This window comes from Anopheles coustani, chromosome 3 (assembly GCF_943734705.1).
Source record: "Anopheles coustani chromosome 3, idAnoCousDA_361_x.2, whole genome shotgun sequence".
In the NCBI taxonomy this organism is placed as follows: domain Eukaryota; kingdom Metazoa; phylum Arthropoda; class Insecta; order Diptera; family Culicidae; genus Anopheles; species Anopheles coustani.
Genome location: NC_071288.1, coordinates 72,319,349 through 72,391,437, shown reverse-complemented (window position 1 = coordinate 72,391,437; position 72,089 = coordinate 72,319,349). Strand labels below are relative to the sequence as shown.

At 42.0% G+C, this 72,089-nt stretch overlaps 2 protein-coding genes across 2 annotated transcripts in view; both read left to right on the top strand.

Annotated features, from left to right (window-relative positions):
* LOC131259146 (ras association domain-containing protein 10) overlaps positions 1–1,389 on the top strand; it is a 3,647-nt gene extending 2,258 nt beyond the window's left edge. Inside the window, exons 2-3 of the mRNA XM_058260572.1 lie at positions 1–221; positions 315–1,389. The exon at positions 1–221 is cut by the window's left edge and continues 102 nt beyond it. Coding sequence (XP_058116555.1) covers positions 1–221; positions 315–1,389 — 1,296 coding nt within the window. The remainder of the gene's footprint in view (positions 222–314) is intronic.
* A 31,643-nt stretch (positions 1,390–33,032) lies between these two features.
* LOC131259148 (radial spoke head protein 9 homolog) lies at positions 33,033–33,851 on the top strand. The gene has a single exon (XM_058260575.1). It carries the CDS (start codon positions 33,033–33,035, stop codon positions 33,849–33,851), a length of 819 nt encoding a protein of 272 aa, XP_058116558.1.
* Positions 33,852–72,089: the final 38,238 nt, after the last annotated feature.

Genomic DNA, 72,089 nt, shown 5'->3' with positions numbered 1-72,089 from the left:
CACGGTGAACGGGACCGGGACAGTGGACGCGGAAGTCCGACGGGCAGCATCAACAGTGCGATCGTGCGCCGCAAGCGACATCGGGCGCAGAAGTCGACCTTCGCCTGGATGACGCACGGCCAGACGATCCACCCGAAGTCGTCCAAGACGTCGATCGAGCGACTGATGAAGCTGATCCTCGAGCAGGGTGATATCATACAGCAGCAGCTGTCGAAGTTGCGGTAAGTGACGCTGACGAGTGTGTGCGATATGTGTGCCACTCGGGAGAGATTTATGCTATTTCTTACCTATCCATCCATCCTTCCGTTTTGCAGCGATCGCGAGATGCAGATCAGCACGATCGAGGAGGAACGGCACCGGGTGAGGGAGCGGGAGCACGGTAAGAACTACTTGCTCGAGACGTACCTGAAGGGTCTGGCGGAAGCGGCCGATACGGATCCGAATGCAATCGATAGTGGTATTACGTCGGAGGCTACGACAACCGCGTCCCCGGAGATGGATTTTGCGCCGGATCATGACTCGGATCAAGCCACCGCACCACATGGTGATGGATCGACAGTGAAGGAACAGATCAAGCTACTCGAGAAGATCGTCTCACTGAACAAACAGATCGTGCGCGAGGAGGAGACCGCGGTCAAGCTGTTCGAGCGCGTCCGACGCTATCAGCTAGAAGACCCACCGGATCAGACCAAAACACAACTCGAGGAAGCGCTGGCAAAACTTAACACATCGATCGATCAGGACAATCATGAACTCCAACAGCTCGACGAAAGTTTGCGCCAGTCGGACACGATGTTGCGCGAGAGGAGCGACCTGCTGCGGACGCTAACGGAGGAGCTCAACCACCAGGAGCATCCGCCGACCGACGCCAAAGTCATCATGGACTTCTCGCAACCGACTCCGGTGATGCGAGTCGATCGAACCATGGAGGTTCCGGTCGATATTCATGCACCGATGTTAGCACCTGTCAGTTCCAACCCTCCGCTACACTCACCTGGCAACTATGGGTCAGGGAAACCGGCACTCCACAGCTACCCACTGTATCCAATCGCGGAGATTCCAACCAGACAAGCTGCGATCCCTGTTGGTCCCGGAGAACCGGCCAAAATAGTTATCGCCAGCAGTACCCTGCCGAGGAACTTCCAGCGTCCTACATTGGTGACCCCGGTTGGAGTTCCACCGCTCATGGTACCACCGGACGCTATCTCCGTTCACCAGATTAACAAGTTTATCCAATGCAGCAACAATCTGGGCACGAACTGTAACACCAACATCGACGACAAGATCTGCCCGAAACAGCTGTTCCATTCGGCCGTCTCCTCCGCGGAATGTCAGGGTGCTGTCAAGGCTCTGACGGACGATCTGGCCAACATGGGTACGTTGGTCTAGCGACACGAGCAGAACACAATCAAACATCTTTCGTAACCAAATCTAACGAAGCCGAAGAATTAGAATCGAAGTTCTAGTTAGCAAAGCGAAACAAACAAAGCAAAACAAACATGGCAAAGGCAAACTGAAGTCGTTAGAGTTAGGGGCAGGAACCATAACATAGTTGCTAAGCTGTACCATTTAAGCAAACGGTAATCGTAATGTTTGTATATTTTTCTACTTCTCCGATTCAGCTGTTTATTGTAGTTAGTTAAGAAGTTTGTTTGTTTATTTTTTTGTTGAGCTATAGTATGTTGCGTAGATTTATTGTTTGTTTGTGTACCACCAGAGAACATTATTCACCGTCCCCTAAGAGAGTAACAAGTTTGTTAGCTAGTCAGAAGGTAAGATTTCAAAGCATTTTTTGTCACACCGTGAACTGTGTGGAGCGAAAGGAAGGTGTAGGAACAATCGAACAAATTAAGTATTACGTAATTCAATAGCAAGCAGAGAAAGATGTGAAATTTGGTGCGGGAAATTTCATTAAGATGTTTTGCAATACGGTGGCTTTTTTTCCATTATCCACGTTTATCGTAAGTTTGACTAGAAAGGCAGAACAAAAGCAGAACGCATGGACGGCACAAATACTGTAACCAAAAAACGTTTTCAATACCATATTTATATGAATTCGACTATCATTACATTAACCATAAAAAGCTAGATGAGTTTGACGATTAATTGCAATAAAGATAAATCGTATGTACTTTGTTGGTTTGTGTGTTTTAAATATTTGGGAATAATTAAGATAAAATGCTGTTGGTTTTGAAACTGCATACCTTTAGGCGAACAAGAAACGGATAAATCCTCATTTGCATAACTTTTGGCGTTATTAAACCCTCAAGAGAAATGTAGGATTTTAAGAGTCTAAACTGAAATTAACTTAAAATTCTCAATTGCGAGTTTCAGAATTTACCAAAGTTGTTAATACATCACAGAAAAGTTAAGTAAACAACAAATAACTGTTTTTAGATCGATCAGCCCAAGAAAAATTTTTGTTTGAATGAAACATTTGAAGTAATCCAGCAAAAGACTCAACCCAGCCAGAAATCTCTCCGACAATGGATATTGCATAACATTTTAAATCGCAAATCGTTTAAACCGTGGGATACTGTAAATAAAAGCTTTCTGCGAAGGAAACAATCGGTGGAAGGGTTCGGTGGAAATATCTCTCGACTTTTGCACGAGCTCGCTAGGTAAACTTTCCTGATCCCCTGAAAAGAAAGCTAGTCGATGCAAGCGGTAAACTCTTCGGCACCAAAGAAATAGACATAAAAGACACATCACTGATCCACCAACGACCAACAGCAGATACGGATTGAAGCGCTTCCCTGGTATACGGCTTCTCCCTGCAGGTCGTTCAGCTAGAAATGAAATAAAAGTTGGGAAAAATGCCGCAAAAGTACGTGATTAGCATTGACAATTCGCGCCATCGGGAATGTGTTTCCCAGGGCGGTAGGCACGGGAGGGAAAGGGAGAAAAGCTACCAGAGCCGGGCAATGGTTGCGATTGACTCAAATGTGAACCACGAAAACGAGCTGCTGAATGACGCAAATGATCAAGTCGTTCCGCTCAGCAAAGAAAAAAAAAGAGGAGCGCAAAAGAAAATCGCTTGGAACGCACGTGAGAGTGACGAGAAAAAAGGATGCAATGGAACACACACACAAACCGTTCGGAAAATCCCAGCAAACAACAGAAGAAAATGCGGGGCGCTAGCGAGAGTGAAGCAGTTTTCCGTTCGAGTTTTTGTTTTGTCTACGTTTTTGTTCGCCTTCCCAGCAGTCAATGATGGCGAAAAAGAGTTTCCGACTGGCAATCGAGGATTTGGATTGGAAAGGAGTTTTCCATCACAGTTTTGTGGTGGCGGTTGCGGCGAAATCGTCTTATCTGTATTCTTGTAAAGCTTCTCCGAGATTTTTCTGAAAGGATTTTTAAAGCGCCACTCGAATGCACTCGGACTTTTTCGTTTGGGAAAGTGTTTCAAAACTGCTTGCCAGATATTTCACTCCCACTCGAGCTTGAGCGTTTATGCGCAGTGTTCTAAATCTCTCTCCAGCGATTGCATCTCATACAATGATACAATGGAAGTGAACCTGTATGGCATCCTTTACTTAAATTGTTTCCTTCCGAACTGGCGAGGATTTCGAAATTATTTTAATTTATTCCATCAAAAGCAGATCCTTTAATGTCCCATGCGCGCGCTCCCATGTAAATCCATTGCATCCCCAAAATATTCAGCAGACTGTAAAATGACATTCCATCGGCAGTTTCGTCCTGTTTTCCGATCCTTTTGGTCGCCGACTGAGCCACGAGGATACGGAGACAACTCGTCGTTATTAATTTATATTTTACTTCATTTCGCTTCCTTGCTCCTTAAGCGGATTAAACGTTTTTGATCTGATTGGCTTCTTGTTCTGGCCGGCGGATGCGGAATTGACACATGCAGGACCCTCCCTCCATTTTACTAAGTTCGAGTGATGATGGAAAAGTTTCTGGTCAACCGGCGCTTTGGGATTCAAATCAAGGGTTTCCTTGTTGGAATGGAAGCGAAAAAAAGAAAATTCCGAATGCAGATCACCACAACGTAGGGCTGTGGTGGTAGTAATCACCGGGATTCGGGAAATTTTTGTCCATTTTCATTCCAACGCCCATTGTTGGATCCAAGCAGCCGGACCCCGAGCCAGGGGGAAACCTTCAATTCCGGGCGTCGATTATGAATGCAAATCTAAATTAATAACATTTATCTCGTTCACATTTCCCATCTATTAAGCGTTGTTTTATCGTGCCCTCCGGAGCCGGTGGGGAAAAAGAGCTGGTACAGTGCCACCGGCGAGCACAATTCGGACGATGTGAGATGCATTTCGGTGGTGGAAAACTAACCCCTCGGTTTTTTTTACCTTTGGTTTTCCGAAGGCCCTGCACGCGCGTTTTCCATCGCCATCACCAATTCTTCGCCGGTTGTCGCTACCGTTCCAAAAAATGGAACAGGGAATATGTGGCAATGTATGCATGTTATGGGTGTTGAATAAATTATCATTCGACGCTTCGACCGGAGTGTTGTGTCTGTGCGGGATGAACGGTCATGCTTCGTCGTGTGCGACCGGGCCTCGGAATCTGGGAATGTTTTCGGCTGTTGAACAAGCTCTCTCTCGTGCCTCACCATCCTTCCAGGCTGCGTCCTGCATGGTTGTGGAGCAACGCTGTGGAAACCGTGCCATAGGCCAAAGAGTTTTCCTCCCTGCCACCGTGCGTTGTGGGTCGTGGTTTTTTCCCTTTTTCCCCACTCGGTATGTTTTTCATCGCCAGCCCACGAACGAATTCTGCCAATGTTTCCGCCGCGGGCAAAGGCCATACAAACGGAGCGGGAGGAGGGGGGAAATGGCTAGCGGTGGTGGGTGGAAGTCAACACGTTTCACTTCGATCCAACCAACGCCACCCCCTATTTTCCCCTTTTCATGCCTAGCGGGCGTTTTGACGTTTATGTATGAGATTAACATTAATTTGCGCTGCAAAATTTGTTTTAAATAATGAATTTCGTACTCTTTTGTTGAACTGTGGACTTTGTGTGAATATGTGTGTGTGTGTTACTGTGTGTGGGGGCGTGTGATTGTTTATGGCGCTGAGATGGATTTGGAAATTTATATCAGCGAGGTTCGCTGAAAACGGTGTATGAATCCGATATGAGTTATGATGATGATGATGTATGTTGGTGATGTTCAATTTTTTCCCCTTTCGGGTTGTTCGACAACCCAATTTTTTTTTTCGTTCCCTCGCTCTTCCTACCCCCTCTGTTAATGTTTGCCACTGTTTGCAACGATTTTTTTATTGTTATTTCTCCCATGATTTGCAAATCTGTTCCCCTCCTTTCCCCTTTCGCCGTTCGCGAGTAAACAGTTCAATCCCGTGCCGGCCACAAGTTGCTGGTCGCGTCCTGGTTGGGATTGCTTTGGACTCGCCAAACATAAACCGCACTGAAATGCGCACACACACACACCAATCGCAATGCAGTTTGACAGGAGGTCATTCATGCGGGTCGGCGGAATGGACAAGCACGGGGTCGAACTTAGCGATTATGCCACAAACGGACGGAAATATGATGATGTTGCCGGTGATGAGGATGATGTTTTTGCGTTTAGCAGATTTGCCATTTTCCACACCTGGCCGCAGAACAACAAACATTAGCGAATTTATTTCCAATCCGGGGGGTTTTCTCTGTTGTTTTGTTTTTCGTTTTGCAAGTGTCAATGCGGTTCCGTTAGATGAATTATTAAATTTTGGACAAGCGTGAGACAAATATAATTCGAGCGACATTCTCTTCTCGGTTGAATGTACAAGTACGAAAAATGATAGTTCGGTGTTGAACTATGTTGTCATGTTTCTAGGACCTGCAATAATCCGTGTGATACAACCGTTTTGAATCAGAAAAAAGATTGAAAAAAAAAAAAAATTAATGCATTATCTTTAAAACAAACTTCTTCAACATACATTTCAACATTAACACAAATATTTTTCTATGACTCCTGATGAATGTTCATATTCATATGTTACATCGGATAAATATTTACCAAATAATACAATAATACAGAAATTACTTTCTAGTAGTATTTTTCGAACTTTTTGCGAAGAAGATTATCTCATCGATAAATAAAATTTTCAACTGGAGTTCTCGAATTTAACAAAAATATTTCCAACACTCACACATAAAAAAAATAATAATTTTTCCTATCATGTTGGAAGAACTGGATAAAACTCTAAAGAAATACCGAAAAAATATGGTTACAATAATTTAAAAAACAATTTTTTCACTCTAGAATAACTAAATTCAAGAGTATTTAGCATTTTCATTTGATTCGAAACTTCAATTCGAATCGTATAAGGATCATTTACGTGAAGTGGCCTCTATTAAAGCCGTTGTAATGTACAGAAATACGCCGCCAAATGTATAAATAAATAAGCTTTAACAAACTTAGTATTCCATACAGGCATTTTATTAGGAAAAACAATGGATTAGAATAAATGAATCGCAATGCTCCGATAATATATCAAAGTTTTGCAATTTCAACTTTATCGATTTGATTTTTTATTCAACAAGGGCTCGGGGTCCATCCCAGTAGTACAATTATTGCTAGCTTATGGGAAAAAAACCCAGCCCACGACGTTTATAAAAAAAGAATCACATCGAATCACAAACAATAAAAAAAGAATCACATCGAGAGCATCGGGGCGGTCGATAGAGAGCTCGAAACTTAACGGTTTCACCGACTACCCAATACACAAACTGCTGGATTAATTGACCGTTACGGAAATCCGTTCTGTTTTCCCTTCCTGCAAAAAGTGTCCCCGATCCCGGCGAGGGAGGGGATCAAACACTTTGACAGTCGGAATCCGATCCGGGCTCAAAAGCTTTGCCCACTTCCGCAATCAGGACGGAGCTCCGAACGCTGTTGCTGTTTGTTTAATGGCGGACAGTTTTAGCATTTCTGCGATTGCTTTCTTATTTGATTCCTACCGCCCGATAATCGGACGGACAGACAGGTCCCGGAAAGCAATAAGCAACCGTCGCCGCGGTGTGTCTTTTCGGATTTTCCACCACGGGAAAGGGGTTTCGGGCGGCAGGCGCAGGTCACGGGTTCCGTGACTGACCAGCGTAAATCCGCATCAATAAATCGCCACCCTAAATGCCCTCAAAAGCGGCCCCGAATGTCCGAGCCGGTGGTCCCACCGTATCGTCTAGAAAATCCTTCGAAGCGATAAATAATCATTCGATCGGAAACGGAAGATTACCCGGCCCTAGAAGGAAGATTTCCCCTGGCAGGGGAAAACTGCTGGCGAGGGAGTGGAATTTATGTGGCTACTTTAGCGGAAAAGTACACTCAAAAGTTGGCGGCGCGGTGGCGCGGTGATGTTACGGTGAGAGTTTTGCAATCGTCTTTAAGATGCCATCCCCGGAACCGTTTCCGTTTCCCTCCCGAGTGTGGATTTTCCGCCAGATTGACCAACCGCGTGAGCACGTGTTGTTTATGGGAATTGGATTGGGCTTCCGCTCTGCCCACTTTCGGTACACTCGAAATCGAATCAGTGGCTCACCAGAAATGGATTTCTTAAGTAAGCCCTAACCCTTGTTAGTATGTTGAGTGGAGTGGGAAAAATGAAGAAAAACGGAGAATACCCAATCGGGGAATGGATAGGGATCACCTTATATGGGGTAAAACAATAAAATGCATTAAATTCCCGTTTTTTTCTAAGTTCTGGGAAAATCTCTCCTGGAAACGTATGATAATAATATGGTGAAAAAGTTTCCGAAACAAAATTCTAGAGTTTCCCGCCCAAATCCCCGTCAACTATTTATCGGATTCGTCGAGTTTTATTGTTTTACTCATCGCACGCGGCTTGGTTGCTCAGTTCCTGTTGCTTCTTTTTTTTTGGTACTGAAAGTTTAGGACCACAACTTCTTTTTTCCCCCGACAGCGAATCGCAATCCTTTCCAATGCATAAAAGGACTCAAAGAGTCTCCTTCAGAAGGGAACACGTTCGGTGTAGCGTGAATGCAATTTTCCAGCTATGAAACAAGCCAAACCGTGGGTTTACCAAAGAGCGTTCCCTTCCACTTCCGGTGCGTGATACGTGCGGGAGAAGGGAAAGCGAAGGAAAGTAACGAGAAGGAAACAGCAGCACGAGGAAAAGAATATACATCCTATCAGAAGATTTAAAAATCGCTCCACCGGAAACGGTAGAAACTTTTTCATCTTCCCGTGCCGCAAGCTCGGTGTACTTTTTCTATCTTACTTTGAAACTTACCTTACCTAGAATGCTTCCTTTTTTTTGGAAAGCAAAACGAGAGAAAAACTAAAGGAAAATCAAAAGAGGAAAAAAACCCTCACAAGATAAGCGCCTGAGCCAAGGTATTGCTTCCATGTGCGTTGCATCCACCTTCGGGACACACGGGCATGTAAAGGACACCCACTTTCCGAGTGTAAGTGTCTGGAGCCCGGTCTGGGGAGCATGCTGGAAGATGAAATCGGAATCAGTTTCTTTGAAAATTGTTTCTTTCCGATTCCGTGCCCTCCGAGCTGGCGGTGTCTCGATAACGATGATATGAGACTGCCGTACGTATAGTCCCTTTTGCAGACCCTGATCCACACCGACGTGGCCACACGGTGCGCTTAAACTACCGCAAATTGCAGGGAAAATGGGAAAAGGATTCTCTAGCGCGGGCGCTTACTTACCGATATTACCGCATCGGACCCGATTGCCCGGGGTTATCGTGGGACTTTCCGAAAAGTTTTGTTTTATTTTTGGCAAGTGATTTTCGTGAGAAAGAACGTGCATCAAAGCCTTCTGCACATTTTGAGGATTTGCGTCGATTCGTTTATTTATAGTACGAGCATTATTTTAAATTTTAATACAAATAAAACGTCTGAACTAGATGGAATCCATGAATTTGAATAGGACTGCCGAACCAGACATTCAAAGTCCCTGTAAACAGTGGAGAGAATATTGAATAGCAAACCATCACGTCTAAAGTATTCTTTATTTGATTAAGTTATCATGTTTAAGTATGTTTTTATATTCTTGATGGTATTAAATATAATCATAGTTAAGAATTCTGCAATTTTAAATACTTCCAAGTATTCAGTTGCAGTATGTTATTGAATTCCGGGTTTTAAATTTCGTAGAGGCTCTGCAACATGAAGAACTTTCTGATGCTCGAGTATCAATTCATCGTTTGTCAACAAGTACATTTCTAATTTGATAAACCACTTATTAGGTACCGTTCCTACAGCTATGATATGTTGCGCACAGTATTAATTATTCTTTCCTTAGGAAATCTTCTTGGACTATCCCAACCGGAGCTTCATGGATTAGAAAAGATTGCAGATAATTGTTTTAAGCAAGGCCAGGGAATCAAGCGAAACACATAGCTGCTTCTGCTACGCAATGTTCCGGGTGTTTAAATCCCTATTCTAATCCAATTTCAAGCTACCTTGGACTTTCCAATCGGATACTGTAATCCAGCACCTTTGCAGAGAGAGGAAAGCTTTGGTGTGCGAGAATGCAGCTAAAGTAATCCAACCGCATTCGATGCGTATCGTTCCTATGGCAGATCGTACGGAGAAAGGGGTTCTACTGCTTCAGAGATGTGCATCAGGAATGGATATTCATGCCACCTATCCTTACTCCATCAGTCCAGCTATCCCTTCGGAGGATAGATCTAGAGGATTTCTTTGGGGGTAAAGACACACGTTACGTTCCACTGAGGGATAGTTGGGCAGCACAATAACAGATTAGCATCATGATATGAAAAGGGAGAATTCGGTTAATTTCTTCCCCTTCTACAGCATTTTCGGAAGGTTCTAATTGAACCGTTTCTACGCGGCAACGCATCGGTGTTGTCATTGGTCGTCATCGTTGGTGCCCTAATGCCATCGAAACATCGAGCTGCCTTTCGGCCCCGAAACTAAAGGCGATAAAAAGAGAGATCACAATCGGATCGTTTTCCACCTCATAGCCATAAGCTCATGGCCACTTTTCGTTTCGGTTGATCACAAGACTGTTCTGTGAAGCATCATCGCCACTCCTTGGTTAGCTTGTTGGGCGTCTGAAAAACGGAACCGAAATCCACACGTTCGACCGACGAGATTCGGTAAGCCCCCGCATACGAACTTGACCACAATATCTATAAACATTCTCCGAAATCCGATCCTGAAGCTGGCATCGTTCGTTTTAATCTGTTGCCCCAACACCAACCCATGGGCCAACGGGTAGAAACGCCTTCCCTGATGCGCTTAAGGACCGGCAGGCTTTCAGCTCAGGTGAATCCAATACCATCGTGGACCCGATTTCCGTAGAGAGATAGGAAAAATGAGCCCAATCAAAGCCTCGGCCTGGAATTGGATCGGAGACCACCGGTTCTTACTGGCGATGGCCGAGCGAAAGATGCGTATAATTATGTGGTCAAGTTGAAATATTTCTGCTCCGATTCGACCCTCTGTGGGGTGATGGTTGTTCTGTGGAAAACTTTATCCGTACGGTGGTTTTCTTTTTTTGCACCCCTCCTTTTCAACTCCAAATGGCCCCGGGACACAAACAACGCTTATTGAAGAAGACAGGGAAAACCACAAGCCCGGGGAAGCTTGGGCAGAGGTCGTGAACGATTTCTAAGGCCTCGGAATGGCAGGCGAGCAGAAAAATCAGTGTGTCCTTTCTGCGACGATATGCTGATGTTACAGATCTTTCTGCGGTTTTCTGGTGAACCGTGTGGTTGTGGGTTTGCCGACGCTCTCTTGGACGACCAGCTGCAAGGGTGGCTGGTGAACGTTGACGTTGACTAATATCAACGAATAATTGTCACTAATTATGATCCGGTCGGAAGGTCCACGTTGGAAGCAAGGATGTTAGCGAACGGTTTTCCTAAAATGGACCATGATTAGAGATTGCTTTCATGAAGTTTATTACGTTCCTTCAGTAATAGGAATTTGGAACACAAATGAAATCCTTCCGGACTTTACTTCCAGATGTGGTTTGTTGGAAAAGTTCTTAGATGAGTTAAATATAGCAGAAAGCAATAGAATTTTTAATATTTATGTTCAGAGATGTGTTAAGGGCAGCTAAAAATTAAAAACTGTAAAATCTAACATGACGTAACTATTGTGAAATTTTAATTTGTCAAACTGAAACATTCTACCGTAAATTGATAATCAACAACAAAATTCAGATTGAACAACAGTAATTAAAAATACGTTTTTACTTGCCTTATTTCCTGCGAAATCATCAACAACTTTCCAAGAATCCATAAAAAAAATTTTATACATCAAGTTGACATCACGCGTTGGAAGATACAAGTAACCGATTAGTAATATGATAAAAAGGAATCCGATATTGAAAGAATATAGAGCTTCGAAAGCTCAGAGCCCCAAGCAACTGGTTAGTTTCCGTTGAAGAACCATCTCTGTTTAAGCTGTAAAGATGATTTTTGTAATCTGATTCACTTATTTAGTTTTTCCGAAAAGTTTAATGTAGTCAAAAATAGTTTTCATCATTAAAATCCGTTTTAAAATCGATTGGATCTTTTTCATTTTTTCAGCATTCCCAAAATTTCGCAGCACTAAATGTCATTCGTCGTTGCTAAATGCATTGCCATTGCTGCAACCGCAACAGTAACGATTACTACGAGCGAACGAATTACGGTCGGGTCGAAAGGACACGTCGTACGGACATTCCCGTCGGTCGTCGGTCGTCCATTTCGTCGGTGCGTCCTCCTCTCGGTGGTGCGTGTGCTGCAGCAAAAAACCACAACCTATGACCCGTGGCTGTGCCTACCGTGGCTCACTCCCCCGCCCGGCAGGACCGGCATTAAACGAGGCTCGGCCACCGCCATCGGAACGCCAGTCATAACAAGCATCACCATTCATCACCGGTTAGGCCTATTGGTTCCGGGGTTGGTTTATATTTTTCTTTCGCTTTTATTTTGCGTGTGCCTCGTTTTTTTTGCCTGGAAAGCATGAGAGCTTGCGAGTGCTGTGTGTGTGTGTATGTTGGGAAAATGATGGGATTTTCGTAGAATTTAGCAGAGGTAGCATTTTAACCGGTGGTTGGATCTTTTTTCCTTTTATTTTCGCCCCTCTCCAAAACGCCACGTGCCGTTCCCTGTTCGTCCTCTGTGGTAGGGAAAACTATAGTTTTTTTTGGTGTATGTTTCCACCCTATCCACGATCGATTGTTCGGAATGATTTCGCAGAGCCAGGTTTTCGCTATCCGGTCCATTTTCACCGAATCGGGGGCGCTTTCACTTGTTTTTACCGATTGGAAAGATTAATTTGTTCGAGGCCAAATTTTCTGCTGCATTCGCTAAAGCCACCAATTCACTCATTTTATCCCTCTCCACCCTCCTAGTCCACGTTGGAATGGCTCAATTCATGGGGCGGGCTCAAAAATTGACCAACGTAATCGATGCCACTAGCCGAAAAACGGCGCAGTTTATTATCGGCCGTCGATCGGCTACTAATGCAAAAAGCTTGCCGCCATCCGAATTGGTAGCACCGGGAAAATGAAAAAAAGGTTGCTTTAAAAGCGGGTTTCCCACCGGCGGAGGGTGCTGGCCGGACCGGGGGGTTTTCCACCGACGGATGCGGGACCAACGCTACATTTTATTGGACAGATTTTCCAATTTTACGGATCAACGAGTTTTTTACGCTTCCGCGCGCTCGCGCGCTCCATCCGGATGAGGGTAGGTTTTCTTTTCGCTCCAACCCCTGGAGCGATGCTTTCCGGTACCTGGGTTGCTTTGGCCCCCCGGGAGACTATTCCATGGGACGGTCCAGCTGGAGGGCTTATCCGAAACCCCGAGAGAAAGAGTGGCAAGAGCCGGATCTAGGGGTTCATTTCGGAGTGAATTATACCTCACATTGCACCGTGTTGTAGCTGTTTTAACCTTTGGGATTCCTTTTTTTGTTCCATGGAGGTGCACCTTTTAATGCACTTAGGGCTAGCGACAGTGAGTTATGGAGCAATGGTACGTTGGTTTTGATGAAGATTTAAAAGGATAAATCGATCGTTCCCGCTTCATCCAAGTAATCGATTTATGTACAAAGAATGTTCTTGTGAAAGCTTACATGGACGTTGACTTAGCTTTACATGTTTCGTTAGCGTTTAAAATAAAATATCCTTCCCTTTACATTAACATCTTTTTGTTTCGATCTGTTTTTGTTTTAAATTCTCAAAAAACGGCAAACAACAATCGAATGCAAGTTGTTCTCCAAATTGACCGGAAAAGGAGCGGGAAGGAAGGAATTGAATTATTGGTTGACCTTTTGTGGTTTGCGGTTATGTTTGGCGTAACCCAAAATGTTTGGGGCAACACCGCCAGCCCACCACCACCGGTCGATCGAGACGATGTATCGAAGCCGTAAACCAGTCCCCTTCCCCCGTTCCCCGCTTTGGTACAACCCGAGAACGAATTTCCATTTTCATTTGCATGTTGTTTTAAATTTACCGTTCGTCGTTGGAAAAATCACTCAAAACACGGGTGAAAAGTCGCCTCTTTGGAGATGGGTTTATTAGAACGGGGGAAGGTAGGGAAAGGCTGTGGACAAGCGGGCGTAAATTTTATGACACCTCTTCCGAGGACTCCGAGTTCCGGTTGAACCCACACAAACTGCCCAGTAGGGTAGAACACCCCGGGCGGTTTCTGCAGTCCAGGGCCTGTTCTCGACGAAGGACTCTCGACTTCGACGGTGGAGGGAAAGTATTGGGTGGGGGGCGGAAATCTGCAGTCAATCGGTTTTTACAATGTTCGAGCTTAATACACTTCCTCGTGCGCAATCAGTAAAGGGAGGGTTAGTTTAAAAAAAAAAAACAAACAAACAAAAACCGGTACAAAGGACACCCGAAACGGAATGTGCCTCCAACATGAAGCATTAGTTGTGTTTGTATTGTGTTTTCCCTCCTTCCCTCCCATCGACGGCGACTGTTGTCCCTCGCTCATGATTTGCTGTTTTCCGCCGTTTTCTTCTTCTTTTGGCTGGGGGAATGTTCTTCCAAGCCGTGCAAGGTTCCGGTGGTTCCGGACTCCACTCCATGCTCCATGCCGGGAGGAAAAGAGCCGGTGGGAAATTATTCAAATAATGTTTTTATTAGAACGCTTTTTTATTGCCCAACCGGGAAGGCGAGGAAAGCCCCGAACAGTGAAGAAAGACAACGAGCGAGCGAGCGAGCGACCTACAAAATTGTGGCCACCGGAACGCGTGGAAAATCAAGCTTTGTAGCCGGAAGGCCGCTAGGCCGGGTAAAGTTAAACATGGAAATTCACGTACCGCCACACGGTGCAGGCGGTGGCTGGTTTTTCCCGAAGTTGGCCTTTTCCGTCCGTTTGCCATTCGATTGCAAATCGGGCGAGCGGTGGCGGGAGGGTGAGGTTTTGTTAAACGAAACCGTGCCGTTTCGGATTCCGTTTGCTGTTTCTTTCCCATCGGTATGTGTGTGCGCGCGTGTGTGTGTTTGTATGCATGTGATTATGTGCAAAATGTTCCCGTTCCTTTGGTGACCATCCCCTTCCTGGATGGAAAGTGGCCCTTCGTTGCCGAGCGCGCGTAGTGGACGACGGTAGCACCATTTGCCAAAGTCATACATCATAGAAGGATCGTTTAGAAGTTGCCTGCACACTACAGTCACCGAGGGACACAAGCCTGGCGGATTAACGGGAGCGGGGCTTCGGGAAAGGGTGGGGTAACATTTTAATTTCAGATTCATATGTGAAAGGAAATTTTGCAAATTTACGCCTCCTGATAAATTCTACCACCGAGGCCGAGGTGAGTTTTCCGAGCGTTTGGCGCTCGGTTCGTTTCCGCCGGCGGTTTGAAATGTTGTTCTTTTGGGTGAACGCTTTGAGGCTCGAGTTATTTCATGCGAGATGATTGAAAAGAAAAAGCAAACGATATTAAAAGCATACGTTTGAAGTGATATTCCATATGGTGCTTGGGACTTTGTATTAGTTTAAGTACACTTTGATGATTTTATTCGTTCTTATGGTCTATGTGATAGGTGAAATATTTTTACTTTTAAATGTTTACTATCATCGAAAGTTTTGGTCAAAGGCTTATAAATCTAGCAGAACCGTTTATGCAATTAATCTTAAATAAAATTAATAAAACATTCAACCCAACCTGGTTAGCCTGGGCTCGGCTACGTTTAACAATGTGTAATTTGGAACAAATCATTGGATGTACGTCAATCGTTCAGTGGAGTTACATTTCTTTTTTAGATCGTATCGATTAATTTAAATTACTTCCCTTTATGTTTACGGATATACATAATAAGTGAACATAAGGATCATCAACAAATAATAATAAGTCGATTAAAGTTTGTAAAAAAATATGGCTGAGATCACTTCCTTGAAAAAACAACAGATTGGCACAAGTTACCGACAACGATAGCAGTAAAGTACCAGCGATCATTCTCGAATCGGTTTCCGACACATGCGCGGTACATTCAGCTAATGGTTCTGCGCTAGTTGAAGTGAAGGCAAAATTAATAATAAACTTTGTACTTAAAAAATTTAAAAGCGATTGACATATGGAAGGATGCTGTTCAGTTTGTAGAATCAAGGTTATTTAATCAAGTAGAATCACATAAATTTAATAATTTAATAATTTAATTTAATTTAACAACTTGGGTAAGGATTTTGCAAATCAATCGGCAGAATGAAACTAGGATGAAAAAAAAGAATGATGGCAGATAGAAGCGGCTGATCGCCATAAATTCAATGGAGACGCACCGAAAACCAGTGATAACACATTTTGCAAGCAGGTGCATCAAAGCGCCAAAAAGAGAGTCATGCGGCTAAAGGACTCCGTGCAGAGAGTCCACGCGCACAATAATCCAATCGGGACGGACGATGCTTATGAGAGTGTGAGTACGACGGGCAGATAACAAGCACTTCGTTATCTCTTGCGCGCATAGTAAACGATCGAGGTGCCATAGTTGAAGAGCAAAATAGATGCTGTTGACTGATCAAGCTCGTCGGGGAGAGGACCATTTTATCGCATTTGCCCGCTGATGAGATCAGTCTTATCTCGGTTCGCCTGGTGCGAGGACATCGCACATCGCGAGAGCACCAAAGCTCGGAACTTTTGGTACCGGTGAGAGACGGGTGAGCCGAAGGCACCGGCCCGGGTAGGACAATGTACATTGTAAGTGCGGGACAGGTGGTTTGTAGTGCGGTGTGTAGAACAATACGGTCATTGGCAGTGAAGTGTACGGTATTGAACTGCGTGTGCTGAACGGGATGTGAGAACTTATAATGAAAGTGGCGCCACAAGAAAAATGTCGTTTCGCGAAGTACCAATACTTAAAAATTTTGTTGCGCGAAGTTGATACTTATAAATTTAGTAAAAATCTTTTTCTTTTTTTTAACAAATTGCAAATTTGGCTATTTCATTCAAAAATTGTAAGGTAGACATTTTGAATGTTTTTGAATAATGCTCCATTTTATTTTATTACATTTGCATTAATAATTTAACACATATCGGATAACCTTTTTTGCGAATTATAGTGATTATTCCTATTTTAAATTTGTCTGCGTCACCGTCCCAAACTATAGTTTACCATAATAGTATAGGTGAGTAGTGAAACAACAGTTTTGATAACATCTACGGTGTACAGTACCATTCATGAATAAAGCACAAATAAATGCTCCGTTGCTTGAAAACGTATACCGTAGAAGCATTGAATATATCTAAATTTCTAACATGGTAATATACTTCGGAATAGTATTCCATGTTATTATATTCATAATCAATACCGTAGCCTCCAATAAATAATTAATAGCGCTGAGGTTTATATTAAACAAGAATGAAAACTATTATTAGCTCGTAACTTTCGATGATAAAATATTTTCTGCTAACGTAAAGTAGTGTTTTATCATATTTTTAACACTGTAACTTTTTTTTAACAAATTCGGTAGAGTTCCAATAAGGTTTTCTCCTTTGTCCTAGGCTCATCTGTATGAGTTAATATCACTACGATCTTACCCTTTTGAACCTCTTGCACAATATTACCATAATCATTCTATTAAAGGCTATGAACATCCCGGCAATCCCAAAATGGCTCTTTTATCATGTGTGAAATAAGTATCTTTGTCATGAGTTTTTCATCTTTCTTCATGCTCTTGGAAAAAAAGTGTTTCTATTACTTGAAGCAATCTTCTTCCCATCGAGACTGCCAGCGAGATAAATGCATCTCGTAATCGCTTGGGCCGTTAAGCCATTTACTTGGCCGTCCAACGAGCAACCGAGGGAACTTGAGGGTTTTCCTTAAGCATACTCCAACGCAACGGAAGGGGCCTACAGTGGCACGCCCAATGTGCTGCCGAGCGAAAGCGGAAAAATTATGCACAAAAAGTTGTCTTTAAAAGTTGAGCTGGTTTTATTATTTTTAAATTCCACTACCTCAAAAGCCCCCAACCCGGCCTGGTGGCAGGATATGAACAAAAACGTGAATACAGCCGAGCAGCTTAAGACCCCACGCCGGCTGCCTTAGTTCCGCTCCAGATCCGCAAAAGGGCCCCTGGGGGCTTTTCACCTCGTTTTTCCAACCATCCTTTAATGGGCCCGATGGAGAGGGCGGTGAATTAAGAAGGCGAGTGGAAATTGTATGCAAGCAAAAGTTTTTCTTCGACTTTGACGGGAAAACAAGCGCACAGAGGGAGGAGCAACCGACGGGGACCGTCGCCTCTAACAGCACACAGGAACCTCAGGCCATTGGTGACTGTTTTGTGTGTGTGTGTGTATGCTGGCTGGAAGAAGGCAATGGGCCACCAGAAGTATAGGAAAAAAAGGCAACAACACAGCACCTAAAAGACACAAGTATTCGTCACCAAACGGATGGGTGTTTTGTGGCGAAGGAAAAGTTTCCCATCATCAGCGCTCCTGACACACCGGGCTTCAACTTCGCTTCGGAATGTCCCGCTGTCGGTCGGTGGCGTGGTCGTTGTCGGTGTTTTGTGTTATTTCGCCTGCGGGGTGGAAAACTCCATCGGCTCGGTGGTGAATTATGCCAGTACGTGACGTGTGGGGCCTGGCTGGACGGGGAAGGGTGGAATTATTCAACTAGAATATCTCGTCGTCATCATTTTTTGGATGACTTTATTAAGCCGGGAGTCACTGGATGCTAGAGGTGAGAGGGCACCTAATGATGTCCGAAGAAAAAATAAAATGTTTATTCGTCGTTTTCGAGTAGGCTAAACCATGAAGGTATGAAAAAACAAACTCATGTAGAAACATTAACTAAAATTATTAAAATAATATCAAAGAACTATTCGGAAAGCATTGGTTGTCAAGTGTAATCATTTCATTGCATAAGCACGGATAAAAATTAATTAGAAGAACATTAATTACAGTTACTTCGCAATTTATTTCCACAACTTCTATTTCATTCGTCGTTAAAAACCACAAACAAATAAAATTAATTAAGGGGAGTCCGCGACAGCCGAGCGGTAGCGCCGGTTAGAAAATCGGCTCATGAGCGCCGGGGCTCACCACCTCGACGGCGTGGGTTCGAATCCCAACCGAGACCGGACCCTCCCCTGTACGAGAGGACTGACTATCCACGTACTACAACAGGGAAACAAGTCTCGTAAGCCCTTAACGGGCAGGCATGACCAAGAGGTCGTTACGCCAAGAAGAAGATATAAAATTAAGTGTTTAAGACCAGCGCTTTTAAAGTGGCAATAATTTAACGAAGAAAGCCAAATCTATGTAAAGTAACCATGTTTAGATCTTACCGTGTTGATATGGCTCAAAAAGATAATCATGCCTCAGTAGGGAATCAAGATTAAGTCAATTAGTTGTTTTATTTGTAAACCTTCTTCAACTGGAAATTGGAATCAATTTGAAATTTTTACAGTTTGATGTGTTTCACATGTGACTATTTGAACATACATTTTAAAATAAACTTATGAGATCTTTTCTATATATTAAATCAGGCAAAGAAAAGTTTCATAACTTTTTAAAGTCAGCTGTTTAATTGGTTTATATTTAGATACAGTTCAACAAACCTTCACCTTTGATCGTTTCAGATACATTAATTCACCATCTGCGACTATAATAAGGTGAAATAGAATCTGTAACCGGCCGGGATCATTGACTTATCCATGGTGGGAAGATAAACATTCGATCTAACACCCTCCCGAAGGGAAAAAAAACCTTCCGCTTCCTTGCGACAACGTTTGTGATATTTTTGGACACTCTCAAGTTTGTGCGGAAGGGCTGTGGGCTGACACGAGTAAAAAAGTTTTTAATAATATTTGTTAAACTTTCTCTTTTCCGGGTGGCTTACAAGGCAGTTGGCTTGGTTTGAGTAGGGCTCGGATATTGCGTACGCTTCGTTCGGTGGAGGACAGTATTTTTCCCCTTCCTGGAGTAGAGAGTGATACTTCTCGGCACGGGGAAAGGGCTGGCCTGTACCTGAGCAATAGTTGGCACAAAATCTTGGAGAAAAAAGTGAAGTCAGCCAAGCTTTGTTGCTTGCCGAAAAATTGGCCAACGAAGGGTGATCGTGGAGAGAAGTTTTAAGGATGGCGTTTAAAAAAAAAACGGAACGAAAATCAAATCTTACCTCAAAATACGGCTGGGAAAGTTGATCGTTGTAAATTTTCGCATTAGTGTTGGAAAAGTGAAAAGATTTTTCGAAGAGTTTTTCCTCCACGCTAAGCGTTTAGTTTTGAGCGAGTTTCCCTACCGCCAAAGCGTAACGGATGGGAGCGTGGTTTGATTTCACGCCGTTTTGACTTTTACCGGAGATTATTGGTTTGTGGAATGAAGAAAAGATTTTCCCATGTTTGAGATCCAATATCTTACCGACCGGTGTATCCATTTGACTTACCCGCACCCCTCGGGTGGAAGAAGTTGCTTCAGACAATCGAACAAACCTAGACACGCCTGCCAGTCAAACTTTAACGACTGCGCCAGCGAAAATCGAATCAACTGTAAATGGTAATAACAATAATTTGAGATTGTACAACTTTCACCCACACCCCACTCGAGAGAAAGAAAAACCTTCACAATCATTTTCTTTTCATTCGAGCTCTGAGCTTATTACTTGCACAATCCCACGGGAAGGGAGCCTAAATCTTTCAGCTCTGGCTCGAAGTTCATGAGAATTGTTCAAAATGGCAGTGAAAAGTAAGAATAAAAGGAAAAAAGTGAACCACGAAACAGAACCAACCTCAGGAACAGTTTAGCCGCCCCGAGCGAATAAATTGCGCCATTTGAAAAGTAATTTTCCTCACACTCTGCCGAGCCTACCTTCCGGGAAAATCAAGGGAAAATCAAGGGATGTGGTGCTATCATTTCTTCTTACCATCGCTGGTAGATGATGGAAAGCCGAAAAAGTGCCGGACGGTGGTTAACGCAATCCCTTGCCAAACAGCCTCCAATTTGTCTGATAAACTTTTGCGGCAAACTCACTCCCATCGTCCATCGGAAAAGTGCACACAATAAAACGAATACCTGAAGTATTTTGACTGTGAAAAAAATTATCGCTCTCCATTATTCTTATCCTTGCCAGTTTTCTTATCCTTCTACTCGACTCGATTGGACTGATTTGCATCAACAACTTGAATGAAAGCCAATCGATTGGTACCGAATCCGTTGGGAGGCGAGTTTTGGAACAACAAGCTCGTAAAACGATCGATAAAGTTGTTGCAAAGTGAAGACGGGGTGGTTGGACTGGGTTGCAAGTCAATTGTTGAATTAAGACCAATTTTCTCTTAAACCAAATTTCCGGTGCAAAATTTTGTTCAGGAAATAGGAATCGGAAAGGGTGGAAGGATAAACGGCGCGAAGGTTTTTATCGACCCGGTTGAGTTTAATTAGTGGGTGGGATAATTTAATTAACTGATTTTTTTTTTCTACGGTTCGATGTGCAATTGACGGACAGTAACACATTCGCCGATCGATAATGAAACGTTTCTACGTTGGAAGCCGTACTGTTTGTCCTCCACAATACCATTTTCGCTGTTAAAAAACCGTAATGAGCGGCCGGAAATGTGCAATAACTGGCACGTCCGGTTTGGAAAATAATATACAATCTCACCCCAAAGCTCGTTACTCCCGTGAGAAAACACGGGAAACGGTCCGGTTATCGAACTTCCTCCCGAAAGAAAGGGTGAACGAGAGGAAAGCGGAAAATAAAAAATCATCATACAACAAGTACCGTCCGCTGCCGTTCGCGCTGTTGCCGGAAGTTTTACCCTTGGCCGCAAAGTGGTCATCCCGAAATATCCTGGCAGATTCGATTGGGGGGAGGGGGCATTGGAGAGGTACAATTTCGGAAACGGAAGCGCACTCTGCGGTGGTAGGGGACGGGCGAAAGGCCATTCATCATCATTTAATATTCATCGGCGATGCAATTGTCGATGGCGTCAGCTGACGTGGGAGGAGCACCAAAGGGGGACGAGGGGCAAGAAGAGAGGCTGGCAAAGGATCCACACTTGCAGGCGGACGTCAGTGAGGTGTCATTAAATTTATATTAAATAATTGAATCACCACCGCGAAGCACCGGCGCACGCTACGTGACCCAATTTCTGAAGAGGTCAATTGGGCTGCAAATAAGCCAGGAAATGGTTAATTTGGCAGCAATAATGACGATGCCGCTTCCTTCCGGTGGTCAGGACGAGTGTTTATCGGGTAGGATGTTGGATAATTTTTTCAACATTCCATTGTTAATCGTCGATTAATTCTGTTTGTCGATAAACAGTATCGAAGAGGACACTGTTTGGATTATTCATAATGGACCGTGTGATGTTGGTCCAAAATAAAGCTTAAAGACCACATTGCCTCCGAACGTTCCGTTCTGTATTATGCACCGGAGAGTAACCCAATTTCTCGAGGCACATATTTACTGAGCCAAATATAAACCGGTTTAAAACTCCACCACAACGAGGAAAAAAAGAAAAGCCGAGCAGTAAATCAACAAATCATAGACCATTACCAACGAGCACCGTCTAGTCGAGTGTCCTTATCGAGTGTGCCTCGAGGGAGTGCAAAAAAGCTGAGATGGTAGGGAACGGGAAGCATCCTTTCGTGTCCAATACCAGTCCCAGTAGTAGACAGGGTTAAAGATACCGATGCAACGACACAAATAAAACATGAATATGAATAGATTTGTTCGGCCGTTATAAATAAATTTGCCAATGTGTTGCAAAAACCGGATCAAAGAGGTAGAAAGAAGTGTATTCGTGTGTTGCACGTGGGCAGAGCAATCGTCCTTGTGACATGTCCTTGCGATGAATTTACCATTGCGCAACACGGAACGGTCCTGTTGCGCGACTCGTCCGGTCCATGGGGGATCCAGTTTCGTGCCACGGTTACAGCAAATTTTCCGATCCAATGCCGAACCGTTCGGCTCCCAAATAAAAGTAGGAAAACAAAACCGACACCCGGCCTCACGCGGCGGAGCAGCCGCGTCGAGCCGGAAGGCGGATGCTGTCGCACCGTCGACAAGCGAACGGACATTGCGCAGGTCCTGGCTGGGAAATGTTTTCCCTTCTCCCTCCTCGTTGTTACACCACCACCCCGACGAGGGTACCGGTCTGGGAGATGTGAGTGTCGAACATATTTCACCGAATACCCGTATTATCGGTGTAAAAGTATATAGAGAATGCGTTGGAGGAGTATACTTAAGATCAATTGTCCTATTCATCCTCTAATGAAAAGAAAAACTTTTTAATTGCCTCTATTGTAGGAGCAACACTCGATAATCAACGGAATAACATCGAATAATGTGAAGAACCTACAACATGAAAAAAGCCATCCAACGATCGAACCAGTTTCGTTACCGAGTGGGCATTTGAGTTACTACACGATAAGGAAAGAAGCTTCGTTGGGTTTGTTTAATGTAAAAAAATGTTAAACATTTACAATAAATGGAAATATTATAGTTTGTGAGTCTTGGAAAACATTTATATTCTAAAATTAATAATTTAGAGATTTGTATCAATATAGATTTGGATGTTTAATTCATATCCTATGCATTGGTTTGCGTTTCTAAACTCGTTCCAAGTTCCCGAGAACAAATTAATTTCGTTTTTTTAAATATTATTTTCTCTTTAAATCAATATTCATCAAACTAACGTGACCAGTTGTAGCATTATCTTGTTAAAAAACTAATTTCGAAGACTAGATTTTTTCTATTAAAAATGGTCTTTAACACGGTTCTAATCATCATCACCCTTAAAGGAAACGCCTAACATCTTCCCGAACGTCATTTGGCCCGTTCGGGTTTCGGGTGCATTTTTGTTTTGCTAAAAAGAAAACGAATGCGGCAGCTGCATCCTTTCGGAAAATCCTCCTTCAACTCGGGTGCACTAATTGCACAATTACGGTGGGCCAGGAGCCCGAAAGATTAAGTCGTGCCGATGCCGCGCGGCCAGGACATGTTCGAAACCGAAGTTGCACGAATCGGCGAGCGGTCTGACCGATATGGGGAGCACCATTGTTGGGGAAGGTGCTGTGAGTTTTCCCTTTGGTCACGAAATTTTCCACAAGCTCGTGTGCGCTCGTTTGGGGGAAGTTCCTGAGTCCCTCGTGAGTGCTGGCAACGGTTTGTGAGTGGAATTTTGAATTTGGAAGCAATACTTGGTATCAAAATATTTTAAATGTTGGATAAATGTTTGAAAGTATGTTTAATTTATTTTCTTTAAATGCTATGCTTGATGTATAATATAAATGTTTTAATGTGTCTCACTTTGAATCAAATTTGCAAATGAAACTCGGCTGGTAACTCAGCGTCTTGTGTGGGACTCAAAACGAACGAATGTCTGGGGATAGGTCGAACCGATGCGATGCTGCGATCCAGACAGGAGATGCCATTGGGGAGCACTTTTGAAGGTCGATTGGGGGCGCTAAAGGTGGGCACTCCTGGCCCGCTTTGGAGGGATGGCGAGAGCCGACATTCGCCGTCCGGACGAGCGAATGCAGTCTCCGAACCAGCGGTGCGGACGAAGGACGATAACCGACATCGGCCCGAGTTCTGACACGCTGCTCCACAAATAAAAAAAAGGGAAGTGGTTGGAGTACCGATTTATCTGCTCGCACTGTACGGGTTCGCGCTACCGCGTTTAGGGTACCGAAGTGAGGCCTCAGTTTATCGCGGCGTACCGACGTGTGAAGACCTGCTGCCGGAGGATCCACTTGAGGCACCAGTACAGTAGAGGCAAGAGAAACTGGAAGGAAGAGGAACAAAGAAGACGAGGAGGAAGAAGAAAAAAGCCACGAAAGAAATTCAAAGCAATAAAGAATCAAATTCGCCATCACGCTCTAGCGAGGACCCTCAAGAATTCCCTTCTAATTGTGCAGTATTAAGCCACCAGTGCGTGCGTGCGTGATCGTGTAATCTTGATCCAGACCTTAAGTAATCATCTTCAACATTAGAGGTGGACTTTCTAAAGCTCCAGAACTACCAGAACGCTTACATTTCCTCTAAAGAACTCTAAGTACCAGCCCCTACATAGAAATCTCTTAGGACCCGCAACAGACTATTCCGTCCGAACGAGCTCTCCGTTCGATCATTCCATCGGTCAACATCTTATCAGCTTACCACGGCTGGTAGGAACACCCCACCTAGAATCATCACCACCACCGAGATCAACGTTCGATCATAACCCTCGTTCCTGTAAGTTAGCGATCCCCAGCGTCATCTAGCGTTAGACATTGGAACCTCTCCTCCTGCCATCAGTCAGGGCCCGCCGCCCACACTGAAGCTCACTTAATTTTAGATACGGTTGTGAAGTAGTTGTTAACCTCCTCCCACGATCGTCCCGGAAGGCTTCGCAAAGGGGTCCCACCTATAGCTTCAATCCTCTCCAAACAAGGGAAAAGGATCGGGAGTAGAAAACAGGAGGAGAATCCCTCTCTTTAATCCTTCTCCATCCCTAGACTCTAGTGTTTGTGTGTATGTGAGTGTGTAGATCGTAAGTGTGCCGGTTGAGTGTGGTGCCTGTGTGTAGGTAGTGTAGAAAGATATTGTGCTCCGGTGGAGATGCGTGATCCGGTATGCGTTGAAGCGTCGCTATGGTCAAACTTCAGGCAGTTGTTCCTTGCAGACTCGAGAGAATCGTGATGAAATAAAAGCTGTCTCGTACTTTTTTCACATCGTGCGGTGTGGTGTGTGTGAGTGTGTTCGTTGCTTTGTGTGCAGTGAAGTTGTTAAAATTGTGCACCGTCTTGCGTGTTGATACCAAGCGTAAAGTTTTAAGAGGGTTTATAATAGCAGCCAAAGGGCCAGCCGGGAATGTAAGCGACGAAAGCGATACGAGAAATCCACTGACATCTGTGACATTGTTCTTTCGAGCCGGCTGAAACAACATCGGGCAGCAAAACCCCTACTCCAAGGCGGAAGAAAACCGGAAACTCAAAGACCCGAAGCAAAGCGCAAACGAAAACAATTGCTGCAAGTTAAAAACCTTCCCCCGACACTTTGTGATTCCCACTGTCTTTAAATTATCAAACGGCCTGCCCGAAAGGGGGGATTAAGGGTCTCCCGATTAGGAGGCGAGCGTGCCGAAGAAAGGTGGAGGTGAAGCTAGCATGTTTTTCATTTCACCGCCTGCTTACGGGGCCGGAAAAACAACGCTAGAAACAGTGGCGGTCGTGATTCCTCGGTCGGTTTGAAAGGAGGTGGAGAAGGTTCGGAGTCGTTTCCTCGTCCGTGCCAGCTGGCGTTTGTTGTGGTGGTTTGGGTTTTAGCTGGAAAACCCTTTTGCCCGGTTTTTCCTTCAAGCACGTCCCGTACGCGGAAAAATGTTTCCCAATGCAGTGCGAGCCCGACAAGCACCGGCACAAGGCGAACGACACTCCGTAGGGGAAAACTAAGCCTGGAAAAACCAGGGACAATCAAAGAAAACACGCAGCAGAACAATCTCGGAACGGGTTTCCCAAAGGTTTACGACAGCTAGGGAAAAACTGCGTGCACAAAACGTACCCGCCCGCGAAAGGCTGTCTCGAAAAAAGGATAAAATATTGTTGCTCCTTGTGACTCCTGGTGACAGCCTTTTGGTCCACCGGGAAGACTGGTGCCGGAAAGATACGAACCTTCCCCGACCTTTCCGGGGTCAAGGAAAAGGCGAAAAGGGCAACTGATTGCGCGAGGCCAAGCAGCTGGTTCACTTGCGGACCGTTTGTCTGCAACGGTTCCACACTGCTGCACCGGTGGAAAACCCGGACTGCGACTGGAGAAAAATTGCCCGACAAAATTAAACTCACATGCCCTTTTTTACCCGAGGCCGGGTTGCGCCAAAGATCACGTTAAACACGTAATAATTTCGCCAGATCTCTACAACGTCGGTACGCTCCGCAAGTGGTAGGACTTGAACCGGAAAACTGTCCACTGAGCGTGCGAAGGGAAGCAAGCAAGCAGTCAAAAAACAATCTGCAGCGAAAGTTCGTTCGGTTCGGGCTCGGCACAGCATCCCAGGTTTTTCCGGGTGACTGGTTTGCACGAGGACGGAGAGGGCCACGGTCTCGAGTGTGAAGCACGTGCCGATAGTTCCACTCGAACCAGCAGCTGAAGCACAGACACTACTCGACCGGCTGGGAGCTCTGCAAGCGAAGGCACACTCAGCCCGGTCACGCCAAACAAATTCACGTACGACCGAAAACCTTTTTTGGTCCCCCGCACACCGTTGGGAAAAACCCTGGTAGAAGGAAAGCTTCCGTCGGGTTAGTGAAGTGAAAAAAACCCGGTGTTCTGCAAGGGACTCGCGTCCACCTTCAAGTGTAAAAAAGCGCCGGTGTGAAGTCAGGAAAGATAGAAAGAAAGTTCGTAAAGTGCGCGAGCTAGCGAAGTCGGTGGCCAGAAGAAATCAAGCTGCCGGGAAAACGGACCGTTTTCCCAACGCCACGCGCGCTGAAGGTAAGTGATATTGGGATCATTCGGAGCACGGAAGGTGTCCAAAGTTACTTCTCTACCTCCTCGTTTTTTCCACCCTCAACCCTGTTTTTTTTCTTTCTTCATTTCATTTCCACTCGAAAATTCCTCCCTTCGTGGCGCTGGACAAACATCGAGGGAAAAGTCTCGGAATCGGGATCGCCCCTGGAGGGGGGAATAAAATTAGGTGACAAAGCTGTTGGATTTTCCAACGCGGGCTCCGTATAGTGTGATTTGTTGGGTGGATGAGCGACCCGTCTCGCTGAGAGATTTCGGGGATTTGATGAGGTTTATTGGAGTCATTCCTTTTTGCTCCCTTTTCCTCCTTTTCTCCTTTGGAACGAGGGATCAAAGTTGAGGACTGTTTATCTAGTGTCTCCAGTCTTTCCCTCGGTTTCGGTTTCCACGAGGATTTCACAAACATGGCAGACACTTTGTATCCCACTTGTGCCGGGGGGGGACTTGCTTTTCTTAATCTGTATCAGTTTGTTCAACGATGCTGTCAATTGCATTAGAATGGTGACGATTTTGCACTCAACGGCTTTTGAAGAGTGTTAAAAGATACATTTTAGTGCTTTGCTTTCAGACGAAATGGTATTGTTCGTTCTTTAAGGCTTAGCAGGAGTTAATACATCGTTTACATTTAACGAAAATAAATAAATTAGAACGATCTTGATGAAACTAAAAAAGTAGATGAATAATCATTAAATCTGCTGGAATATTTTTCCTTGCATTTAAAAACCATGAAATAGATATTTTTGTCATTTAAAAACCATGAAATAGATATTTTTGTCAGCAGATTAACGAAATTAACGAATCAAATTTTGAAGGTGTGAACATAAGTGCATATTTTTACATTGGCTGTAGTTTTCTTGGGGGTTTTCGACGGTTTCAAACATAATGCAATTTTAATATGTTCTATTGCATTTGAGCAGGTGCAATTAATAATATTCAGGTTCATTTCAACGTAAAACAAATTTTAAAAAGTTGAAAAACTGTAAAAAGGTATGCAAAAAGATTTCACTCGTTAATAAAAAATTAAGAAAGGAAGGCAACAGTCTTGAAAATTAAAAATTAATAAATTGCTTCTGGGTTGACAAATTTATTTTAAATTCTTGAAACGAAATTCATTAATTGTTAGATTAATGAAAAAAATATGTTAGAGATTAATAACCAAATTAAAAATTGTATAAGTTAACTAATAGATTGTATGTGTCAAGTAAAGACATATATTTCTATGCAAGCACAATATCAAAAATTGGGTTAGCAGACTGAACAAAACTTGAATGTTTGTTGTTCAGTGAGGAATAAAAAAGTGCTACCGCCATTTCCGATAAATTCGGCACCGGAAAGAGTCCCTCGAAGCAGCCGCAAACTGTCGCCGGCGAAGTTTATGCCCTCGAAGGTGCACTCGGAGATAATTAAAATTTTCGGTCACGAAATAGCGGTTCGCTAGCCCCGAAGAAAGAGACGATTCCGTTTCCGTATAACCGAAACCTCCGCACGGTGGTTCCGGGTTTTGAGGTTTTTTGGTGCTGTCTGGTGACGGTTTTTTCCCTTTTCTCTCGGTTGTGGCATCAATTTTTCCGCAATTCTTTTTTTTCAAAACAGGACACTCGAGCCACGGAGTGGGGGGGATGACTGGTTGGGGTGTCCGACCGAAAAAGTGTCGGAAAAATTAGTCCTTTCTCTTTGTCCCCGTGACGACAGACACATGCCCGTTGATGTCACTCATGGTTGCACTTTCACCACAATCGAAACAAAGTCCAACGGAACCTTTCCGCAACCATTCCGGGTCGTTTCACTCTTTTTAAAACTCCAGTTGGAGTCTGGCCCAGTGAAGTTTTTTTTTTTCGAAATGCAGCGTTGAAAAATTTAGACCCTGTTCAGATCACTGCAGCTGCACACCCTGCTGCATCATTGCAATTGCTGATGCACGGGGGCAGGCATGAATTCTGCTGACTTTCCTTCCTGAAACTTCCCCACCACCATCAGCAACATCGTCCTCGACGGTGGGTTTTGGCTTCCGGTCAAAAATACTGGATGACTCGACGATCCTTTCGAGGGCGCTCTTTTCCACCTAGTTCGGGATCTGTTCGAGACTTTTACCCACTCCCAGTGTGGCCGCTTTCTGGCCCAGTTTGCTTGATTTTCCTGCTGACAGCGATAATTGTTCACCACACTTACCACTGGTGGTGATGTGAATCCCACGGGCTGGAAGTGCTGCTGAGTGACGAGCTTTTGGTCACGATAATCATGGTTGACGATGAAAACGATGATGATGATGCAGGCGGAGTAGTTTAGTGATGCATAGGGCAAAAATGTAGAGTGTATTATGAACGAGAAGTGCATTAAAACGTCATTGCTCTACAGTCGCGTAAGGAGTGAAATGGAGTTATTTGAAACACTTGTGATTAGTGTTGTGCTTAATGAATCATTCAGATTGATTCATAAATCTTTATGGATTTGAATCTTCAAATCTCAATGATTCTTTCGAAACTTTAATGAATCTTCATGAATCTTTCATGGGTCTGTCATGAATCTCCACGACTCTTTCATTGGCGTGGATCATGCTACCAAAAAATACCCATTTTTAACTCTTCACTTTTCATCAGTTGATGTTTCTCTAGGATTCAAGAATCTCTCATCAAAAGATTCATGAATCTCTCGTCAAAAGATTCATTCAAAGAAAACACATCACAACGTCACAAAGAATCATTCTGATTCATCCATCAGAATCTGAATCACACAACTCTACTGTTAATATATTCATTTTCAATATTTATATTAGGAAAATACTCAGCATCGAATAGAAAACACATTTTTTTTCTTGTAACAAACACGCATAATTTTGATTCTAAAATGTCAAAAATAATTGTTCAATTAACCCATTGCATTAATAAGTTTATTTTAAGTGAGTTAAAAAAAAAGTTATGCTTTTATAAATAGTTCTTTTTTGTCATGAAGCATAGATTTCAACCTGAACTATGCAAGTCAAAACGGAGTGTCTGTAAACAACTTTCAAACGGTTGCATAAACTATAAATCCCTCTTGGGCGCAATTTAGAGATCGTAACAGACTCATTGCGATAACACGATTTTAAATCGTGTTCAACAGTGTTGAAAACCGAACACAAAAACTTTGACTCTTCAAGGGACTCTTTGAAGGAAAGGAGTACACCAGAAAAACAAGCTCCTAGTCCGAAACAGTGAAAAAGCGGAAAACTTTCAACCGTCCCGAAGCCACTAGGAATCACTTTTTCACCGACTTCCGCCACGGCTTGCGGCACTGCTTGAAGGGAACATAACTTAATTAAACGCCACCCAAGAGAAGTGAAGACGGGTCCCCAACAATGAAAACTAGCGGGACAGTTGGTCAGCCGATGCGCCACTTGCTGAAGGCGTCTTCGTCCAACACGTCCCCGGGACAGTTGGTGGTTTTATTTATGCCACTCGGCTCCGCACACTGGGGCATCTTCCCCTTCCGCCTTTGGTTCTCTGCTGCTTTTGTTCAGCTTCCGGTGCCGGAAGCAAAACTCTCGAACTGACGACGGATCTCGGGTTTCTTTAGTTTTCTTTTCTTTTTATATGTGTGTGTGCCTTGGTGACGTTCTTTTCAGTTGCAATTTTGACTTTCAACAACTGCATTGTACGAATACGTTGGTGGAGGCTGGGTAGTAGGAAAAAAAATTCAATAATTATGCCAAACGGAAGGAAAAGTTTTCCTTATCCTTACCGAACCCACTCATTTCCCCGAGTATTTTTTTCCTCAATGCAATTTTTCTTGGTCACCGGCTTTTTTCCCCACAACCCAACAGTTGGCGAAACCATCTTTCGTGGCAAGTGGAAACGGTGGAAAATTCTTATTTCCCTTGCAAATTTCGTACTCCATTTTGATTTGTCCTTCACGCGAGAAGGCGTTAGGTGCAAGCAAGTGATTCCACCGTCGGTCGGAACAGCCTGCGAAACAGATGGACGCTGCCGGGGGGACACATCCGAGCCGGAAGCTGGCAGTGAAGGAATTGCTTTCCGTTTCTCCGGAAGTTGAATTTTTTTCGGCGTTTATCCGATTTTCCTCCCACCAAGCCAAGTGATTCCGCGAGCTGCTGATGAAGTCAGCAGCTTCCTTTCCTCCCAATTTCCCTCCTACCCTGCTTCCGTTTCCAAGGTATGGTGAGTAGGCTAAGGAATACGAACGGTGGAAATTCGACACCATTTGACGTCGCATGACTAATCGGAGCCGGATGGAAATGAGAGTAAAAATTGCATCTTCCGTTTTATACGAGCTGGCGACGATGCCGATTTTTTTTTCTCTTTGATTTCACGATAAATTCCATCAAGCTGATGTATGGAAATTTATTTCCATTCCACACAATTCACAAAACCCTTGTCAAGGGCCGAATTGGGAGAAAATCCTTCTAGCAGCAGTTATTTTCATTTTCTAAAAGACATATTCATTTTGAGTTTCAGCTTAAAATAAATTTCGATTACTTTTGTAATCAATCAGCATTATCTATAAGTTGCATCGTGCGACAGTTTTACCTTCCCAAAAATTTAAATTAAATCCGGGGATTTTCCAGCCCTCCAATGGAGGCGCCTGGTGGCTCACCGAAAACGTTCCATAAGGGGTGCGACTATTTAACATCGTAATGACGGTGCATTCGACGGAGCTATTCAGTGAAAACTATCTCTCTGTTGATTCTGAATTTATAGAGTTGCCAAGCCGAAGGCACTGGAGGTGGCTTTTAAGCTGAGTGGCTGGAATAAATGAATGAATGAATAACCGGCATGAAAACTGCTACCGAAACGGATCGGACGGGAGGAAGCTGCTTGCTTAAGCCGGTCGCCGGAAATTTGCATCGGCATAGAAAACTGAAACCGAGAAGCAAATTTTGAGATGAATGACTGAAAGATGTATTCAACGGTTGGACGTTTTCAGGAGTCAAACCGAAATGATCCACTTTTTTAAAGAAACCTACGAACTAGAAAAGAAGAGTACGAACGGAATAATCAGGGAGAAAACGCTGCACACACAGAAAAGCGATCGTTCGACCCGTTTGAAGGATGGAATTCGATTTTGTGACAATTTGTTAGGCTCGAGAGCTGCAGCTGTGCAAAGTACGATCGTCGTTTCTGGCGAAGGATGGATTGAAGCATATTAATTATGTTAAGAATTCGCTGCCGCCCGGATGCGATTGCTAGTTTCCCCGTTGGAGCGTTTGGTTTGGTTGCAGCAGAGTATAAATATGCAAATTCGGTGAACATTCATTTGATGTGCAGCTGCTGATGGTCGAGCGAACGCAGGCGAGATGGCTTTCGGAATAATTTGAATTATTCGCTCGCCAAGTGGATTGAATATTTCTGCAAGGATTAGGAGAGGATTTCGCAAAATGTTTGCAGCTTTCTCTAGTTTTGGCCTCAAAGAAGACGGCTGGCTCAACGAGGCCAGATTCATTCCAAAGACTTTGATATGTCAATATTTAAAATACATTTTAACCATTTTGTCTATCTTGTGTATCACGATTAAAATAAATCCTTTTTATGTTTACCCTTTTAATCATTTCTATGATCATTTGACACACAAAAGCAAAGTTTGAAATAATTTTTTTTTCAGAAAGAACGGCCGTATTGCTTATTTAAAAGTATAAAGTTTGAAATTTAATCAAATATAAAAATAAATCATTGCTTGTATAATGCGCAAAGTTATCCATTGCTCTCTAAATAAGATTTGGGAAACAGCCTTAACATATGTCCCATTATAGTGTTTCGTTGATTTTTGTAGATCGGTGCTAGTTATAAATTGTAATTCGACTGCCAAATTGTCAATCAAATGAACAATCTGTGAGTTTCGGATAATTTTTCTAACTAATTTGATATTAAATTGTTACGATGCATCGCTAATTCAGATGCGAGAGACTTTATTTATCTTTTTAAAAGAAGAAAACAAGGCATATAAAAGAGTGAAACTGTATACTTTGGCCTATTTCTATTAAACACATTCTTTTCAAAACGCATATGGCGAACCATATACAACTTTTCAAAAGGAAAGCACGTAACCACGATGGACTAACGCTCTATCACAGCACCCCATGAAGACACATTTGTTCGTTTCATCGAAGTAATCATTGCGCTAAGTTCGTTACTTCACTTTCGAACCTGTTTCCTTCCCAAGCGAGTATCTTTGCGATGGAAATTTCCCAGTTCTCGGAATCTGTGCCTTACCTGGCGAACTTTTTCCGCACCATCCCGAAACCGACGCAGCTGAAGTTAGCACATTCGCTGCTTCTACTCAAGAACAGCCAGCGCCTTCGCACGCTGTTCTACCTTGGCCGCCTGGAGGCCCATTCGAACGCCTACCATCTCGCCTTCGGCTCACCGGAAGAGGATCTATTTCGGGAGCAAAAGTTTTTCTTCAGCCAGAATGGCACCGTGTGGTATCTGCTGCTGGAACCAGCCGTCTGGAGCGAAGACTGGGGACGCCTTCACCAGGAGTTCACGGGTAATTTAGGTTACATCGTGAAATACCGACCCGAGCGAGACGGATCGACCGGCAGCGTGAAGGTGCGCGAACAGGATCGTCTCTGGTACGTGGTCCATGCGATCCTGCGGGAGGCAGCATTCGTTCCTCGAGGTGCCATGCGTTGGTCGACGGGTGGGGAGGCCGTTTTGAATCCGTTTTTCCGCGGGCTGAGCGAGTCCGAACTGTGTGCGCTGAGCAATTATCAGCACTTCCGGCAGCCGGAGCGTGCGGCCGAGGAAAATTTGCGTGGCCGAGCGGAGTGTGACCTGCCGCTGGACGTGTTCGATCGGCCGGAGGTGGACGTGCTGCCGGAAGGGAAAAGTTTTGCCCTACGAGTGGACGATACCGGTACGATTGCAACGTGGAGCTCGCTGTACTGGATCGGGCTGGTCAATTATCATCGGGCGGACCGGAACGTGTACGGGTTTTTCTACGCCGGCGATGGAAGGAAAAATTGGGACCTTCCGTTCATGGTTGATTTGTAACAAACAAATAACAGCCTCACAACACAACTCTTGATCAATGAATACACGCAACTTCAAATCGCACGAATTTCGTTTTCGATCGAACTCCTTCCAGAAGTGTGTCCTTGCTTACCGTGCAGACGGCGTGTGTCCTTGCTAAGGATGAAAGTTTCCAGCTACACCCGCTTGGGGGCGCCAGTGGCCCTCGCTACGAATCCATTTTCACGAACTACCATTTCCCGAACGAAACGAATTGAAACGAAGCTGGGCACTCATCGGTGGAGCCGAGTTTTCCCCGAACGACAGCTGCCCCTTCCACCCCATTCGCGGGCGGATCGTGTGTGGGTGGGGTGGCCGTGGGAGGAGCAAACGAAATGGAACAGCACACATTCACACACATCCTTCACGCCTACCGATACGAAAGGCGGGTGGAAAACGGCCGCGGTCGCACAATATTGCATCGCTAGCGCTAGCGACGAAAGCCACCTCAAGTGGTAATAAGTTCTGCTTAGTTGGAAAATTACACCACCCATCAGCCAAAAGGACGCCAACGGAAAACGGGCCTACGGAAAGATTTGATGAAAAATTGTAATTGAAAAACAAACTCATAAGCGCTCGCAAGGTGGAGGAAACACAAAAAATGGGAACGCGGCGAAAATGCACGAAGCAGAAACACTTCATAAAGGCGAGGAAAACATGAACTATTGCAAATATATTTTTGTTACTGTACAAGGACAAACATGAATGTCATTGAAGTGAGTTAAAAGTAGCCAAATACAATAGTTGACAACAAAAATAATACATGGTGTCACCTTTAACATTTATTTAGCCTTTATTTAGAAACAATTTAGTCTGCTGTAGTATTTTACTATTATTCTGAACTGTTTTATTTTTATTTAACGTTTTTTACGTTTTTGTTTAATAATAATGAAATATACAAGAAAAAGATTGATTTGGTTTAATAGTTTAAAATATGTTCTTTTTTAAATATAAATAACCTCCATCAATATCTTCTGCATGCTGAATTGATTTTAAAGACCAGCTTGCATGTTGTATGCATTCTATTAACTGGTCATTTGTTGTTCGTATCAACAGATCAATGTACATCAACATTTTGTCCAAACATTTCGAACGAATCCACCAAACGAACGATACGTTTGAAAAGGTGCTAAAGAGCTGGCAAAAAGGAATGTTTTCCACAGACAAAAATAACCGCGCGGACGGAAAACTCCTGCTGGACGAAAATTTGCATTTGATATTGCTCGGGAACAAATTGATGGTAAAATTTGTGAGCGTGGAGAAAAACGACGAGCTTTTCGTTAACGTTCGTTGCAACCGTTTAGCTTTCCTATTGTTTGAACCGTTCCGGAGATGTGTTGCTGTTTTTTTTTCTTTTCGTTTTTGTTTCGTTTGTCGAGTGCCCTTTCGAGCCCGAATTTTTTTTCTGGTTCTAGTTCGTAAGCGTATTCCGTACAATCGTTGTGCGGCAAAGGAATGGCCGTGCTATAGGAAAATGGACCGGCAAAATGCGAAGCGAGCGAGGTAGACTTGATTCGGAATAAAGAGGGACACACACACGTATACAGATACCGTTCGGGGATGGGTTTTCACTACGAGCGGGAAATTCACTCGCCCGAGGACACGTGGACTTTGAATACCAAATTGCAATCGATTGCAGGGACGGAAACTTTTGGCCTATTTACGCCTTCCGTGTCAACTTGGACTGTATCAGGATCATCACCATCGTCATCAGCATCATCATCATCATCATCATCGTCGACGTTGAGCGAATCATGAGCACTGGCGGTCATTTATCCAGTCTCTTGCCTCGCCACCGTCATGGCACGTAACGGCCCTACGAAAAAGGCCTAAAAAAAAGGGACCAAAGGCTGCGCGCAGACATCGTCTGGCTTGCAAATCCACCGGGGAGAAATCGGTTGCGACGGTCGGCATGTGTGATTTTTACGGTAACGATTATGACGGGATCGTCCGGGGAGGTGGCTCACCGAGGCGGGCGGATGCCCGAGGTGATATTGTAGAATTTAGTCAATTTCCTCCGCATCCATTGCCAACACACACATACCCAGGGCATTGGGCGGGAATTGGTTTAGGCTTTCAACAGCGGTCTTTCCGGTTTCCCGAACCGGCCACGTCGGGGCAGATAAAACGAGCGGCCAAAATAAAATCGAATGACAACCGGAGGCATTTGTCTGTTTAGAATGCACCCGTCTGCATCGCATCGTATGTGGATATGGCCGAGACAGAGATACGGCAGGAGATGGGTGCACACTCTATCGATAATGACAGTTCGATTGCAACTCGCCTGTTAATTCGAGTACGTTCCGATAGCTTTTTGTTGTCGAGCTCTCGGGGTCGATAAGTTTCGACATAAAAATATGCATAAATGATGTGGTACGCAGAAAAGTACTCTTTAGGACTAGCTTCAGACCTCTAAATCGAACAGATTTCAAGCTAAATAAACTAAAGAATTCATGTTTTGCTATTGGTCTGGTTGAATTAATGAAATAATCGAATAACTCAATACAAATCACTATAAGCTTCATTTCTCTTGGAAAATTGTATATAATTTAAACTTTACATAAATCAAATATTGTGTTGTTCTTTAGTTCTAGTTTTCACAATTTTGCCCACTTGGTGCAGGCCCCACAAAATAAATCGTTGCACTTATTTTATATAACATATAAAGATAAACTTGGTATGGTAGTGTAGAGTAGCTATCTAAACATGCACTAAAATTTATATTTTTCAGTTTATTTTTATATATTTTAATGTTCTTTTTCTAAAAAACTATCAATTAATGAACACATTTTTTGTCGCTATTTTGTTTAATATTTTTCTATTTTGGCCCACCTGTGTACCAGTTTTCGCCCACATGAAGAATGCTTATTTTATGTGTTTTATGGTTTTAATAATTGTTAAAATAATTTAGAACCTGCAATTTAATGGTAAACATTGTTCAATAAGTGAGATTAAATGTTTAATTTGATATTTTAGTATCCACTTTCTTGTTGATCAAGCACATTTTCGATTAGTTGTTTTTTGACAATCAGATGACATTGTCAGAATGTATGAATTTCGTTTCGGTCGACACCAGATTTCCTTACATCTATTTTGGCAAACTTTTACATCGAAATTAAATCTATTTTCGAATTCAATTAATGTTTTGATAATTCCTCAAAACACTCAATGCTTAAGAAAAACATTTTTTCCGATTTTTTACGCAGTTTTATATTTCAAGGTGGGTAAACTACCTGTTTACAGCATGATGGGTTGGAGGAGTGACACCTTTGTAGATTTTAACGATTTTCTGGAAAGATATTATAACAATTACTCTTAACTTTGGAATTTAACTTAACTAGAATAAATCTATATTAGCACTTTAAAAAATGTCCTCCTGAAGTTTTGACCTCTCTTCTAATGGGCCTTAATATAAATACATGGGCTAAAAAAAGTCCCACCGAGTTGCTTTGAACAAATTCAAAGATTTTTTCATAAGTAGGCCTGAAAGTGATCTAAAAGACGCAAAACACTGTCCTTTAATTAGGTCATTTTAATTTCATGCTCCAAACAAAATAATAATTTTAAAAATTAAAACAAGTTTGGCTTTACGAGCCCTTCCTATACATTATTTTCACAGCTTTAATCATCCCATCTGGGTTAACTTCATCCAGCGTGCCCTTAGCGCCATTTAAACTACGCCAGATCAATTCCAGTGAATTTTGCTTCTGTATAAACCGTTGATACTTGCAACCTCGACACTAATCGAATGTAACTGCAATCTATCTTGCGCTACCAACAGTCACCAAAGCCATAGACCACTTCCCTTCCGTCGAAGGTAAGGTCGATAAATTGCGAGCTATCGTTTTTTCACCTTCCCCGTGCCTATTGTAGCGCAAGGAAGTTGATTTTCTTTTACAATTATCCAGCGCTCTGCAGGCAAACTCGGCTGGATAAACGAAGATACTTTGCGGATCCACCACTCCTATCGCTGCCTCGTAACCACTATCTTTTCCCGGACGCACGAAGCGTTCCTTGGATGCGATTCTATCCGACCTTAATCGGGAAGCAGGAAGGAAGGGCACGGTAATCCCGTTGCAAGTGGGTAAAGAAATCGAGAAGTTCTTTCCGGAGTGGTGCCGGCCGTTAAGGAGTACCAGAGGGTGGTTACTGTTGTGCCAGTGCGGTGACCGAATGGATCGTCGAACGGTGCAGGTCTGCACGCGATACACTTCATCGAACCGATCGCCGAAAGGGAATGTCCTTCGTCCTGTGGCAGTGACTTGGAGCGCCTGCAAGCCGATAAGGGTTCTTGCCCATTCCCTGTTCCGTGGAATGCTTCCGCAAAGTACGAAGCAACCAGAACAACGAACCAAACCGGGCATTCGGAGTACGCTCTCCACCGAACGCAACAAAAGAAACAGAGATAAATTGCAGCAGCAAGCGTGTTTTTGCAAGGAAATCATTAAGAACTTTAATCTTTTCATCTACCTTCCTCTGCGCTATCCATTGTCGGTCCCGGACTTCATGGGAAGCGTTGTACTTCTTGTGACTCACCTGGCAGTGAGAGTGGTGTTGGCCGTTGCCGGAAGTGTTTAGTAGAGGTAGCAGTCAAGTCCTGCAAAGTCCGGTGCCGTGCTTGGGAAAAGCTAGATACTCCCGCCGCCGCATGTGCGAAGACGACAATGAATAACTGAACTGAACTTTGAGGCAGACACCGCCGCCGGAAGATGGAAAGTGATCTTTGTCATTGCAGGTCCCGGACTCCTGCTGCTGACGCTTGCTCCGATCCCCAACCAACCCAAAGAACAGTTTTACAGTCTGCGAATCGTACGACATTTAGTTTCTCAAGCGAAGAAAACCCCAGAACCGGTGGATGCGCCACAGATCGAAATCGGGAAACAATCAGCCCTTCGGAAGCGACACTTTTCACCCAAAGTGGGGGAACGCACGGGGCGGGTAGGTTTCGGGACAGTTCTCTATTGTTGTGCCGAAATGGAGTAAAAACCTTCCGCCAGGGATGTGCAATGGAGCGAACGAGAAAAAAGAACTGCACTGAGGGCTTTGAGGCAATATCCAATCCATTTCGATTATCGTCATCATGTACCGAACTGGGGGGGAGAAAAAAAGGGAAAATCTTTCATTTGCGGGAGCCATTTTCTTCTCTCCCGTTGCTATCGGGCAAAACTTTTACTGCAGTACCACCCGAGGGCGGGGGGTAATTCGTTCCGGCGTTGGACACCCCACGGTCGGTACGAGATTTTAGTCGTTTTATTATTGGGAAATTTATTTATATGATCGAGTGGACATGAATGCGAACGAGATGGCGGTATAATGGGGGTTTCCTTGGGGAAGGAAGTCGGTTGGATTAGCTGTGAGGAGAAGTTGTGCTGAAAATTAAAATCCGGTACGGGGATGTGACTGCTTTCAGGTCGGATATCCTGCGAAGTGGATGTGGATTGTGTTATTTTCTTTCCTCGCAGCTCGACTAGCAACGATTTGCCACCGGAACTGACCACTCTGTCGATTTCGGGCAAAGGAATTAAATTCATATCACACGTTTTTCGGAGGATCCCTTTGTCCCTCGGTACGAACGACTTGCAGTGCTTCCGACGGTGATAATCGTGGTTCGTACGTACTCGCACCACGTGAAACCCAGGGGACAGACCTGATGAAACTTTTAAATTCACCCTGTACGGTGCTCTGCCGGAAGAATTCAATATCTTTTCTTGAGAGCTCCACGAGACGGTGGAGTAAATAAATAGCCATATAGCTCACAACCACCCTCAACCGGGTGGGGGTTTAGTCGAGGTGGGGGAAATCGAAAACGAACCATTGTCATTTCTTTCCGATACGAAGCTGCGTGCCCCTGCGCTGGTGCAGCTAATCGCATAGAATAGGCTTCCCGCGTCCCGTGGGGCTCATCATCTCGGGGGCCAAGCTATAATACGTACGGACAATCTTCATCCTCCTTTCATCGAAACCCCAGGAAACCTGCGTGTCCTTTCGAGAGTAGAAAAGTTTTATCCAGCGGATGCTTTGTTCCTGTCTCTGCGCGGACAAGAACCATCTGTTCTACGTTTTATTCCTTTTTATTTTTGTTGTCAGTTCAACTTCCTTTCGAGTCGGATCTTATCGTTCGACAGTATTTCGGACAGGACTCATTTAAACTGATGGTGGAAAAGTTTTCTCAATAATAATCACTATCTGGTTTTGAAAGGGAAAGTTGATCCTTCCAACACCGCCGGATGAATCGATGGATGATGAGATTTTTACACCGGAATGGGTTTTGAAAACGAGCGATGGGATGTACAATTACTTCATGAATGGAGTCGAGTTTGTAGCTGCAGATGGTGGAGATTGCATTAATATTTTTGAACTTTGAGAAAAAAATAATTTTGCATGAAAATGAATCAATGAAGAGAAAGTGTCGGAATGGAGTTTGAAAAGAAATGAAAGTTTTCAAAGTGACAGGATTGATGGGAAAATAATGTGCACCTATAAAATTTCTCAAAGACTATTCAAATAAAAAATATTGAATTATGGAAATTTATTGAGTTGTAATTTGTTGTATAAAAAATAACGAAGTCCTGGGCCTCATTTACTCTTTTACCAAACATATGAAAAGATAAATAAAGAGAAAAAGACATTGTTATTTTTCAGTTTAAACACAAGTAAATTTTAATAAACAAAACCAAATGAAAAAAAGTAAAACCTGCTAAATTCAAATTAACACCTTACCGTCCGGATACACGCATAGGTGTAATGAATCCGTATCGGTTTTAATCCGATCACATCATTTTGGTGTGCTGTCAACGCTGTCATCTGACACACGAAACATACTAATGGAAGTAAACAAACATCAAATGGAATGTAAACAAATTTAATAGGGCGTTTTGCTGTTCGTAGGTAAATTCGAATAAAGAAAGGAAAAGAATGGTTAACATGAAGTAGTAATTTGCTCTAGTTTTTAAAGTAGTTCTAGTAAAAGTTTTAGGCAAATAAATAAATGAAAATGCAACATAAAACCTATAGTTATTTTAAAAACAAATGCTTTTGGAAGCAAAGTTTTTGTTTGGACTTCGAAAACCGTTGGTTCAATAAATTATATAAACAAATTTTATTAAAACAGATTTTACTAAGAAAAACAGTGTGCTTAAAACGCTTGGCAGTCAACGTGTTAAACAGGACGGCCAGATACGGAGGAACTGGTGCAAATGCGTCGGTCGTAAAGCGTTGCGAAACCGTGAATTGTGTGGAAGTCAAAGAGAATATTTAAGTTCATCAAGATTGCCGAGACGAAAACGACGATACCTGTCAATTTTCTCGCTGTCCGATACAAAAAGTAAACAACACTTTGGAAAAATGCGAAAAAAGCCGCGTCGTCTCGTTTCCGCACAGCAGCTGGACGCGTAAGTGGGCTCGTTTTGAAAACTGACAGGTACCGTCATTTCCATCCCAATAACCATGGTAACCTCATTTATCATCTAAAATGTTTATAGCTTTATTGTTTGGCTAATATAAAATTTATGTGATTGAAAAAAGTGTAAAATTACATATTTTCAAGTATTTTACGTTTTCAACGATTTAGAAACACATTTTATTTAAAACTAAAACTACCTGAACATCTACTGAATTCCTACCCTATGAAAACAAAGTTTCATTGTAAATGTCGTTTTTTCATGGAAATAGAACAAGCTTCCCGCAGAACATACGTCCATCGGTTTGATCGGTTGGAAAAACGTTTACGATGAAAATTGTTTCCTATTGAAACGCGCCCCGTGTCGGTGAGATTCTCCGCCCGGCATCCTCGGCATCCTCGGCTTTACACTGTTTTCAGGGCCAATTCGTCGGTATCAAGCTGTTTTTTGTTGGTAGTAGGCAGTCAATTGCACGCGCACGGTTTTTGTTTGGCATCGTTAGGAAATACTTTGGGCTTGTTAAGTTTAACTTTGCCATTATCGGTAGCAACATTGACGCGACAACAACGCGACCTTTTCTCGTCGCGTCAATGATGCTACCGATAATGGCAAAGTTAAACTTAACAAGCCCAAAGTGTTTCCCAACGATGCCAAACAAAAACCGTGCGCGAGCAATTGACTGCCTACTACCAACAAAGAGCAGCTTGATGCCGACGAATTGGCCCTGAAAACAGTGTATCACTGTTTCGATTTTGAAAGCTTTCCAAAAATGCAAATGTAGCCCGTACAAGCGCACACACACGGGCACACGGGAGTACGTACGGACACAAGTGTCCTTCGATGGACAACACCGGATGAGCAAAGGACATTGAGGAGGAGAAGGTAGGTGATGGGCGCTAAATTATTCGCATTGAAATCAAAATAAATCGTCCCGCATCCACGCAGCTGCCAGCATCCCTTAGTGGTCGGTTCCGATGTAATGCTGGAAATTAGGGGTTTCACAAGAGGAGGGGGGAGGGAGGTGCGGAGAAGGGCGCGCCCGGTGGGAGTGTGTCAGGTCCGGTAATTATTTAAAATTACTTCAATCAAATATTCATGAACCTTTCACGTTCGGGGTGGAATGGACGCTCGCCTTTCCCGCCCTTTTCCCGCTGTCCGTCCTCCCCTTCGTCCGCATTCAAATCCACCCGGAATGTATGCGCTTTGCGTGCCCCGTGTCTCCCTTATCGGTGATTATGGCAACGATGACGGGGACCGACCGATGATGATGGTGATGTCGATGATCATGGTTATGCTGGTGGCTGGTCCACCGATTACGGTGTGCATTCGTGCCCCATCCGGAGTCCGGCGGCGTTCCATCCGTCGAAAGGACAGCTGGCTTTCGATGTCTCGTAACACGGTGGCGTCTCGGCGAGAAGATTCATCAGGAACCGAGAACGATAGCTCGTAATGGGAAAATGGAAAGTGAAGTAGAAAGCAGATGGAAAGCGCCATCGACATGGATGCACACGTTTTTCCACCGCATTAGACCGGAACGGCGATGGCTGATTTTACCGTTTTGTCTCTCGAGTGCCTCGAAGGCTCGTGTGGCGGGAGGCTCGTGTGGCGGGTCCCATTTTCCTGAATGGTCCGATCTGGGCCTACGCATCATTAAGGCTGTGTGTGCTAGAAACCCGCACGAGCCAGATATATTTAACGCCACACTACTTGGCTCCTATCGATCAGAAGGTGAACCCTGATTGGATCGTGGTCTAGTGTCAATAAAACCGAGTTCAATGAAAATAGAGCTCGATTTGATGTTGTCTATTTATCAACCGTAAAATGGACGCTTCTTGAGCGCAAACATCCCATCGATATCTTCTCGTAAAACACTCTTGCTCGAATCTTTACAATTATTCGCATTTACTAATGGTTACTTGTTTGTTCAATCAGTTTTAGAACATTTTTAAACGGGTTCGAGTATTTTACAGCTCTGTTTCAGATGTTTTACACAATTTATCGACGAGTTCAATTAAAAATGTCTCTTGAATCTAATTAATTTCGGAACTAAAACGACGTTTATAAAACACAACGTGTAACGAGATTTGTGTCGAAACACCAAACGCTTGTTATCCAGAACAAGCGCAAAATTGTACCAGAGAAACGGGCTTTTCCTTTTCCCTTCGCTCCTGTTTCCTCGTCTTTTCGTTCAAAAACCCCAACCGATGCCCATTTCAACCACTAATTTACGCCCACAACCAGCGAACGTTTTTCTGCCTTCCTAGTGTCCCACCCTCCCCGCCACCTTTCCACAACTTTTCGCCCGTTGGGCAATCGAGCTGGCCGGCGAGGGAAAGCGTTTGGATAGCTTTTTAAAATAAATATACATTATGCCGGTCTTTGGAGCGATTAAATTAAAATAATGTCTTGATTCTACATTAAATTACGTTAATTTTCCATGCCAGGCAATGGGGCAGGAGGCGGTACTGGAAGTTGGGTATGGAGAAGGAGGAGCGACAACGCTCGAGTGTGACTGTACGTACAAAGGTGTGGAGTAAGGTCTGGTGTAAGCATTCTTTGGCACTTTGTGCTTGGTGCGTTTGGTTGAGAGGTTAAAAAATGTTGAAAACAATGAACAGGAGAAGTGAAACAATTATTTCACTATGTGTCCTTATATATAAACAGACGTATTTAAAGTAAAGTTATTTATATATTTATTACATCATAAGCATTTTTCGTTCCATATCATACCAGGTCTGCTATCTAATTTTGTTGATTTATTTTGAAAGGAGTGATTTGATTTCTATATTGAACTAGTTCTAGAATTAGCCAGGCCGTTCTTTCTGAAAAATAAATAAATAGTTCTAGAATCCAATTCTGTAAAAGATGAGTGCATTTAATTGAAGTTCATTTAAAATTGGGGCCAAAAAAATGTCTAATATATTTCCTTAGATCTTTTCAAAAAGTACTTAACATTATACGTAACGTTGCTTTCATTAGCTTTCTGATTGTTAAACTGAACTTTTTACGAAATGATAGAATATCAGGTACGATAATTAATCATTCCCTGGTTTTAAGAAGTTCTCTTTAGTTCTTTGTAAATTGTAGAAAACATTACATTTATTAGCATCTTGTCTATGGAATGAAAATTGAGTCCGAGTGAGTGAGTGAGTCATTTCATTGCAATGAATGCAATTATTCAATTCATCAAGATGATTTATTCTGGCATGACTGAGCCTCATTGGCAATAATTTAACTCATTGAGAATCATTTAGCTCAGTCAGAATGAGTTGACTCTTTACGAATGATTTGATACACTTTCGGTTCAGTGAGAATGATTTGACACACTCAGAATGATTTGGCTCCTTCAATGTGATTTGAATCACTCTTAGGGAGCCAAACTATGCTGAGTGTGCTAAATCATTCTCACTGACCCAATCCATCCATCCACTAAGTCGAACAATTTTCACTGAACTAGATCATTCTCTTTGAACCAATTCATTATCAATGAGTCGAATCATATTTACTGAGTTAAATAATCCTGAGTGAACCAACACATTTTTACTGTGCAGAATCATACTGAGTGGATTAAAGAAATGATTCTATTGCAATTAATGACTCTATTCCAACTGGAGCTCACGTAGTTGAATAGTTATTCTCAACACTAGACTGTACAACTGAAAGATTTATGAAATTACAAAATGTCTTCTATGATCCTTAACAGCTCTCTGGTTTTTGGCAGCCAAGTGCTGAATCTAGAAAAACGATGTACCTTTAAATCGAGCTTTGTAAAACTGAATCATGTTGAATTGTTTTACCAACTTTTTATTATATCTTTTGGCCATTAGAAAATAGATTTTTGTTACACATTCCACCTTGGCAAAGGTGGAGCCTCGATGCAAGTAACTAAGCATTGGTTCGCTCGGCCACCGCCAGCTGGCTCTGCTTCATTCGTCCTGCTATGCCCTATTGTCTTCGTAGCTCTTTAGCGCTGGATCTGCAGGCGACGTGGAAAGCGTTAGCAGTGGACAAATGAATGCTCATTAAATCTACCGACACTATTTCTCTCGTGCAAAGCGTGCGCCACACGGAACACAGGCTCACGACTGCCGGTGGATGGTTTTTGCCGCCCTCAACTAATGCCAGCACCCTTTGCTAACCCCCTCCGAGGCGGTCCAGTTCCGCTTGCAAACAATGACATTAACATACTCACTACAGCAGCATCCACAGCAGGGCAAGCCAGGTTGGCTGGGTGGCGAGAGCATCGGTTTAAATGAGCACACATTTGTCCCAGGAATTGCCTTCCGGGGGTTTACCTTTTGCACACCGCTCTGCCGCTTTCCACCATGCAAAAAGGGGCTGGGGTGTCGGGCTCTGGACAAGGCCTCGGAGGCCATTTGCTGCGAAGTAAATGGTTTTGTCAATCCGACATAGCACTTCGTAGCCCGTTGGATTCTACAGCACAATCGGGGAGGATGCTTTAATTTTAATGATTCCGAAGCGCGGAACGCAACGGAAAAATGCCCAGTGGCTGTGGGTCACCGAAACGGACACTGCTCGGCGAGTGTGATCGTTATTCACGAGGACCTGTCCACTTTTAAGCCCAACGTCACGAAGACAAAGCCCTCAAGATACTATGGCACATTAAGTTCTTACCGTTTATCCTAATGGCTTCCTGATCGTTCGATAAATGCCTTTCTCCACGATGGATGCTCACGAACCTTTCTGCCGGGGAACAAAAAGGACAGCTCACCTGAAGCGATCTATTGAACCCGGGTGCGTTCACCAGCAAATGGATCCATTTCCGTACGGGCGGCCTCCGGTGGGTGACGGCATCTAATTGGCATCCTCGCCGAAAGGAGCAATGGCGTCAATTTGGTAGCTTCGGTGCTGGGACAGGAAGCGGACCACCGCTCCAATTCATCGCCGGTTGGCGTGTGTGTGCGAGAGAAGTGTGCAGATTTATGGGACCATTGTGTCACACGTACAGTCGTCACACACACACATATATAAATATATATAAACGCGCGCCACGTGTGCACCGCGTGAGAGATTAATTGTTCCCCAACCGACGCCTGAGGTGGTTCTGGAATACGTATATGTGTGTGTATGTGTGTCCGGCCACCCGGTGAAGCGAGGGAAAAGCGATTGTAAATTAGTTCTAAATTGAGGCAAATTGTTTTAGCGAAAGGCCATTGTGATCCATTTGGTCACACACACACACACTCACACCCGTACACGCTCGATCAAACCATGGAATTTGCGGAAAAAGGATGCGATGGAAACGAGCGAAACGGTCAATGGGTACCGATTTCCTGCACTTACCAGAGGAGCTTTTCCGAAGGGAGTAAACTGTTCGGGAGGAAGAGATTAATTGGCTGGAAGGGAAGGATATGGCTGTTAAAATAAAAAGGATCTGGCAGCAAATGGTGCTGAATAGTTCCCTTTTTACGGAGAGTAAATTTTTATTCTTTTCATCCACTAGTCCATGTCACTATTCTAAGCAAGTTATAATTTTCCTGATTAAAATTCCGAAGTAAATAATTAGGAAATAGACTTCGTATAGTTAGAAATAGAAAGTACAGTTTCGTGCAGCAAAATAACATTCTCTTTTATGATGACTTCTGCATTAAAAAAATAGATACATTTTCATCGTTGATAAAAAAAGGAAACCTAGCTAATTGAATGAAGTAAATTTTATTGTAAAGTTACACCTTTTAAATACTTTAAAACAATATTCTGACGGCCAGTAAGCCGGCCTTACGGTCCTTGGCCGTTGGTTTTTTATCCATAGCCGACAAAACCAGTCATGTAGGGATGTTTCCAGTTGTTGTGAGGCATTCATGAACAAATGTTACTACGTTTCGACTTTCAAATGTTGGAATAGGTCTTACCATTAAGTGTTGTGAATTTTTTGTCGATTTTTTGTAATTGAGAGGCATAAGGAGGGTTAGCAGTGTGTCAATGTCTGTTGTATTTGACCCGTTCAACTCCTCCAATGCTCTTTGCGCATGATGTACTGTGGTCAGTGTAGGGATTGAGCTGAGCTAGATGAAAATATAGAATAATAATAATAATGAACGAATTAATCGAAATTATAAACGAATGAATTTCGAATGCGAGGCAACGAAAAATTAAAAATGAAATCATTCGTTAGATAGTTGACATTGAAAGTTGGAAGAGCGATGGCCTACTACTGAACCGAGATGGATCTGCATATTGAAAAAGATGGAACAAAGTAGACATTGGAAAACGAAATGGATTGAACCATCAGTCTTGTGATTGATTTTAACGAGAGTGGTTGGAGATTGTATGAAGAAAAGAAGCTAAGAGAGGAAAAATAGTCGAATTTCTAAATTCAAATATATGTATAGAGAAATGTTTCGTGAAGATCACGACAATCAGGTATGTCCAATCCACTGGATCTTACTCTTTATAATGTTTTCTGAAAAAGTTGCTTCCGGAATGGCAAACGTTGCACACTTTATACTGTTCCATACGCCGGAAGTCTTGACAGGAAGAACAGCGACTTTGTACAAATCCTTCTCGCTGGTTTTCAGTCACGATATGGCGTTATATGGGAGTTAAGGGACCCCATAACATTTTAAATATACTGTAACAAGCTTCAAAAGCAGCTTAAATTACCAGGATTTTTTACCACTTGTCGCCTTCTGGCTTTAAATAATCTTTGATCAAGTGATCCGCAATAAAGCTGGATATTTTAATATACAATCAAACGTAGTTGGTTTCATGTTTTGGCCACGGTGAGCTTGTTCTCAATTTAAAAGAAACGCTACTCTTCATTTAAGTTTTAACAGAAAGTTGCTAACGTTTTCCGTTTTTGCATCGTTGGAATTTGTCTATTTTGTTTATGCAAACATTAGGTTTAATTTGCATTTACAGAAAGTGAAGCCGACAGTTTTTGTTAATTTACCTATTTGTATTGTTGAATCTATTTTAAAAGTATTGCCATGTATTAATTTATCTATCTAACAAAACGAATTGTTTGCCGAATGACTTATACACTGAATCATAAACAACATTTGTAATAAAAACAGGAATAGAATATAAATTCGTTATAGTCGCACTCACTTTTTTTATAATTTAAAAGTTTTTGTGTTCGCGTTCGGTAGGAAACCCCTAATTGCATTCCGTCATCTGCTCTATTCCCTATGAAGTTTACTGATTTACCATCATTATGTCATGGAGCCTCTAGTTTTGCTACAAAAGCAATCCTTTATTTTAATGCGCACAACATGATCACATCGAGAGAAAAAAAAACGAACCGGCCGCACGGAGTGTTTAACGCAATTTATTTCCCAGCTTTAGAAAACGGAACACGAGGGCGTGGAAAAGAGATTGCACCATTAACCGTTGGTGCAGCATTTTCATGCCTCGCTGGTAATCGTATTCTGCACCGCATTGCATTTTAATTTAATCCTGCTCCCAAGGGGAATGGATACGCAAAAACAAAAAACCTGCTGAATTCTGATCAAACACACAAACACACATGTATTCAGCACTGCACATAAACGCTGGACGCTGAAGAGGTCATTTAGAATGCAAACATCCTGCAAGTGGAGAGACAACCAAAGCGCTGTAGTGGATAGTAAACACAATTTCGCCGTTTGCATTTGGTTGGTTGTTTTGCCGCAAAACGATAGTGGTTCAGAAGTAAAAAACCAGCTTTATTTTTATATAAAACCATGTTGTTGGTTTGACTATCAGCGGCAAGGTTCTGGTCCAATCTAATTAGTAGTTAAATATGTATATTCAAATAATGCTGACCCATTTTTTCCGAGCGGTACCGACACGGAATAAAATCCTGTTGGACATGTGCTATGAAAGATTGCATTTTTATCTCTAATGACAAACAAAGCACAAATGATGACAATTGTGTTAAAAAGAGTATCATAAATAACATTAATTACTAATTTTATTTTTTTAATGTGTCTTCTGTAGCAAAATGCCGTACATATTTCGATTTACAAGAACAACAAAATGTCGATATAAATTGAGTTGTGGTATAATTGTGGGCATTTTTTGGTCGTTTTCATTAGAGCAGCGGTTTCTAAAATGCCCGTACACTTGACATCACAAGTGTGTGCGACATCCGATTTGACCTTTTATATGACAAATTTTGTGCACAAGTCACGTTATGAACAAATTCTGCTGTATATTTTTTCAAATAATTTCATGAGGGTTTGTTTTCAAAGTAGGTATGTAAGAGATTCGGAAAGAGCCTGATGACACATCAAATTCATAGTATTTGTATTGGCAAACCGAATGCTCAGCTTCTCAAAGATTCTTACAAATCATAAAACCAGTATTACGACAGAAAACCTTAACTTGTTTTCTAGGTTGTTTTCTCAAGATATCGAAGCTCTTTAAATTGGAGAATTAAATTAGGTTTCCTTGTTTTCTTAGTTTAATAAAAAGTTTTATGACCATGTTCATTTTTATGTATAATCTTTTAATGTTTGTTTAACACGTTGACTGCCATGACTATCACTTTTGATACCCAGCTGTCATTAGTTTTTAAATGTTTTGCCCCTTAAATAAATGAAACTGCAACAAAAAAAATATAGTAAAATTTAATATTAATTCTTTAGGAAGCTAAGTTTTTGCTAAGTCTTCAAAAATCGTTGGTTTAATAAGTGTTAAAAAAGAATTTTACTATAAAAGATTTAATAAAAAAGTGTGCTAAAATTGTTTGACAGTCAACGTGTTAAACAAAAATAAAATTTAAATAAATGTTTTTGGGGAAACTGACAGAATAAAATACAGCAAAAATGGAAGAAATTGTGATATCATTAGAAATCTATGTGTGAATCACAGCTATATGCTATGTTTTGTTAAGATGCATGCATTTCAAAGCTTGTCTACATTTTACATTGTTGCTGTTATCAGTTAAGTCACAATGCGTCAGTTTAACTGTTTCACTTCTGGAGAATCGTGCTTGAAATACCCGCACCGTTTACGACCCGGACTGCATCGATTGATTGATGGTCCTTCAGCCTGTCAAACGTCCGTTTCGTTCGTGGCATGCAGTCGGTCAGCGACAGCACAGAACTCACTTTGCAGCTTTTACTGTAACCTAACGAGCAGCTGATTATTTATTCCGTTTTCAAATCACCGATTGTACTCCCGCAACGTACTGCACGTCCGATTCTGTTGATGCCATCGGAATATCGGAATATTTATGTTTGCTCAACTCGAAAGCCTGAAGCCATCCATTTCTCTACACTCACTTCTTACCCCTTCTTCTGGTCCCATAGTTTATCCAGTTCCATTCCTATCCCCAGCTCGTGAAGGGCTCTTTAGGTTCTGCTTGATGGAAACCCTCCCTTGCACATCCCTGGCTGTATGCGAAAGGATTGCGTACTGTTGCGCACGACTTACGCTACTCAGCTGCACGTACATGTACATAAACACAGAAATGCACGCGCACCCCGCGACCACAAACTTGGGAAGCTTCGTTTCCGGCGAACGAAGGGCAGAGAGGTGATCCATTTCCTTCCCCCTTGGCTCCGGACGAAACCCCGGCAGGATGCATATGCAAATGTTGCAACGTACGTTTTCCCGGGGACACATTTTTCCCCAAAAACCCGGATGTCGCTTTTCCACCGCTCCCCGCAACGTTCGAACGCCGTCGGCAAACATTTAAAGCACGGGAATAATAAATTCATCATCAAACGTACGCTAGTGTTGAAAGCATTAACATTCGGCTTGACATATCAAAATTTTGATTAATGAATAACAATCACAACGGCGGCACGGAGTCACCATATGCAGCTGACTGCGACTGACGTGAGGACAAAACGAAGCATTCCCGGTGCCCAGCACTGGAAACCAGAGCGGGGTTCGACGGTTGCCTCACAAAAGTGACAAGTTTTTACTTAGCGTTTGATGTTCGCATGCTAAAGCTACCACCCGAGGTGGAAACCAAATGTACCACGATGTGGTTCCACTTGTGACAGCTTTTCTTCACCGGTAGGGATGGCTGACTTGGCTGGGGGAGGGGAGAGGAATATGTTTTCCAATGAAGAACCGACAAAACTCGAGCGCGCTCCGTAGTGAGGCAATAGTTTCGTTTGGTAGTAAATGGTGCAGAAAATACTTTTGCAATTGACAGGAAGGCAGGTTGTCATGTAGGGTTGGGCTTTTTGTCGCTTTCCCTAGTAATGGAATTTTCCCAGGCAGCAAGGGTGTCTTTTGTAACGTGCGATGCTGACAGCTGGTTATTAGTCATGATGAAGCCGGTTCGTCGGAAACTATCGGGAACTTCTTAGGTGCTATGATGGTAGTTTCACTTGAAAACCGGCTAATATGCGACCGTGATCAATCTATTAAGTTTAATTTGAAAACGAGTCTAGGTCTCTTTTAAAATGTTATCGCAGGTCTTAGTAAATGTTGAGTTGAGGAATTAAATTATTATTTTTATTTATGTTTTCTTATTTATGTAATGTGATTTTTTGTCACGATAAGGTTTATTTCGGTGATTTACTATTTTTTACGGTGATTTAACATTTTTTTGACAATCGATTTTTAGGAGTATAATATTTCATTTTAATATTATTTTATCTTAGTGTTAAAATTCTTGCATTTGATATAATTTTAGAATATATTTTTACTGTTATAATATCCTCCTTTTAGGTCGTCCTTGCCAAATTTGTGCGAGGAATTTGCTATCTTAAAGCTACTTTGTTCCACGGCACTACCGATTTATTTGCTTTTTATATGCATTTTTATTGTTTACTTTTATTCGTTAGTTCTATGTTTTCTCTAATATGAGTATGACTTGATTTTGTTAATGTCGACGATTTGTTAGATTGATAGTTTTAGGAATACTAAATTTGATTTAAATGTTATTTTATCTTATTGTCAACATTCCCGTATATAAAATTATTTCAGAACATATTTTCATTTTAATAAATTATCGTAAATGCCGTACTTGTCGCACTAATTCCAAGAAGTTGAATTTTTCCTAGGACAAATAGAACTCCTTTATTATTTGTCACTGCCAATTTATTCTCTTTTTTATTCAATTTTTTTTTCTTTTATTTGGCTATTTCTAACACGAATTTTGCTATATTAGGTGGATTTAAACGATTTACTTGGTTTTGAGATTTATAATTATATATGATTTTATTTATATATAATTTTATCTAATCAGTCCCAATTTTGTATATACAAAAAATTGGAACATATTTTCTCTGTTTCAAACGACCTTAAAGGCCATCCTTGGCGCATTTATTCCAAGAAGTTGCATTCCTGCTCGAGTGAATAGAATTGCATTGTTACTCACCACTGCCACTTGACCACAACTTGGCCCATGGCAGCCGGGCATGACCTCCACTACCCTTTGCACCTTGTCAAGCAGTTCAAGGGTCCATTAATCACATTCCAGACCCCGGACCGGGACTGAGATGAATTGCAAGGTAAATAGTTGCGACGGATATAAATTGCAGCTGTAATTACATCTGATCAAAAACCTCCAATCATTCTGCCACCGAGACGAGTGTCAAAGGCGCATGGAAGAAGTATGGCCAGAGGGTAGTAGTTCTTAAAACTGTTCTTTGCTGATTCCAGCCAGTTGGTGGTATCGTTGCAAGTCAAGAAACCACTGCAAGGCCAACAATTAATTATTAAACAGAGTTGTGGGATGTCGACTTCCGACGGGAGGAAAATGCACTGGCAGAAAGAGATTACCGAAAGGATCAGCTCACCGTCCAGTCGTTTGGAGTCGAGTTCAGGGCCGAAGCATTCAGCCAAGCACGGTGTGTTTGATTTTCGATTGGTCAGCAGAGGCCTGCTCTTTGATCGGCGTTGTTAATACCCTTAAATCAAACACTCATACATATCCCAGGGCTCGTAAGCGAGCTGAAAGCCGGACACACGAAACACACTGGAAATGTTGTGTTGGCATGAGGTTTTTTTTCCAAAAAACACTCTACAGCCAGAGGAGAGTATTGTAGCCAAAGAGATGAAAAGGAAACGTCATCTAAATGTCCAATAGGTCCTGAGCTAGGAGGGAGCAAAATCGAATCCAATCCGAGAAGCGGCAAACAGGGATCGATCCTACACCGTTGACCCGGATCCCATGCACTCAACCGAGGGCCGTTCGATTGGTTTTAATTCAATTTTATCCCAGTTTTCCCCATGTTTCGTTACTTTCTTTCCCATGGTAGGGTGATTTAAGCTCCAGCTTTGACGCTGCAACCGTTTTGGTCTGTATTGGTTCTGCAAACCCGTTCGCTGCTCTGGGCGCAACCGATACCGAGAACGTTGAAGTATTTGAATGTTTTCCCCTCCCCAACCTACACCCTCACGAATCCCGAAACCACCCGCTTCCTTCATTAATCCGCAATTCAAAGAATAATGAAAACCCTACTTACCATGCCTTTGCTTTGCATTTTCTGCCACCCGTCTATTTCCAGAGATAATCAGTAAAATCAATAAACAAAACATGTCCCGGTGGTTAAAGGATTTCCGTTCGATACACTGAGCGCACGGAGCTCTCGGACGGGGGAGCAACGGCCGGAATCGAAACCACAACACACCCCCCCCCCCGAAGTGCCAGTGTGTTTCCGTGTCTCGCTGTGTTTTTGTGCTCGTGTGTGCATGTGTGAGTGTGTTTTGTGTACGTGTTCGGTGAAAATGTGTGACATCGTGTGCGCCAATGCCGGTGGAAATTATCTCCCCAGCCAGTGAGGAAAACCTGGCGCCCGGGGTTGGCCGATTATTTGCATCGCAATCTGACGAAAGTTGAAGTCCCGGAAAATCGAAACATCGAACAGAGTTAAACTCTCGCCCCGCATCCACCCCACGGCAACTTCCTGTCCGGAAGCGTCAGGACCTTATGCAAGTGTGTGTCCGGAAAGCGAACCAACGAGCCACCCAACTGTACGATGAGCAGCTACCAGCAGCAAGGTAGGTGAACGTCACGGTGTTAGAGGGGTAGGCTTGAATTTTCACGATCATCATTCCCCAAGCGTGTGGGACGATTTAAAGTCCGTTTTTGATCCGGCCTGGGAGCCACGCGCTGCTGGACCGTGCACGATGGACATTTGCCGGGATGGAAATCAAAAATCCAACTTGCGTATAACGTTTACCAACCATTTTTGCTTCAAACTACAAGATCAAACTAAGAACTAGGGCAAACATTGAACCTCTGTGTTTAGCCAGTTCTGAGAATCATGAGGTCAAAGTCTAATATTGTGAAAAAACCGAGAGAAAATTTGAAAAAAATCAACCATCTTTGCATGTTTATAACTCTTGCAATTTTCATCCTATTTTAATGCAGAAGACTGTTTTGGAAAGGTATTTTATTTGTCTTTATCATAAAAGAGAAATTCACTTTTTGATGTTAAACTTGTAACTTTCTAAATATTATACAAAACGTATCAAATTATAGCTCAAATATGAAATGACTTGAAGTTTGACATCATGTCAAACAAAAAGTGCGTGGAGTTGCGTAATTTCAAAGGCATGATATTTATTTCAGCCGGATATGTATGCTTTTAAGCCATGAAGAGTTTACATGCGGATAGGCACAGATTAGAATGTTTTTTATTTTGAACTTCCATGAGATGGACACTGGATGCCTCCATCGTGCAAAGTATTGTTGTACGGGTACACAGGTTGAAGTAGTCAACTCGTTACAGGGAAAGACTATAAACAGAAACGTACAAATAAATTACTGGATTCTGACTCAACTGGCTGACCACCGATCTATAATATTACCGTCTACCAATCATAGTAACTATCTTCGGAGAGAGGCCTTGTTCCGCTAGGGGATGCCGTGCCTTATAAAAAAATATCATGAGGACAATATTGCAATTTATGCTTTCAGAAAACGTACTTTACTATTATAGGAGTTTTGTAAAGTACAAGAAAATAAAGTAAATCGTTTGATAAATCTTAATAAATTACTTAATCGGACAATAAGCACACTTTTACGTAAGAATAGCTTCAGTAAAATGTGCTTAATATCTATTCACCATAGCATATAGCGCTCCCTTGTGGGATTTTCTGGAATTACTCTTTTGAGTATAAATTTAACACAAAACAGTTATAAAATTCAGTTCGCAATATGAAACAAATGAAAACAAATTTTATCCCGATATTTACTCAAAAGTGGCCATTGTGCGGTGGGATGATTTTTCCCAGCTATTCCCAGGAATGTGTTGAAGCTGCTTTTTTCCAACAAAAAAGAATTGGGGGAGCTAAAAAATCCAACATCCCTGGGAATTAATAAATTCGATTGAACTTGCGCCTGAGAGGGAATTTTTGCACCGAAAACCAAATTGTATTTCACCGCGTGTTGCATTTAACAACGTCCGAATACCGTTAACACACGAGGAGAGTGAAGTGAAAGTTAAAAAAAGAACGGAGGCAGCAAAATTTCTCTATCAATTTTGCCACAATTTGCCACCTAATAGAATCGCGCGATGGAATTGAAATTGGCGCCCCAAAAAGAGCCTCGCGCCTCGCGTGCATGAAAGGGCATCCGTCATTGTTGCAAGTGCACCATCGAATGATCTTTTGATGTTTTGCAACTCTTTGATTTCTATTTTATGTAGGAGGTTTGGATGGAGTGTGTGTTTTTTCTTCCATTCTCATTTCCTGCCGGTAATTTTTCATGCTCTCCAGCCCACTCATCCAGGCGTTAAGCGGGGGGTTGAATGGCAGGATTTGGAGCGAGCGGTTGTGAGATCAAACGAAAGCCATTGCCATTGAACGGATCTGGTTTTAGTCGATGTTTCCATATTTTTCAACTACTCTGCAGCAATTGTATTATTTTCTAAAGTAAAAGTTTGATCCTTCAATTTTTCATTTACACTTAATGTTTTTGATGCAACGAGTGGCTTTTGGAGGAGCCACTTTTAATACAACAAAGCATCTCGCGCGGTTACAGCTACCGGAGTTTAATCCACTTAAATTTGATTATTTCTTGGTGTTTATTACACGTCGTTGCGATTCACTCCTCGTTTCCGCTTCTTATCTTCTTCAAGCACCCAAGTTTGTAGATTTTTACTCGGTGGAGTCACCTGGTGGCTCACGAAGTTTAAAATTCCATACCCAAGACAATTTTAGTCGCTTCCTTCCTCCTTGGTTTCGTTGTTTTTTTTTCTCCGAGGCCAACGCAGAAAATAAGAAGTCCCTCTGCCAATCGCTAACAACAATCGTTTGCACCTTGATTGTCCTCTCGAGACAGACGAGCGAGCACACACGGTCATTGCCTGAACGCAATTATACGAGAAAATTGCCTTTTTGCCATGGTCCGGGGCGAGCCGGTCCAAGATTGCATTATTACGATGATTATTAAATTGTACCAAACGCCCGCTTTGCTCGATGGTACTTTTTCGAACCGAGCTGCGGACGAAAGAAGCCGAGAGGAGGACTTTGATTGCCCTCCACACACACACACACGCCCCCACATGGACACCATCGTCAACACCGTCCAATTCACGGGCACAAGCATCTTCAGGCCGATCATCATCATCATCGTCATTGTCGTCACGGTTTGGCGTGCCGGGGCTCTTGTGTTCCCCACTCATATGGGAAGAAAATTTGTAATATCCTGTTCATCCTCCGAGGGCCGGGTGCAAATCGCCGCCCGGAGACTCGGAATGAATGAGGTGTCAATGGGAAGGGCGAGATTGGGAGCCTGCCACTTGGGACCTGATTTTCATCCCCGATGGAGAACGAACTGGTTCCGGTTCCGGCCGTGCAATCATCGCTCCCATGCAAGTGCAGTGCAATCAACGACCGATGAAACGACCGGACGGTTACACAGGGCTTATGAGTTTCCTTGCTCGAAGGGGGGAGTAAAAAAAGTCAGTGGAGGAGGCCTTCGGAGATGGAAGTTTGAAAAATTTGCCCATTCGCCAACCCGAGAGTCGGTCGGGAAAGTTTGTTGCGGGGTCGTAAAAGGCAAAAGCAGGAATCTCCCAGATAAGTAGTAGACGGCAGAGCTATAAATTTTACGACCACTTGCAGGTGGGTACGGTTTGTTTTGGATTTATCTCGTAATAATATTTAATTTTTCCGGGTTTTTACCCTCCTTTTCTATCTTCAAACCAGTATTGAATATTTTTGCTTATTTTGATAATCCTTATTTTTAAGCCAAGCCAGTTCAGCAAAGTCTAAGAAGTTTTCATTTCGGGTTTCTGTGTTATAGATCAAACATTCTGCAATCCTTCTAAAGTAATTGTGCAACTCAATCCATTATTTCTATTTAGATTAATTTGTTATAAGACTTGATTTTCCGTGTACTTAAATAGATTAAGTCTAGTTAGTCTTTTATAAGTAGAGATACCCAGAGAAAAGAAGAAGATTCAGAAGTTCAGATAAGTACAGTAGTAGCAAGGAGTTCTTTCGACTAGTCAGGAATTGTGTTTGTGCTTTAATTATTGACCAGAACTATGAGAATTATGTTGCATTTTCTATGAGAACAAGTGGTCCAAAGCAGGGTTCAGCTCACTTCTTAAAGGGGCCTGATAAAGTAAAACTGTCGGAACCCACGTGCTTGATAGCTTTAATGATATTTTGATGTTTTGTTAGTCACATTAAAGCCTTTACAAATGGGATTTTTAACTTGAAAAACAACATGGCCATATGAAAAAATAATTCGACATTTTATTAGTTTCTTAGTTTCGATACTTGTTTATGAGTTTGTCGTTGAACTTTATACTTTTTTGCGTATAACTGTTAGTTTCTCGTATTTCCAACCAATTTCTTATATTATACTTGAAATTAATGACCTAGCTATCTTCAATAAGGATTTAATTACGCTCGTTGTTAATATAAGTCAACTTCAAGAAGTTACGTAGTCAAGACAACGCCAGCGTATACATTGTGGACAACGCCATCGCATACATTGTGGACATCGCCAGAGCATACATTGTGAGTCAACATTCGATCATCGCGACGCGGCCCCCGGACCACAACATTATGCTGAGTTGCAGCTTCCCATAGCAACGCGGACCGCCCGCATTATGCTGAGTTGCAGATTCCCGCAGCGACGCGGACCACCTAGAATCAGAAGACCGTGAACCAACGATCCAGATCGCGAACCGATCATCAGTTGGTATCCAGCATCCGAACACGATAGTTGGGTATTAACCCGCACATATGTTGTAGGAAATAAAGTTTAAGTTTTTTTAAAACTCAAACACCCGCAGCAGTGCGTTAACTGGCGCCCGAATAGGGACCGCGCTATGTGAAATTAAGTACAAGTGAAAGTGAAAGTAACCACGCTAGAGTGATAGTTACCACCGAATCCCAAACTTAAAAAGACTTTCCTGATCGCCGAGTGCAGCCGTGTAAAAAGGATCCCGAGTCACCTGTGCAGTTAGCAGCTCACACAGGACAAAAAGGAGCCATCCATTACACCGAGAAGGAAGTCATTCACAGCCGGTTTTCCAGAAACTAAACTACGCCCGCTAGAGGAGCAGTAAAACACAACGCCCGTCAGAGGAGCATCATAAATCATAAAACCATCGCCCGATACAGGATGCGTATGGTACTGTAAGTAACAAAAAAAAACAGTAAGTAAAAATTGTGAAACAAACACAAAATTGTGAAACAAAAATCAAGTGATTACAAAAACGCGATTAACAAATATTAAGTAAAATTACCTAGTGAAGTGAAAAACGTGTTAAAACAAACAAAAAATCCTGGAGGATCTTATAAATTCATTACAATCTTTTTCCTTCAAAATGTCGAGACCAGACCTTGACCAAATTATTAACCGCATTGCCGCACTCGAAGCGTGCAATGTCGCCCCCGCTCAGATCGATTATTCCGATCCACCGCTTTACTTTACAAAGCCAGATGGAACAAGTGTAAATCCCGAAAGTTTTGAAAAAATCCCTGATTTGGTAAAGGATCTACCAAATTTCACTGGGGATCCCAGCGAACTGAATAGCTGGTTGAGTGACGTAGACAGCTTGGTAAAACTGTACCAAACTAAAAGTACAGACACACTTGAACGCCAAAACAAATACCATATGATCTGCAAATTCATTCGCAGAAAAATCCGCGGTGAAGCGAACGATTCACTCGTTGCTTCAAATGTAGGCATAAATTGGAACCTGATCAAAAAAACATTGGTCACGTATTACGGTGAAAAGAGAGATTTGGAAACATTAGACTTCCAACTTATGAGCGTGCAGCAGAAGAACCGCTCACTGGAAGTATACTACGACGAAGTAAATAGATTGCTCTCGCTTATAGCAAATCAAATAAACACTGACGAAAGATTCACACACCCCGAAGCCTCAAGAGCTTTAATCGAAATGTACAACAAAAAAGCAATCGATGCTTTCATGAGAGGACTAGATGGAGACGTTTATAAATTCATTAGAAATTATGAACCGACATCCCTTGCAGGAGCGTACAGCTACTGCATTTCATTTCAAAATATTGAGTGTAGAAAAATGCTAACCAAACCAAGGCCATATATCCCACCAACGGCACCAAGGAATATGATTCCCTTACCGCCACCAACGCCCATAAGATATACAAATCCACCTCCGCCACCAAGGCCTTACCATCCCAAACCGTTCACGGGAAATAGAAATTTTAATAATTTCGCCCAAAGGAACAACCAACACTACCAACAAAAACCATTTAACAATTTTCAACGTCAACCGCCACCAGAGCCTATGGAAGTTGACCATTCCATCAGAACACAACAAGTGAACTATGGAAACCGCCCTAACTCAAACAATGTTCGACCCCCAAAACGTCCCAGGGTCAATAATATCCAAACACAGCCAGGACACTCAAATACGGTGAACCACATAACGGATGCCAATCCGCCACAACAATTCGAAAACGGTAACCCCGCGAACAACACAATAGATAACAACACATTACAATCGTTCGAGAGATACCTCCGAACCATTGAAAAACAAGAAGGATGCAACTTCAGTGACACTGTCGAAGTCGCAGAACTTAATTTTTTAGACTAAACTCGGCGTTGCCTTACTTTCTTTTTTATGGTAACGCCTCGGAGCCATTAAAAATGCTCATTGATACCGGTTCTAATAAAAACTATATCCACCCGAAACATGCTAAAATTTCCCACAAAATTGATAAACCATTTTATGTATCTTCAGTAGCAGGAGACATAAAAATCGAAGCTTATTCACAAGCTCGACTATTCAAACCATTTTCAGATAAAATGTTAAAATTTTATCATCTTGAAAACTTGAAATCATTCGATGCCATAATAGGGCACGATTCACTGAAAGAAATCAAAGCAGTAATTGATACAGCCAATGATGAATTAATCATTGACGGCACAAATGTAATACCCCTACAACAATACGAACTACAGGAAGTAAATAAAATAAACATCCGCGATAGTCATCTCAACCAAAACGAAAAAATACAGCTACATAACCTATTACAGGAATATCAGGATCTTTTCCAACCACCTGATTCTAAATTACCTTTTACCTCACAAGTAAAAGCTACCATAAGGACAAAAAATGAATCCCCAATCTACAGTAAAACTTATCCTTATCCCCAAGCACTTAAAGGTGAAGTTAACAGGCAAATTGAAAAACTACTAAATGATGGAATCATCAGACCTTCAAAATCCCCATACAATGCACCAGTGTGGATTGTTCCAAAAAAACTGGACGCTGCCAATGAAAAAAAATATAGACTTGTCATAGACTACAGAAAATTAAATACTCAAACAATAAGTGATAAATATCCTATTCCGGATCCATCTACTGTTTTAGCCAATTTAGGCTCAAATAAATTTTTCACTACCCTTGATTTAGCATCAGGATTTCATCAAGTACCCATGTCGGAGAACGACATCGAAAAAACTGCATTTTCGATAAACAATGGAAAATATGAATTCGTACGCATGCCCTTTGGATTAAAAAATGCACCTTCCATATTCCAACGCGTCATGGACGACACTTTGAGAGAACATATAGGAAAAATATGTCACGTTTACATCGATGACATTATCATATTTAGTGAAACAGTTGAAGAACATCTGCAAAACTTGAAAATTGTCTTAGACACATTGCGAGCCGCAAATTTCAAAATACAGCCAGACAAATCCGAATTCTTAAAAACAGAAGTAGAATTCCTCGGATTCATTGTCTCAAGTGAAGGACTTAAGCCAAACATAAAAAAAGTTGAAGCCATAAAAAAATTCCCAGAACCACAGAACCTTAAAGAACTGAGAAGATTTTTAGGACTGTCAGGTTATTACCGCAGGTTTATTAAAAACTATGCACACTTAGCAAAACCCATCACAAAACTCCTAAGAGGGGAGGATGGCCATCGCCAAATTTCAAAAAACGAATCAAAAAATGTTCCAATTAAATTTGATCAAAATGCAAAGAACGCATTCCAAACCTTGAAAGACATAATATCTTCTAATGATGTTTTAGTTTTTCCAGATTTCCAGAAGCCATTTGAACTGACAACAGATGCATCAGATAAAGCACTAGGAGCTGTGCTTTCACAAAAATGCCACGACGGAGATAGACCAATAACCTTCATTTCCCGAACTCTTTCCCAAACTGAGGAAAATTATGCAACAAACGAAAAGGAGATGCTTGCCATCGTGTGGGCACTACATACACTGAGAAATTTCATATACGGAGCGAAAATTAATATACATACTGATCATCAACCATTAACATTTGCTTTATCACCGCAGAACAACAACGCAAAGCTGAAAAGATGGAAATCATTCATAGAGGAACATGATTACCAGTTATGCTACAAACCAGGAAGATCGAACGTCGTAGCCGACGCCCTTTCCAGAATACAAATTAACTCACTAACACCAACCCAGCACTCAGCTGATGAAGACGATAATTCATATATCCCTTCAACAGAAGCACCTATTAATGTTTTCCGCAACCAACTAATATTTAAAATCGGAACTAATTCCTCTTCCGAACTAATAAGCCCTTTCCCGAAATTTAAAAGGCATATTTTCATCGAACCAAATTTTACTACTGATTTTATCAAAGATAAATTCAAAAAAGTTATTAATCCAAACGTAATTAATGGAATTCATACAGATGAACAAACAATGGGAATTATCCAAGAAGTTTATAAAAACCTTTACAATCCAAAAACAGTTAAAGCTAGATTTTCTCAAATACAAGTTGAAGATCTTTGCGACGTAGAAAAACAAATCGAAGAGATTAAAAATATCCATAATTTTGCACACAGAAACGCTAAGGAAAATTCATTGCAATTCATAAAAAAATTCTACTTCCCCGGAATGAGAAAAAGTATTCAAAATATTGTTAAAAATTGTGAGATATGCAAAACCGAAAAATACGATAGAAAACCACAAGTATTTATACCAGTAAAAACACCAATACCGACATATCCAGGAGAGTTAATTCATATTGATATATTTGCATACAACGCAAACTTTTTATTTATCACGTCAATCGATAAATTTTCAAAGTACGTTAAAATTCGACCGATAAAATCGAAATCAATCGCTGACATAAAGGAAGTATTACTACAACTTTTATATGACTGGGACTTGCCAGCCCAAATTGTTATAGACAACGAATGTACTTTTGTATCGAATGTAATCGAACAATCAATACTAAATCTAGGAGTCAAAATCTTCAAAACTCCAGTTAATCGTTCAGAAACGAATGGTCAAGTAGAGAGATGCCATTCGACTATCAGAGAAATAGCAAGATGTACGAAAAAACTCAATCCAGAAATGAGTATCATAACATTAGTGCAACAAGCCGTTTATAAATATAATCATACTATTCACTCATTTATAAAGGATACACCAAGAAATGTGTACGTAGGAGAACGATCAGATGATCCACAAGAAAAAGCAAGAATAAGAGAAGCTACAAATGAAAGAATACTCGAAATATTCAAAAAGAATGATGAAAAAATCAAAGATGAAAAATATAAAGACTATGAAGAAAATGAATACGTATATGAAAGGAAGAAAACAAATAATAAACGCGAAAGTCGTTTCAACATAATAAAAGTAAAGGAGAATCATCCAACTTATATAATTGATTCGAATAATCGAAAAATTCATAAAATGAATCTAAGGAAATAAGGAAGAAATATTAATACACTCTTTGAAATTCTTTTAACTATCGTTACAGAGTGATTACAACCCTGTTGATCAAGCTTATTGTAGCAGATATAAGCATATATGATCTAAGTAATAATCCCTTAGCTATAATACCAATAAGTAAAGCTAAAATTCAAATCGGATATGTAAGGACGATACATCCAATCGATTTATCAAACATAGAAGAAGCAGTAGAAAAAACGTTAGAAGAAATTCCAAATGGAATCTATACGGCATCAATTGAAAGTTTGATTAATATAAAAGCTAGAACGCTACAGGAAACCTTTAGAAAGATTAGACCGTTTACAAACAGAGAAAAACGATGGGACACGATCGGAAAGATTTGGAAATGGATCGCAGGAAATCCAGACGCCGACGACCTACATATTATTAACTCAACGATAAACTCCCTAATTGCTGAAAACAACAAACAAGTAGTTATCAACCAAGGTTTAAATGAACGACTCCAACAAATAACAGAAGTCGCCAACACGGTTATCAACATTGAAAATCAACGATACGAAACGCACCAGACAGAGATTCGTCAACTGATCCTGTTATCAAACATGAACATGCTACAAGAAAAATTAGAAGTAATTGAAGATGCCATCATACTCGCGAAACACGGGATTCCAAGCAGCAAGCTACTATCCCTAGATGATCTAAACTCTATAGCCCAATTCCTAGAGAGTAACAACATTACTTACCGTACTCCAGAGGAATTGCTAGGGCAATCAACTGCGCAAGTTGCTGTAAACCAAACGCATATTATCTACATACTAAAGTTCCCCAAAGTAACCACACAAATGTACGAATACGAATACATTGACTCCATAATCCAGCACGAGAGACGGATTATCGTAAAACAAAATTTCATAATACGAAATCGAACGCATGTATTCGAAATTACGGAAAGATGCCAAGAGCAGGAAGATTTCTACATATGCCAACAAGTAAATCTGCAACAACCCACCAAATGCATAGAAAAACTCGTGAAACGAGAAGACGCTGAATGTCAATACGAAAAAATTCACTCGAAAGGATTGGTGAAACGCATTAATGACGCCAATATTCTCATTAATGATGCAATCGCAGAAATATCGTCAAATTGCAGTAATGCAAACCAAGTATTGAACGGGTCATACTTGATACAATTTGAAAATTGCAACATAATCATCAACGGAGAAATTTATTCAAACAACGAAGCCATCATTCCCGGTAAACCATACTACTCGACAGCGGGAATAAAAGTCAACATAAGCGAAATTGAAGACAGACCACCGATAGAATATCTAAACAATCTTACGTTGCAACATCGAGAAACTCTACAAAGTATAAATCTACAAAACAATTCCATCAAATGGAAAATTCATGCATTCGGAGGAACTTTCATGTTACTATTCATATGCGCAACCGTAATCTGCTTATTTTTCAATAGAAGGAGAATGGTAAAAGTAAACATAAACCAAGAACCGCAACGCGGAGAAACATTCGTAAGCAGACCAACATCATTCCACGCAGCAACAAGACTTTGAGGACAAAGTCATTTAAGAAGGGAGGAGTCAAGACAACGCCAGCGTATACATTGTGGACAACGCCATCGCATACATTGTGGACATCGCCAGAGCATACATTGTGAGTCAACATTCGATCATCGCGACGCGGCCCCCGGACCACAACATTATGCTGAGTTGCAGCTTCCCATAGCAACGCGGACCGCCCGCATTATGCTGAGTTGCAGATTCCCGCAGCGACGCGGACCACCTAGAATCAGAAGACCGTGAACCAACGATCCAGATCGCGAACCGATCATCAGTTGGTATCCAGCATCCGAACACGATAGTTGGGTATTAACCCGCACATATGTTGTAGGAAATAAAGTTTAAGTTTTTTTAAAACTCAAACACCCGCAGCAGTGCGTTAACTACGTTTTGTTTCGTATTGGTGTTTAAAATAATTCTTTGAATGTCGTTTTGATGTATATAAAGTTAACTTGTTATTTTATCGCTGGATTCTGGACGAAATGTTATCGAAAAAAATAAAAATAAAAGTAAACGAGGAAGTCGTCTGGTATTCGATACCACGTGAAAAGATATAACTTTCCGTTTAAGGAAAAAACAAATGAGACATCGTGAACAAACCAGATAACAATCCATATTTGTTGGATGTTGTTATCAAATATTCTTACGAGCCAGGGGAATATGCAATTTTAATATTTTCAATGAAAGTATTATTTCTCAGTGATCTCGTGGATTGATAAACTTTAAACATAACAATTGTATCAAATATGGAAATTCAACTTTGAGCAGCAAAAATCGTCTACCCAAATGGCCAGTGGGTTGATTATGTAAAACGATAATACGGTATGGAGTAAAGTTTTCACCCCGGTGCATCCAAAGTGCAACAATGCACCGGAGGCGACAAGTAACGAGTTGATGGAAAAGAGCTACTGCAATTTAATAAATCTACTACTCACTGATCGACGCAAAAGTTCGCGGCACGATTAGATTTGAATAAAGGATTTTGCTACCAAACACAATGAGCGCTCCAGGATGGGGGTGAGATTTTTGTTGCTGTATTCTTTTGAGATACACCATAGATGAACTTTGCTAAAAACGAAATAAAACAAAATTGCGATGGGAGGAAAAATGCAGTCACAGATTTTTTGTTTCTCACAGCATGGGAGAAAATCAGTGGCGTGACGCTCCGTCTGTCAAATAAAATAGAAAGTTTAGAATTATTCATCAAGCTCACGCTGATGATAAAAGTTTCCACTCGTTTCAATTTGAATTTCGCACAATTTTGCCGGCCCCAGATGGAACGATGTTTTATATCGTGACACGGTGTGTTGGTTTGGGAAAGGTTCTGGGGTTTTTTTTTAGTCGACGCCTCTCTTTCACCTTATCTACGTTTCGAATGTGTCCTGTTTTTGTCATTCCTCGGAATGTGTAGCTCCTGTTCCTTGCCCGGGACTTGGTTCTTGAACAACATTTGTCCTTGTGTATGTGTGTATGTGTATGGAATGTCTTTAGGGCTTTGGCTTCACCTAACGAACGAGCTTTTCGAAACTCATGTTGCTCTTTCACGTTGTCAAGTAGGGCGTGTGAAATTCGTGTGCGAACTCTGGTGGGTTTTTTTATGCTTTCATTCAAAAGCGGAGAAAACATAGCCTTACTTACCACGAACTCCAACCGGTCCAACCACCGTTCCTTTCCCCATCAAGCTAGGGAAGTTCATCAGCGTTCGTCATTTTCAGCGGAAATTTTCCACAATCCAATCCACCGCTGATGCCGTCGGTTGTTGCTAAAGCTAGCAGCTTCCGCTAGCTTCTGGCCGTCTCCGGCTGAAGGAGAGGGTCTCATCAAGGCTTAAACGATGCTTCGTCGTCCCCACGAAGGCTATGGGCTCCGTTTCACCTCTACCGGAGACTATGCAAGCACAGCTAAAGACCAACCGGCGAACTGCGTTCCACGTGCACAAGCGTCCATTTTCCCATTTTCGTCCTTTCCTACCGGAAAATACGGTGAAGAAAGAGGGGGCGGGCTGCTCAGGAAAGGAATCGGGTAGAAAGGTGGTGGCGTTTCGATCTACTCGAGTGAATGCATGAATCATTGAAATTTGCACTTCATTTTCAATTTGAATTTCAAAAGCTACCGGTGATGAATGCTTCTGTCCGGGTTTGTGCTACTTTAGCCGCACTTTTCCACACTGCCCAGTGTTTTTCCCGGAGGTAGACTATGAACACAGTGAAACAGATTCGCATGCTTTAGGGAAAATCGACATTCGATGCTTTGCTGAATTGTTTCTCTGCGCTGGTCAGCTTGGAAAGCTTAAAAGTGGCGTGAGATAAAAGAGTCGGAATGATAAGTTAAAGTTAAAAGTAATACCTGTATAAAGTAGAAAAGAAACAGTTGGAAAAATCTTTTACAGAAAAAGATATTAAAATGATTTTTCATTAAATAAAGCGACATGCAATCCTTGAAATGTTGTGTGATAAATATTTTTGTCGTAAAACATCATTTAAAATTCATTAAATTGCCAAAAACATTATCATATAAGTTCGGAAAAGTAGTTTCATTAGTAAATAATAAAGATTTGAAATTTTTGAATAGTTTATTTTAAATATACTCCAAAATGCAGATTAACATTTAACTAATATTGATCAATTAACAGAAAGCATCGTGTTGATAGTTTTTTTTCAATAAATTAAATGGCTACCATAAATGAAATTGATTCCTGAAAAGAAAAACTAATGTATTTCTTGTTCTTTACCAAAAAAATATGCTTTGTAGATATCGTTGAAAAGTATGCGAAGCATTTTCTTCTCCGTTCTGCGCTACTCTCCACCAAGCCATTGCTAATTTTCCTTTTGCGCTGAGAGCCATTGAAATGAAAATAGAAAATTTATTGTCACTCATGCAACATCCCTGCTCATGCTCCCTCCGTAACGTTTTCAAACATTCATGTTCCTGAGGTGAACAAATAATGTTCGGTTTTTTAATTAAATCCATCGCCAACATCTTTTGCCGGCAAGAAACGGGCGCTGCGTGCTTGATTAAGCACTTTCGCCACCGTTTTATGTACCTCCAGCTGCCTGCATCCACTTCAATTTGATTTGGGTTTGAGTTTTATTGTTTTTCCGCGCGCCGGTGGTTTGTTACGGGTTTTTGGAAAAGAAAAGTTTCCACGCTGCTGTTCAGCATTACCTCTTATTCCTCTTTCCCTCTTTCGGAGGCTAATAAGACGCCACGTTTCATCGGAGAAGATTCTTGTAGGAGACTGTGTGTTTTTTTTCTCCTGGTTCCTTCTGTTGCTTCCCCGGCAAAGGAACAGTTTTCCAAATTAATGATTTGATTTTCACGCCAGCGGACTTTGGGTTCGGAATTGGGTTTTTCTGTTTTATGCAAATATTTTATTCAATATCGATTGGGAAACCGTTTCTCTTCTAGTGCCTTCGCTTGCAGGGGTTCCCTGGAAAATCAATAGAAGGGCGGTTTGGTTCGTTATTATTCAGTTCGTGGGTGTTTCCTACCACCATCCTGTTATTACAGTTCCATGTCTTTTTTTTTCGTCCCATTCCTTCGGCAATTTTCGATAAAAAGTGATTGTCTTACTACCACCACTGGTGACCATTCGGTTGTTCGATCTCTTCGATGAAATTACTTTGCCTCTTGCCAGCCCCAGAACCTCCGCTTCTCACTTTGCTAAGGTTTTGACAATGGTTCCGGCACCTTAACGATCCTTACCCGGGTAAGATTATGATTTTGATACTGGATTGAAGTTTATTCTCTTCTTCTGGACTTTTGGTCGTTGGAACTGTGCGAATTCTGCATTGGGACTAGGTACAGTTTCCTTTTTTTAAGAACTCCCATCGTTTACCGTAACGACTTCATCTAAAACTCAAAATGTCCGGAGGTTCAGTAGATAAAATTTAATTTCGTCTATTGCCGGGGGTGTTGAAGGAGAAAAAAAAAAGAAAGCAGGTCAAGAAAAATCGACCCAGCCATCCCGCATACAACAGCCTGATGCTTCCGGGGATCTTTAACCGGAATGGATACTCCTCCCGCAAAACCTGCAGGATTGGGTCCGGAAATTTTTAGTCATAAAATTTAACAGCCATTATCATTCGATGACCATCATCCGGTAGGGGGCGCTTCGAAAAGCCATCACCGTGCTTAGAATATTGTGAAATAACTAAAAAGGTTCACAAAAGTACGCTCAGAAGATGGAACCCAAAGAAAAATGAACAAAACCCCTCTGCCATCTTATTTTATTTAGAGAAAGAGCCTAAATGGCGGGGCTGGGAGACTGATAATTTTAAAAAGAGTTCAATTTATGGAAGTGGCTTTCTTTTCGACAGCGTTATCTGTTTACGGCTGGAATTAAAACGTATTGGCTGACCTATAAATAGCATAGTAGGAAAATAATGTCCTTCTCTTTTTTTTAGCATAGAAAAGAAGGAAATGTATTTGAGATATTTTACCTTTATGTTTACGAAAATGGTTTGAATATCCTTTTATAAAAAATTAAGTCTGAAAGATGATGTTCTTCAGAATGTTTTCAGTTTTTAGTAATGATGTTGATGTCAATTATAACAAAAATTGATTGAAACTAATTCAATTTTTTAGCAGCTTATGACGAATTGATCTTCCTTGCTCAACTTTTAATATACAATTAAAGGGTGTCCCAGAAAGTATAAGCACGATTTCAAAATTAGGTAAAAAATAAAACCTGTTCCAGAAACTGAATTTTTGTTTCATAAATTGAGTTTGGGTTCTGTTCTGAACTATTTGCGAAAGATAAAATTTTTAAAAATTTAATCGTATTCGAATGACCGCACTTTTGATCTGTCGCCTCCGATATGGCTCAGCACATACTTGTCGTGAACGGTTTTCGACACTTTTGAACGGTTTTACACTTTTTTTGAAAACTGTTGATGTTTTCCGTAGCTTTAACATGTTTTCTCAAGTGTGCCTTCGTTAGCGCCCAACATATCTCAATTGGTCTGGTCTTGGTCGACTCTTCGTCGAACTGATGCATGAGGGTTGACCGCACAGCAGCTTGTCGTAAAGTTTTCGGGCCCGATGTTTAATGCATGCAGCCTAATTTGCAGTCCGTTTCGATTTCTTTTGGATTTTGTACGATTTTAAATTCAATCTTGCCTTGTCTCATTGGACGTTACTTTTTAACGTACCCATTTGTTGAGCCACATCGCGAATGGAACTTTCCTATTTTTGCTTGATTGCTTTTGCTCTTTCCCGGTTCAACTGTTGGTCGATAGGACCTGGTTTTTGACCACTTTTAAGCGTAGCCTCGAAGCTGGACTCCTCCCGAAACTTTTGGATGGCGGTTCGTACGGCTCCGATACTCAAACCTACCGATTTCGCCAATTTCCTTAGCGAAATGTAAGGAGTCGAACACCATTTGTGCAGAACGCTTTTGCGCTTTTTGACGGAAATGCCTCGCATTCTAACAGAAACGGTTCAAAAAATAATTTGGATGCACTATCTAGTAGGTTTGAATGTAAACAATCAAACACCCGAAGAATCAACTGTTTGGCGTCATCCGTTTTCTAGAAACGTAATTTAGAAATCGTGCTTATACTTTCTGGGACACCCTTTATATACTGTGGATAAATTTGTGTAGGTATTTAGCTTAACTAATCCATTGCCACTAAGTATTACTTCGAAAGCAGGTGGCGTTGTCTCTTTGGCAACAACCATTGAAATAGCTCAAAAACTTTTGTCTCTAATACTCTCAAGAGTAATTGTGATTTTCCTTGATAATTGCACTGTACCAACAAGATATATTAATTAAATGAATACAATTATGCTTTAAAACTAGCTTGTGCTTATTACCATGGTTTTAATCTAATTTCCAAGCACATTTTTTACGCATTTCAAAATCCACACAGAAGTTTTATTTTCGGGGATCTAAACTTAATTTCATCCCTTTTAAACGTCACGTGTTTTGTTTGATTAAAATTGCTGCCATATATTTTCAAATTTTGGTCAGTACCAAACTTTTAATTTGTAAACTCATTTATTTTGCCTGATTTATTTCTTGTAGACAGCTTTATAAAATTACTTTTTATACAAACATGTTTGTCATTTTCACATTCATTTTGAATAGCTTAATGTATAGGTAGAGATAAAATTAAAATCAATAGATAAAACCAGACAAACGCGAAGCAAAAGCTGATGAATTTTGAGACTTAGTCAGAGACTTAACAAGAGGTATGTATTTTTTAAATTAAATTGCAAGCATAAGACTGTAATTTTCTGTTACTGTATTGAAGCAAACCAATTTTCCTAAACATTACCGTTTTGCACATATGTTCTGAAAGAATTTAAACGAAATTTTGGTATAACTTCGTTAGAGGTTTTTTTCGCTGGAGTAAAATTCACCCCACCAATAAAGCCACCAGCAGGATTTTCATACACCAGGGAAACTGATTACCGTGGGCACATTAGGCCGCGCTGCTTATCGACCCGATTGCCCACTCCGTCTCAAGGCCGCCGCAACTGCAATCGATATCGTGCAGCTCTAAATACCACTAACTGGCGATCTAATTATGCTGAAAATGGTGAAAACACCGCCCCGAGCCCCTTTAGCCTTTTTTTTCGGCGCGCACGGTTTTGGGTTGCCAAAAGCCGTAAAATTTGCAACCGATCTGCATCTCTCTCTCTTCCTCCCAGACGAGCGGGCTAGACGATTCAATTCGCAGCCTGAGGATGTAAACAAGCGGGGTGGGGGGAGTGCATCGGTATGGTGCAACGAGATGCACCCATGGACGGGCCACAGTCAGCCGCATCGCATTGACACCCGGCAATTAACCGGCAATTGTACCTTTGATCGCCGCTAAATCCCTTTTCATGGAGCGTTTAATAGTGTATTTATTTAATTTATTCAAATATAATTAAGCAGATTCCGGCCGGCCGTCGATTGACCCCCAACCCCGATGGTAAAACCGACCGGTGGATGGTCCGATGGTCCTTGCTCGCCTCATTCCAACGCCCCCTGCGGCATGTAATGAAGCGTGCCGCTCGCTTCCGAAAGTGCGCTTTCGGATGGTTCGTGTCGGTTTTCGGAGCGAATACAGGCTGGAATTCATAATGACAAAATGCAGACTCATTTATCATGCCTCTTTCCCCCCTGGGCCTGGGTGGGGGAGTTTGGGTTGGGTTTTTGGCACGACTTTGGTACACCGTGGGTTTGGCG

Coding starts and splice junctions, on each gene's coding strand:
- LOC131259148 (XM_058260575.1), top strand. CDS start 33,033: ATGGAAATTTCCCAGTTCTCGGAATCTGTGCCTTACCTGGCGAACTTT.